The 72,089-nt window shown below is 36.6% G+C and overlaps 1 long non-coding RNA gene and 1 pseudogene across 1 annotated transcript; both read right to left on the bottom strand.

Annotated features, from left to right (window-relative positions):
- Positions 1-17,837: 17,837 nt before the first annotated feature.
- On the bottom strand, positions 17,838-63,757 carry LOC113077302 (nephrocystin-4-like; annotated as a pseudogene).
- Positions 63,758-64,550: 793 nt separating this feature from the next.
- LOC113077303 (uncharacterized) lies at positions 64,551-70,586 on the bottom strand. The gene is made up of 3 exons (XR_003281293.1): positions 70,514-70,586; positions 69,699-69,766; positions 64,551-65,176 (listed from the first exon to the last, which is right to left on the bottom strand). It is a non-coding gene; the product is annotated as an uncharacterized LOC113077303 (long non-coding RNA).
- Positions 70,587-72,089: the final 1,503 nt, after the last annotated feature.

The raw sequence follows: 72,089 nt of genomic DNA, 5'->3' as shown, positions 1-72,089 counted from the left end.
TTTTAAACCTTCTGGACTTTCATCTGAGACTGCATCTGGATGCTTGTTCAACAGAAATTGTGCATTTAACTAAATGAAACAGAGGTCTAGTATAAGCTTTCTTCTATGGTTTCTCTAAGTTTCATTCATCCAGTTTAACTCCCCTTTGCATGCAGGTATGTGTGAGTGTGTGTGTGTGTGTGTGTGTGTGTGTGTGTGTGTGTGTGTTAGATAAGTTTTGTGTTAGTCTTTAGTTAATAAAACCTTTGTGCACCAATTACACGAGTTTCTGATTCAGTCACTTTTTGTGGATAGTGTCCCTTTAACAATTCCAGATCTTGTTACATGCTTTAATGCACTAATACTGCAAGTTATTTTTTATGGCCACATCAATATTATTTCTTAGAGTTTATATGAAATTACACTAAATGTTTGCTGGATGAACACATTAGATGAAGATAATATAAATTCTGCTACAGTTACTACTTGCAGCTGATAAATATATTGATAAATAATTGCTGTTAAATATAATTAATTGTAATTATAGCTCAATTGGTAGAGCACTGCGTTATAAAGTGCAAGGTTGGGTGTTCGATTCCCCGAGAACACATGATATGATATGATATGATATGATATGTAAAAATTGATAGCCTGAATGCACTGTAAGCCGCTTTGGATAAAAGCGTCTGCTAAATGCATAAATTTAATTTTCAATTTAAGTGAAAGTGAAAGTGAAGTGACATTCAGCCAAGTATGGTGACCCATACTCAGAATTTGTGCTCTGCATTTAACCCATCCGAAATGCACACACACAGAGCAATGAACACACACACACACACACACACACACACACACATATATATATATATATATATATATATATATATATATATATATATATATATATATATATATATATATATATATATACAATTTATTATACTGTATTAATGTATAATTTATTTATTTATTTGTTTATTTTTCGGGGTTTGAGCTAAACTCTGCAGGACATTGGCATTCCAGGGCAGACATTGTCTACCCCTGCTCTAGTAATTTATGTTGCTTAATAAAAGTACAATCGCAAAATATTATATTAATGAACAGGAATACAGCATATTTCACCATATTTTCAGAATGCTTATGCATGGCAAAAATGGGTTTAGCACCAAAACATTGCTTGAACCAGTTTATGCTATGCTACTGCATCATTTTTAAATAAACACACTCTTTCATGTGCGGCGTGAATCAGGCCTAATACTGTTATATCATTAATGTGAATGTGTGTTTAAATATGCATATGAGTTTCCACATCTGGGACAAATTAGAGGGAATGTCATGCAGGGCCATCTCAAAAGTTCTCATCAGCACCACGGACAGCATCGTCATACCATGGCATTGTGCGGAGCCTCCAGCTTAGTTCAGAACCATGGACAGCTCTTCAGCTCTGCAGTCATATTGGTACCATTGACATTTAAGCCTTCATCCTGGTTTCAGGACCCTGGAGAGCTCCGCATGAGGCATACACGTACATGCTTATTGTGTGACTCAAGCAATGGTTTTTAGTTTGTGTGGGTCTTGTGTTTCCATGCATAATGGAGACATAAAATCCACACAGAGGCTTTTTTACTATAGTTTTATGATTTTTACTATAGTTAAGAGAAACTATAGTAATTATCCCCAAGAATCAATCAAAATTTGCCATAAACATGACCTTTAACCAAACATTTTAATATACCTTAGATGGAAGATTTTAGAGGTTTAAAAACATCATAAACATCATAAACCACTGGCTTGATTTAATTTTAGTAATCTGATTAAACATGTGTACGAGCTGAAAATGGGATAACATATATAAATACTAATGCAATACAGAGCCTTTAAATCTAACACTAATGGTCAGTCTGGAATTGCAGGCACTCCTTGTTGAATTAAACCACAGGAGGGACATTGAGAAGGAAATGAAAGTCACACTTTAAAATGGTGATGCTCAAAACTAACCAACCGCAACACTTTTCTTTCACATCCTACTTTTAGAGAATTTGGGGTTATATGGTAATAGTTTTCTCTCTCTCTCTCTCTCTCTCTCTCTCTCGGTCAGTCTGTATTAATTAAATTTAGGTGTAGACCAACATTTGAATAATAATCTGGAGGAGAGAAAACTGGTATTACATGCTTGAGAACACTCAGCTGTGATGTGAATGATGATTATTAGTTTGCGCCGCTTTCTAAGGCAATCATTGGTATTATTATTGTTCATACTTAGGGGTAAGGGATTTTAATATAACACCTGCATGCACATGAATGATAACTGAAATTATGCGGCTTATTCAGGAGAGGTGTGCTATTATTTTCTAAGCAAATAAACTAATGATGTTCGCCTTGTGGATGTAAAAAACAAGTCAAATGAATAAATAAATAGATAGATAAATATCATAGATTCACAATAAATAAGATACTTGATCCACATATAAAAATGACATGCATGCTAGATTTTGGGGGAGAACATCCCCCAAAAAGGAAATAGCAACCAATCTTTACTTCCATATTTTGACGGATAATAAAATAAAATAAAAATAAATGTAGGGCCTTGGTTCTGTCTCTTGGTTGTTGATTGGATGGAGGCAGATCTAATTGTGAACTTAAAGAAGTCCAGATTATGTCACCAGCGAAAAGTGTCATTTCACTGGAAGATTTATATTTTTAATAAAAAAAGAAATTCAAGGTCAACACAATGCATGGATTAATTGTCAATCAACATTTTGTGCATTCATACATACATATATTAGATTAGATTAGATTAGATTCAACTTTATTGTCACTGCACATGTAGGTACAAGGCAACGAAATGCAGTTAGCATCTAACCAGAAGTGCAATAAGCAGTAAGTACAGAATAAAGGTCTATAATATGTACACATATTATAATAATAATTATTATTATTATTATTATTTTTATTAAGGTGACTTTTCAATTTCATGACAGATGAATAGTTCACATAAAATAAAAATGAGCTTAAAGCTAATTCAAGTTGAAGCAATCCAAGATGTAGATGGGTTTGTCCCTTCAGCCAAACATATTTAGAAAAAACATACTGTTACATGAGTTGCTCACCAATAGATCCTCTGCAGTGAATTTGTGCTGTCACAACGAGAGTCTAAACAGCTGATAAAAAAAAAAAAAAATCAATTAACACCTTGTGAATTAAGAGGTTGTGTATTTGTAAGAAACAAATCCATCATTTAAGGCATTTTAACTTTAAACTATTGCTTCTGGCCAAAATAAGTCCCTAATCCATAGTATTACTACTTCATCCCCTTTTTTATCAGCTGTTTGGACTCTCATTCTGACGGCACCCATTCACTGCAGAGGATCCATTGTTGAACAAACTTTCTCCAAATCTGTTCCAAAGCAGAAAGACACTAGTTTAAATCTTGGATGTCCTGTGGGTGAGTACATTTTCAGTAAATTCTTATTTTTGAGTCTACCTATAAACAAACACCAAAAAATTGAAAAGGTGAAAATCAAAAGTACATTTTCTAAAGTATAGCGTCTATAATAAGATTGATATGGTTGTCACACATTTGCATGTGTTACTTGTACCTATGAGGCTCACAGGTGAAGGTCTATGGAGGTGGTGTCAGCGGATATCACAGGCAGCATTAAGGAGCTGTCTGTTCTCACCACTTAGAAAAGCAGAGGCAGGTATTGTCTATCCAGGAGTCAGGAGACCCACACTCAAGCACCCCACTGTCTTCCCCTGCCAGACTTACCAGCTGCCTGCCAAGCCAAACACGGGAGAAATATGAACCTGTCATACTATCGGAAGCCCTGCATACATCTGCTACCGCCGCATCTTGTCAGATAGGATAAGGGTGGAGAGATGAAAGAGACAAAGAGAACAGACAAAAGAGACACAGAGGGAGATAAATAAATATTTTAAATCGGTTTTAAAGGGACAGTTCACACTAAAAACTCACACTAAGTTATTTATTCACCCTCATGTTGAGCACAAGTTTTCGTCCATACAAGTTTTCGTCCATACAAGTTTTCGTCCATACAATGCTAAATGGGCTAATGTCAAGTGTTATGATTATGTTCAGTTAAGTTTTCCTCTTTAGTTCCTTAATTTGCCATGTGAAGATACTCCCTGTTCTCTTCAGTAATTGTCGGTTATTGTTTGTATTGTACATGGTTGTGATTTTCCCGAGTTTGCTTTTTTATTTAATACTGTTTTTCTCATCATCTCCTTCATCATACGCTTCCTACAACCACCTACCCATGACATCAAACTCCAAAAATCATCATAAAAATGTGATTCATGACTTATGTGCTATATTCCAAATCTTCTGAAGCTACATGATTTTTTAAATTTAGAACAACTGAATAATATAATATAATATAATATAATATAATATAATATAATATAATATAATATAATATAATATAATATAATATAATATAAATATAAGTGCTTGATAACCATTTAAAAGAGTATGGACTTTCTGTTGTCAATGTCATCTTTTGTGTTTCACTGAAGAAACAAAGTTATTCAGGTTTGGAACACCATGAGGGTAAGTAAATGATGACAGAATTTTCATTTTTGGTCAAATCTATATGTGACGCTTATTCCCAAAGAGAGAGAGTGAGAACGAGATATTGTGTTTTCAGCCACGGGTGTGGCTCTGCACTTTATGGATTCTGTCATTATAGACAGAGGAATGATAATGATCAACATTAAGAATGAAGAGCAAGAAAGATATCGATGAAGTAATCAGCAGCGTAGCTGACATCAGAGGCAAAGATAGAGAGAATATGACAGGGTGATTGTCTTTTCTGTCCACATCTCACCACTAAAGTAACAGTTCACACAAAAATGAAAATCCTTTGATCGTTTACTCACTCTAATATTTTTCAAAATTGACTTTCTTTCTAAAGGAACTATTGTTGAGCTAATTCTTCCTTAGAATTAAAGTGATTTACATTCGCTTTCAGTGTATTGAAAACTTATTTTGTGTCATACAAGAAAGAAAGCCATACGTTTTGGAACGTCATGAGAGTGAGTGATGACAGAATTTTCATTTTTGGGCACATTATCCCTTAAATATGATGAAAAGCACTGAGCAGATTTACATTTCCTTATGTTTAGCAGCAAATCCCTTAGAAGAGATGTTTTATAACCCAGTTAAATATTGTGCTCAGCAGGAAATGAACCGTAAAACATTTGGGAAACAAACCAGCACTTTAGGACTTCAAGAGTGTAAACAACTTTTTTTTTAAAACTTCACAAACTGTGAATAAGTTGTGACAGAACAAGAAAATGTGATCTGTCAAACTCAATAATTCCAAGGTGCCAATTATATAGTGATGATAATATACAAACACATTTAAAACAATGTAAATAAAATATATTGAGCATTCTTAATTAGAATATTTAAGTTGATCTGCTAATTGCCTTATAGTAGGATCTTTTCTGAGATTGCATTGCGATTGACCTCACCTTCCATTCTGATAAACATTATCTGCTTAATTAGTCCTAGATAGTCCATTATTGGTAGCTACACAAACTGAAAGCATTGGGTTTGTGTGATAACTGGTCTTAGATCAGATTGTGCTTTTCATTTCCTGCTTAATAGGATTATACATGCATGAGTAAGCTGATCCCAGATCAGGATTCTTCAGCTGAGACTCAGAATACTGTGGGGCCCAGAGCGCTTGTGCCCTCAGAATAACTGCGGATCCTTAGCAGGCCTGGGACTGGAGCTTAAACTAGAATCGTGGGCTTAGTTTTATCAGTGCCATCCAGATCGGTAGCAATACAAAGTGCAGATCACATACACACACTGCACTGCACGTCTGTGTATATGTGTGTTTCGCCTGATTCATATCAGCCACTGTAACAACGTCACGTTGTGGTTCCTCTCAAACAGAGGTTCTGTTAGGTGGCATTTTTCCTAATTAAAACAGCAAGCATCTGCCAAAACGAGGCCAGACCTGAATAAATAAACTGACACGGAAAGCTGCGCCAATGACATCTATGACTTCCTGTCGCAAAATAACGCTCCCTGCCTGCAGTCATATGATTTCATCAGAGCCGAGATAGTGAATTAATGCGCTCAGGATGCGGTTCCTTCTCCTCAGCTCTAAGCTCAGCCTCTTCACACACTGGATTATAAAGCTTTATTTGATTTAGCGTGGTCATGTCCTCAGGCTGTGATGTCAAAAGCACAAATTTTTATGACAAAGTCTCGCTGTGGTGTGTGTGTATGGGGGGGGCTCCATATTCAAAACTGAACAGAATGTGAATATGGGAAATATTTCAACGTACAACCAAAGCCACATGCTCTCTCTCTATCATACAAACATTCAATAAGCAATATGGCTTGAGCCTAATTAACTAATAATAATGTTTTTTTTTTTTTCTTTTCAACAGCATATAAAAGCATGTCAATTCTCTTAATTTGTCTCTTTGTGTCAGCTTTGCTATATAGAAATATATAAAGTAAAAGTCTGGCTTTCATTTAAAAACAACTATTGATCAAAGCAGTCTATTAGTGGAGTCCACTATTATTTGTTTGTGATTTTCTTTGTGATGCACAACATTAAACTCACTTAAACAGTATTAGCCAATTTCAAAGGCTTCTTGAACACATCTGTGTCTTCACAGCATGTGTCAAATGAGGCACCGCTCAACAAACTAATCACGCAGTGACATTCACAACATCTGGAGATCCCATTCTGCAATATTCTGAATTATGTTTGTCATTTTATTATATCATAAAAATCTTTAATCACATAAACATTAAAAAAAAAAACTTCCAGATAATAGCATTACAATATGTGTACAGTATTCTTTAATTAGAAAAGATCAACTTGACAAACTATAAATACTGTGTGGACTAAATAAATAAATATATATTACTCTTTATAGTTAAAATATAGTAATGGAGCAGGGTGGAAAAACTCGATTTCTCGAATGGCCCTCAATTTATTTGAATTAGAATAAAATAAAATAATAAATCCCACAATTGTTTTTCATTGATTAAAGCCTATTTCATTTTCTGTGGTGTGTGGCAAATTTAAGTTAAATTCATTCTCGTTAATTAAAAGGAAGAGAGTTAAATTCTGAATTTTGTCCAACCCTGCTCTTGATTAATATGCAATTTTGTATGGGTAATCATTAAATGCTGGTGTGTGATTAAATACAGCAATATGCCACAAGAGGCAAAGCATTACAATGAGTTCAGAAGCGTTGTTGAAAAACCTAAAAACTCCACAAATATAATAAGAACAAAGTACAACACAGCTTCTAAACTTGATGGATTTTAAAAATGGCAAAAACAATAGAAATGTTTCAGCAAAAGTGAACTATATAAAAATTAATAAATAAGAGCAAAAGATGGTTATGGTTGGCAAGAAACATTCTGTATCAAACAGTAGCTTTGGATAAAGGCATCTGCTAAATGTAAATGATTATGTTTTATAACTTAGTAGGGAGTCAGGTATGCCATACGTATAATGTATAGTTTGATATAGTTGGGTTAAAACTTGCCTGCCTCTGAGAGCTGAAATGAAAAAGGATTGCAACACTTCCTCTCTGCACAAGATTTCCTTGAAATCTGACTAAATTAGGATTATGAGATTTTTCTTCTTCCCTTTTAATGTTGGAATTATGTCAATTACATTATCCGTTTAAAAAAGTTGGCTGTAAGTTGCACGTCATGCTTGCGTCAGCTGCAAGTGAGCCTTAGGAAAGTGTTTAAGTGAAGACCTGTGGAAGAGTGAGGGATCTTTATAGAGCTGTGAGTCACGGAGCTCCAGAGCAGGTGTACATCCATATGCTTCCTTAATTACACTAATCTAGACGATGATTAAAAAACACCATCGCTTAAACATATGACAGCCACGGGTCCCTTCCTCCCCTCCTCTGCTGTCTCCAGGCACACACACCCACACACAGTACATGTACACACAACAACACACACACACACACACACACACACTGGTGAGTTTTGAGTTGAAGAGGGGAAAGTGAAAAGCCGTGTATTAGGTAATCCTGGGAGAGAGCATGAAGGGTCGGACAAATCTGATTGTTCCGGAATTATTTCGATGTAGAACAGTGTCAGAGCAGTGATGAGAAATATCTGTCAGATTTCATTATGCTCACAGAACAACTCTGAAATCCGAGGGGACGATACAACTCGCCCCGTCTTTGCTCTTCAACAATATGCTGCAGCCTTTTATCAGTGATTACACAATTACTCTCAGGACACCAAAACGTGAAGAAAGAGAAGTGCTGGAAAAAGCTTTTTTCTGTCTCATAGAGGAGAAAATGAGGAGCAGCATGATAGCATGTGTGCAGAGGTTTGTGACCCAGTCTCCACTGGCCACCGTTTTACAAAGTGCTATTCTTTGTTTGTGAAACAACAGACTCTTTCGGTCTTCAGAAGGAACAGACATCCGATCCTCAGAAGTATCATACTCATTGATGTAACATTTTTTTATGCAGAATTCGTATACTGTATGTGATTAATTCTAATGATTCAAGAATAATTAAGAATTATCTGAACAGACAGAGATGGAGTGAATAATATCTAGCAGCAGACAGAGTTCTGTCATCATCCACAGAGTAACTCTGCTGTCTCATGTCCTGATTATTCTAGCTTTTTACAGTAAAGGCACATTTACCATCTATGTTTGGACAGATAATTACACCTGAGGCCTACAGCACTGCAAAGCATGACTCATTATTCAAAAAACACATACTTTAAAAGAAAGCTAGACATATATTCTGAAGAAAATGAGAGTGGTTCTGACCATAGATTGTAAAAAAAAAACAGGTGCTGACGTGCAAAACCTGTTCTGTGCTTTCTAAAGGGTCCTGCACTGCACTCAGCCACCAATAAAATATTTCAGTATTTTGCCATTAGCATGTGTGCTTGCAAGAAAATCTAGGCATTACTTTGTGATTAAAATATACAGCGAGATGGTCACTTGTCTAACCAAATTCATCTGTTGGTAATAATTATCAGATTCAGTCTTGATAAACTAGCTCATTCAGTCTTGTTGAACAAAATGCTATTTCGTCCAAGTTGAAAAATTATATTTTCAATAGCCAAATTCCCTGCACACATTCACATGCAATCTTTGATCAGGAAGCTATTATGATGCAGCCGAAGATAAATCATCAGAAAGCTGACTTCCGGTGTCTTTCGTTCATGAATGACCCATCACTAATTAAAACACAGACCTCTGACTTCAGCTTGGTCGTTGTGATGGATGAACGCTTTTTTCCTCAGAAGTGTTTGTTTGTGTCAGGTCCAGAGAAACAAGCAATGCATCTGTATAATAATCAGACATACAGCAAACATGAAAGGAGTGGAGCTGTAATTATGCTGGAATAATGCACAGTAAGACAGTTTGCAACCACAGTCACCAGTTCTTACACTTACTCCCACTCGCCCACTTCATTTTCCCCATCCGTGTGTCCAATACACAGCATTCATAATGAGACGCAGCAAATATCTGGTGCCCAGCTTTCAACAGCCCCTGATTTATTCAGAGAGAGAGAAATGACTTTCTTAAAAAGTGTCAAATTATATTTAGTAATCAATTAAAATGAATTTTGTTCTACCGGTTCAGTCAGTTAATAGAAAATAACTCACTCATTCATGTATATCTTTCTTTCTGAGCCATATACATTAATTTTCTCTCCCCAGAGAAGAAAAGACTATTGGAAATGTATTTGAGTTTATGAGTGCTTTCATTTGGATTGGCTTTTCATATAAAACATTTGCTCTTCCTTAACAAGATTCATTTACAGGCTAAGAGGATGAATATATTATTCCTTTTGTTCCCAATCCTTCCATTTGTAGCCCGTTTTTCTTCTTCCCTGAAAATTATATGCATAGACGCACAGTAAGATCTACGGAATACTGTTTCTGCCATGAAATAAAAAAGGTAATTGTGTGTGTGTGTATGTGTTTCTCTCACAATCTGGATTTTTTTTTTCTCCCATCACAATTCTGAGAAAAATAAATAATTGTATAAACTCATAATTACAAGACATGAACTTTCCAATTGTAGGGGAAATTATGAGATATAAACTCAGATTTGCATTTAAACTTTATTTGGACTTTAAATATGATACAAGTTCCTGTAACCTAAGCTACAGGAACTATAAAGAAATTGAGAGTTACAGTATGTGTATGAGTAAAACAATTAAATGCTAGCTAAACTACAATGCTTGACTTTCCTCCTGAACTCCTGCTTGTCATAATCAATGAAAAAGCTTGGAAACACACTAGACGAATATTGTTAGCATAAAGGGGTATTTTGTCTTGTGTGAATCAATTGTTTCTATAAACAAAGACCTTGTAATTAAAACCCAACTAGGAATTCCTTTGGTACAGTAGTCTGTTGGAAATGAACACCGGAATGCCGGAGGCAGGGGGTGCAGGGGGAAAAACCCTGAAGAGATTTCAAGGTCATTATATCTAGCTGAGCATAGATGGAAACATCATGCAGAGATTTAATTTAATGATCAGCTAAAGATCAAACACACTTTCAGTGTGCACCGGAATCTGATCAATTCTGACGTGGCTGAGAGAGATGAAACAAAAATGAACAAACGCATTTCTGAACCACGATGTGGATGCGAGGATCAACTCACTCATGTTTGTGGACCATGAACCTTCTAATAATAAAAAAAATCCTCCTTACTAATGCGGAAATATTTTTAACACAGTTTTTAACCCTAGCAAAACTTTAGTGTGTTCTGCGCTACGGCACATGATTCACACAAAAACAAAATTTTTGAGTATAAACATCCTTAAAGCAATGTTATTGACTGTCATTTTATAATATGAAAACAATAAGCTTTATATTAAAATAATAATCTAAACTAAAATCAGTCTTGAGTGTCTGAAATTTATATTCATGTATAACTGCAAAGAAAGAAAAAGTTTACATTATGCGAAAAAACTTTCAATCACCAGCAGTTTCAGTTGGGATTCGCTTTGATGTTACAGTAGATTCGGTCTTTGCTCCTAACGTTCATCTTGATGATGACAATTCAGAAAAACCTGGAAGGGAAATAAAGGAAGTATTTTTTTTTTTTTTAGCTGATTGGCACATCAAATAATCCCCAGCTTTTGTTTAAGGTTACACACACAATTAAAAGCTGTACATTTCCTTGTGGCACTTTTCTAAGTAAAAACCATAGATTTTCTTACTTAATCCAATAGAAAAAATTGCGCCTGAAAATAAATGATAATTACTATTTGCTCTCAGGCAGTCAGAGATATTCAATTATCACAAAACCATCATTCCAGTGCATATGTTTATTGTAAAAGGAGACATCACTGTGAGCTGTAGATATATACAAACAATCCTACTCATTACCGTGTGCTCACTGAATGCTCTTTTGTTCAAGTTAATATGTAGACTATGCCTCAGGCCCATTCCTTGAAGTAATGGAATACCAGCGCTGCTCTAATTAGGCTTGATCCTGATTATTACAGAGGCCTAATTATAGATATTTCTTATGCCTCTTGTGAAGCTCGGTATATTTAAGATTCAGCATAAACCTTGGACAAACACCTGAAGCTGAATAAATGGAAAGCCTCCATATAGAAATGAAAAACTATACTGATAAGTTCACGATGATTTTAATCTATAAGTTGATGCCATAAATTAAGATTTTGGGTGCAGTACATGTTAAAATCAGTCAACAGCATTTGTGGCATGATGTTGATTAGCTCAAAGATTAAGTTCTACTTCTTTTCCTTACAAAAGTCTGCAAGGCACTTGAATATAGAGCATAGCTGTTACTACTTCATATAGAGCAGCTGTTACTACTCAGAGCCGTTGTTAACTGAGAAGCTGCGCAAATCCACGTTCATTATCAGCGTTTATTTGCACATCTTCTCAGTTAACAACGGCTCTGTGTAGTAACAGCTGCTGTATGTGAAATCACGCACCTGAGGGAATGAACCACTGATTATAGAACCGGCTTTACTGACGAGATGCGCATAACGATCGGCCAATTGTGATCGGAGCAGCCCTAATAAACATTGAAATACCCACTGTTTCACTATTTACACAAGACAAGCATTAACACAATTTTGGTGTGAAAACAAAAATGCCAACAGGATGGCATAAACCCTGTAATGACTGTAAAGTGTTTCATTAACTAGATTTACAACTCAAATAAATTGTAACAAGAACTAATGTAAGTATTTCTGTTCGCATCGATTATATAAGAACGGACTACAGAAGCCTGTTTCAACTTCAGAGTCGAAGAAAGACAACTGCAAACTGATTTGGTGTTGTTGCCACTTCAAATAGACCAATTCAGAGTAGACTCACAATTACGTCATTTGCTGCTGTACGCACATAGTGGTTGCAGAAAAACACTGGGAACAAGTGGAGGTAAATGGGTAAAATCCATGGTATAAGAGAAAAATGTATAAATTTGTGTGCCTTTTGATGTCAAGATCGGAATGCAAATACTTTTATAGAATGCTGCGTCAAAGATATCATTTGAAGCTAAACGCTGACGTTTAAATGGACATATTTTGGGTGAAAACTGCTATGATTACTCTACTTTTAAAGCATACATTTCATTTAAACAACAGGTCTACATAATATTCACATTTGCTGTTCAATGATGTATTTTATTAGCCCTACAAACCTTACAATTAACATTTTTACGTAACATTTATTAATTTTATCTCACAATTCTGACTTTTTTTTTTCTCGCAAATGCAAGTTTAGATATTTAAATTCAGACTATATAACTCGACTTAACTCAAAAAAAGTTCGAGTTCAGTTCGTCAATTCTGAGAAAAAAAAAACTGCAGAGCTGAGGGGAAAAGAGAGAATGATGAGTTGCTTTTCCTTATTAGAATTGTCAGATATAATCTCGGAACTGCAAGAATAAAGTCAGAATTTTGAAATGTAGAAATAAATTTACTTTTTTTCTTTTTTTATTCTTTTATTCCAGTTAAAAACCGTCATTTTCTGCCACTAGATAGTCTCCGCACACAAAAAAAACATCATCCCTGTTTCAGATCTATAAGACTATCCCACTATCTAACAGTGGTTATCGCTGAGTGTCAAGCTCTTGTAATATGAAGAGCACATTTTGAAAATGAAATCTAATCAATATAATCTGCAATCTTTTTAAACCTAACAATTTTATACTGTATCCGTGTAATTCTCTATCGGTAAAGGCTATTCGCTCCCAGGTTTCATACAACCAATGATGTGTGTGCATCCTGAATGTTTACAAACCTAAAATTGGTCTATCTGTTCATCTCTCATAATTTAAACTTTACATCTTACAAAATAAGTCACATTGTAAACTATAAAGTCACTCCGAGCCTACTCCAAGGCTGAAAGTGCCAAGACAACACCGGAAAAGAAAACAAGAATGTGCTAAACAAATGGTTCGGTAATCATCATTGAAATGCAAATGAAAGTCAGACTACAGTCAAGGAGTGGTAACTACTCACTGTAATTAGTTCTATGAGCTGTAATTAGGAATATATGGCGGTGATTAGTTAATATCCAAAATGCACAGTGTTGTTGTCTGTTTATGATGTTGTGACTTTCTTATTTGCTAAATTCTCTTTCTATCATGCACTTATGTAATTATCTGAGTGCTTCTCAATGAGAATAAACAAGCAAAATGCACACAGATCATCTGAGGAGTGGTGACATCAGCATCTTTACAATAGGAAAGTCTATTGTTCTGTATTCTGTGGCAGTAATGGCAGGCTGTTGTCAGTGGGCACTGCAGGAAAAGAATAAAAAGAGATTGAGACATTGCATTAAGCATTGTTTTTCTTTTGTGCAGATCATCTACAATATAGCTGTGTGAAGCTTCCGGGAGAAAATCACCAAGGCCAGAAACTTTTCTAAAGACACGAATGCTTAAATCGAATTTGTACTTGACACTAACATGGATAAATATTTTCAAGGTATTTAATTTGGTGTTGATCCTTTTAAATTATTCATATGCTTAGTTCTAAGGCCTTGAAAATACGAGAAAGCTTGGCTTCAGATGATATGATGTAATATTCCATTTAAAAGTGTTAAAAGTTAAACAGACTTCCTACAGCTGAATTTAAAGTACATTTGGCAGTACAAAACACTTCCTAAAACTATATACTTGTTTTGACATGTATAGATCTCTGGTGTTGTGATCAAAGGGATGCTCTCTCTACTGTCTTTCTACTTCCAGCAAGCTCAACAGTCAATCCATAATTTACTTTGTAGGTCATTTTCTTTTCTCCCTTGTATAAACCAAGGCCAACATACTGAAAATATAATCAACACAAATGTTTTAATGGTTTAATGTTGCAGCTGTCCAAAAAAAAGAAAAAAAGAAAAAAGAAAGAGGTTAAATAAAGTCAGGCTGCAGCTTCTAGACAAGACTTTTCTCAAGGTGAACTATTAGTCCACATTTTGCTGCTATGTTTTTTAAAAAGGGGTTCTTGAGAAAATTCACATCCTGATACTACCTGAAATAAACCAGTTACCTACATGTTTTGTCATATTTGTAATATTTTCAAAAATAGAGAGAATTACACATGTAAGTTTTCCAATGGAACACAAATTAAATGTGTTTTGTTATCATTCAAAGCAGCTATTTGCTTTTGATGAAACTTAAACTTAATTTGAGAAATATGACCTCAACATAATACAACAGAGAAACCAAAAATATTAGATATAAACACTTCCTGTAAAGTTATATATTTTAAAATATATTTCATAAAACTGACCTACCAAAGCCACCATTATTCAAACATATACACAATACACAAAAGAAGTTACTAAATTTTAAAAAAAGGATTATCTCTCTTTTTTTATAAAAAACTATGAATCTTATTCTCATATTTGCAAATTGACATCACAATTACAATTTAAAGTTGCTATAAAACAAATATTTTAAACAAAATATGTTTTTATTCTTTTAGGTTTTATATTATAATTGTAAATGTATAAAAAGCTAAGAAATAAATCTCACTTGTCAACAGCCAATCAAAATGATGTGGATCTGCAGTGTATTAAGTTAAGTTCAATTTATGAAAAATATCTCAAATATGAGAAAAAGTATGAAGGTCAGAAATAAAAGTATTCACCAAAAATAATGCACTGCCAAAATAATATCAATGAAAAAAACATTAATAACACAAACATTTTCATTTGCAGGAATTGAGGCCCCAGGCAGTCGCTGGCCCCGGGCAATGGTCCCTTTCAGCCAGAGCCACAATATATACTTGAATCAAAATAGTACAGCTCTAACACTACAAAGGCTCTCCTAATGTCGAAGGCAGTTGAACCCTCGGAAAGCCCAAATGAAAAAGAGAGTGAAGGACAGCATGTGTCATAGAAAAGACAGAGTGGATATATCCACCAACCCACCATCAGATATGTGGCTTCCAGGCAATCTGTTTTATTGCTTTCCAACTCTTTCACTCTCTCATGGTAAGGGCTGCCCTCTACAGGCCGGTAAGAATCACAAGAAAGAGGTGGAAGTGGTAACGACGGGAGGAAACTGATGCGTGTTACAAACACACTCCATATGTTCACCCAAATCTCTCAGTAAGACACCACTGCGTTAACTTCTGCTGAGATAATCTATTCTCTACCAGAGAGAGACAGAGTTTAATCCTACACTCTACCAGAGAGCTGCGCCCTTTAACCTTCGTCTCAACACCTCTCCATCAGCACTCGCTTCCTCCCTCTGCTCAAGTCTTCTCAAACTCACACTTTCAAATCTTCTCTCATTCTCACTCACCAAAAATACACTATTTCACACCAGCGCTCGGATGTATGTTCACGAGCGCAGAGAGCGAAATCAGCCTGACTCTCGAAGCTCCTCTCGTGACGCACCTTGGAGGAAGATGATACATTTTCATTGGGGTTTTGATAGTGTTTCCTACTCCTTCTGCTCACACGAAAGTGGCAGCAAAGCCCTCCGAGCAACACCTAACAACATCAAGGCGCTGCGTCTGCAGAGACTGTGTATTCTGAGAGTGTGCGTGTGAGAGGAGAAATGCATATACACTGAAAAAAAAAAAAACGGTTCTACAACAGTGTCAACATTCTGTGGACAGTGCAGTCCTCTCTGAACATCGCTGCACCGAAAGGCCTGATATGAACTGAAGATTGATTGCACACAAACACATACATACATAATGTGGGGTCTAAAACGTTTGAAAGCATCAGTGAAAATGTTTCTACTTAGAAGTTTTTACAATAATTACATTATCAGCATAACCATTTGACTGAAAAAAAAAGTTTAATGATAAAGCTTAATTGAAAAATTATCAGAGTGTCTTATTTGGTTCATCCCCCATTTGTTTTAATAACAGCAGCAGTTGAGCTGCCTCAGTTAAATAAATAAAGTAACAACTTTTGCATGCAACCCTGTTGCCTCTGGATTTTGCCCATGATAAATAGTAAAATTCAACCCTATTACCAGAGTAAATTATTTTATCAAATTATTTGATCAAAATACAATAAAATCAGTAATATTGTGAACTATTAGAATTTTAAAAAGTTTTTTGAAAAAATGTTTCAAAATGCAATTTATTCCCATGATTCCTAAACAGATCATTCAAAAGTCTTTTGTAAGGTTATAAATGCCTTTTGATCATTTTAATGCATCATTGCTAAATAAAATAATACTAAATAAAAGTAATAAATTAGGGGTAATAAATTTATAAAGTATTCAAGTAATTCATTTTTTTAGGGGTTTGATAATTATAGTCCATAAACCTTTGAATAGTAGTGATAAATGTATCAATTAAACAATATCCAATACCCAAACTAATGATATCTTACTGACCGACAGCTTAAACTAAATTTCATTTCATGTAATATTTTTTTTCTTTATTTTTTTATTTTTTAAAGAAACCAATCAGTTTTCGAATGAGATTATATCAATTCAACATTTTCTATTTTCTATGTGGTCTCAGATTCCACAGCCCACAGTATATTCCATGTACTCTTTTATGGTCCCTCTCTTATTGTCCTCCTGTCTTCCATGTCTGGACCGGTTCGTTGGTTGTTGTCAGACTCAGACAGCTGTAGCTCTAATAGGAGCCAGGAGATTACTCCATGGATGTTAATGGAAACCCTTCACAGCTACTGCAAACTCGCATACGCACAAACTCAAAGCACAGGATGTCATCGATACAAAGTATCATACTCACAAATCAGAGCCGTTTTTATTGATGCAAGTCAAAAATACAGTACAAAGAATGAAGGATGACTGTGTTTTCTTCTCCCAAATGAAGCACTCCATCATCAGTGAGTGCAAACGTAGTCCTCTGAACACTTAATAAAATAAAATGATTGGTCATACAACACGTCTCACTTTTAGAAGATCTAGAGCTGAATTCTTGGGCAAGTGGCCATCCACTCTCTGCTGCTAATGACACATCACAGCAGGGCTTCAGTTTAACGATAAATACACACATCAAGAGCACGGATATGAGAATCAGCCCTACTGGGAATCTCTTCTCGCTTTCAGCCTTCAGCCCCGCAGGGTAGCTTTACTCCAGGACACGTGAGAGATGTTTTACTCTCTTTATTCGATGAGCTGGATGAAGTTAACCTTACTTTCTGTCTGCATTTATATAAAGAGTATGTTTGATCTGTACTTTACTAGATATCTTATTTGGATCAGTTTATCACATTGTATAAGCTAAAACACATGTCCATGATATGAGTAAATCTGGATCGATCTGCTGGTTTATGGTCTGTTTGTGGGCAAAAGCAGCAGCTTTAATGCAGGGTGATGGTGTTGTGTTATCTGTATTGGACCCTAACACAGTAATAAGTGTCCTAGTTCTTATCGTGTATGTCATTGATAAAGATGAGAATCTCTTCCATGTCTGGGTTTTGACTAGGAGCAAAGCGTAGGCCGTAGGTGTAAAGCTCCCCTCCCCAATCTAAAACACACACACACACACACACACATACAAATGAATAGGAATGTACATGTAGACACACTGATAGTACAGAAATGTAAAAATAAAGTATCAGATAATTGTATTTGCTTATAATGAAATGGTTCTGACTGAAAACTTTTCAATATCGAAATCTAGGAAACTAGAGAAAGTTTAGGCATCAAAAAACTGTTTTCAGCCATAACCAGATCAAAAACAACAACAACAAAAAAGCTTTTTATATAAAGGGTTCCTTAAGACACTACAAGCTTTTTTGTGCGCTCTTGTCATTTCCTTTCCTTAAGCCTGTAAATTCTCTACAGTGTTATTTCAACACTCTATGTGTGTGTGTGTGTGTGTGTGTGTGTGTGTGTGTGTTTTGTGTGCTTTTGTCACTTTTATAAATTGTTGAAAATACTGTTTAGCTTTATTTCCTGTTTAAGAAATTATCATTCTTAAACTTATTTCAGTTATTAACCAACGTAACATTTCTAATTTTAATTTAAGTTGTTCATTTAATATATATATATATATATATATATATATATATATATATATATATATATATATATATATATATATATATATATATATATATATATATATTATTTTTTTTTTTTATCTAATATGTATATTTTTTACAGCTTTATTTCATTTCCCAAAAATAGTTTTTCATTAATCATTAAGTTTTAGTTAACAATAACAAGGCTGGCTCTATTCTTCAGTCAATGTGGCGAGAATCCCTTAATCAAATACAGTACGTCAAGTACGACCCATTTTATTAATTTGTAAAATCATTGTTTTAAAAGAACCATTTCAAGGAAAAGTTCACCAATATGACACTTCTGTCATAATTTACTCAGGCTCATGTCGTTCTAAACCTTTATCACTTTCTTTCTTCCAAGGAATAATTGCATTTTGTTTTTTTCCCCCATGCAGTTAGTTTCAAAGTATACAAAAGTACCATAAAATTAGAAAAGTGGTCTACACGACTATACTCCAAATCTTCTGTCATATGGTTTTAACTGAAATTGCACTCCAATGCTTAGAGGAAGAGTAGAGAAATTGCTCTCTCTTCATCTTTATACATTATCTCTAATGGCTGACTAAGACATATGGAACACAGCTGAGGATTTAGTTCATAATCTCCTCAAAAGCACGGTCATATCGATTCTTCCACTGTCTATTGGCTCTGCGCCTATTTTACAGTGACACAGTTGTTATTTCTCAAAGACAGAATAAAAGCAACATCTCTACATTTTTCAAAAATATAGACGGCATAAATCCAGAGCGAGAGAAGATAATTGAAGCCGTGTTGACTAGCAAGAAAATGGAACAGGCCATTTCCTTTCTTTATGAGTCTCATCGCTTTTTCTTTTTTGACACCGATGTGTCATTAATCCGTTGTGTTCAATACTGTCACTTGCATATTTCACATTGTTTCGCTATTTTTTCCCCAGATATGGGATGTGAAACTCACTAAACCATACAGCGATCAAAGAGAGCACTGAATGATGAAATTAACATTATACACTGTTCTGTTTTACACCATTTCTGTTCAAAATGATGATCAGGGAAAATTACTTTGTGGCCCCCAAAGCCACAGTAAAATATCTGAGACTCTCTGTCCCTGTGGCTAATTAATGTTCTCTGTCTCCATCAGGAGTAATAGCCAACGGTTGTGTATCGATCACCTAATCAATTAACAGCTTTTAATTGAAGTCTAACGTAGAGCTGTTAGACCTACACGCATCATTCCGAGCCCTCAAGGTGAGAGATATTGACGTTCCCAGGCCAACTGTGAGAATCTCTGTCTTTTTTATCCATTTTTTTTGGACCGCAGCTTTATGGTTTCCTCAGGGGACCGGCATTGCAATAGGAGCCAGGGCACAAATTGAGTTCTCCAATGTACTGTACAAAGAACTTCACACACTGTGAAACTTGTCTAAGAATGACAGTTTAGACAGACACAAATTGATTCCTAGACAGAGGCATGTCAAGATTCTTCTCCTCTGGGCTCTAGACACCTTTCTGGTGAATGGGCTTTCAAAAATATGGTTCTTTTTCAGTGTTAAACAGCAAGGCCTCCAGACAAAAGTCTGAGGTCTGTTGAGAGAACAAGAATTAGCTTCGGGTTCTCTAACCTGAAATTACTCCTCTTTAAACTGAAGCAGGTCTGGGAGATCTGTGTGCAAATTGAATACTCTGGAGGAAGAGTAGGGGTTTGTGAAACATATTTTCTTATTGCTGCTCTTCCCTCCATTTATAGGAACACTGATTTCAAATGCCTGGGGAGATTCAAGAACATACCGATAGACATACCGTAAAATAACTGAAATAAAAATGTGAGGTTTAAATCAATGGCACTGACTTCATGCACCATATCCTCTGGCACAGATCTGAAATTTAAAGACCCATTCAGTTCATACCATTGCTCTTCTAAAAATCTACATAAGCTGTCAGTTTTGTTGCTGTGTAATGATTACTAAATGTAAACCCATTTTTTTGGACTCTATATTGGCATCCACATATTATATTTATACTTTGTTTGACTTAAAAAATGTAAAAGAATACTAGTCTATATTTATCTATCTTTCTATAGTCACAAATTTACATTTAATTTATGCATTTGGTAGACACTTTTATCCAAAGCGACTTCCACTGCACTTAATCACAATTAATCACACATAACATTTCGAGTGTGTTTATTTATGTAAAGCACCACTGTAGACCTAATTGTTAACTATTTAATAAAGCTCTCATTAAAAAAATATATACTGTATAATTAAAAATAATAAAGCATAAACATCTTTGCACATGAAATTCGCAAATGTATATATAATTGGTGAAGTTTAATTAATTTAGAAGGTTAAATAATATTTCTTTAATGTAATTTTTTTTTTTTTTTTTTTTTTACCAAAGCAGTATCTGAAGGTCGTATTTAATTAATTATATAAAATAATAATTATAACCATTCAATATTAAATTTGGAAGTCATAATATTTTAGCATTTAATAATCCTAAACTACAAATCATTGCAGTGCTGTATATAACTATTATAACTATTAATTTAAAATGTATTGTGTTTCTGTATGTTAAACAGTCTATATTATTTGCAGAAAGTAATGTATGTATTATTTTTTCAGTCCATCAGTGATTTTACAGGAACTGGATTTGACGCGATTCCTCCGGGAAGGTTTTTAGCATGCCTGTTTATTCAGCCTCTTTAGCCTATATATTTGCTGATTATCTGTCAGTTGCCACTTTAAAGGACTGCAAGGCAAATAGTCGAGTATAAAAATGTAGATGCAGTTAAAGTTGTGTGAGCAAGGCATTGAAAGGATGAAAAAAATAAAACATTTGGCTGCAGCAGTATCATTAACTTCCTGTTTTCAGCACGAGCAACATAATTCTCAAAATGGGTATTTCCTTTTATCTGAAATATGCAAGCAGAGCAAATACAGCAGCTCCCATGTCAACAGAGCGCTGTGTGCTCGTAGAGACCTTACTGGTGGTTTAATTGGCCGTGTGCTAAAGTTGTACAGCAGGTGCCAAGAAAGATGATGAGGCAAAATAGTTAACACTGAGCTTCAGGTGCAGCCTCATGTTTTCTGAAGTTCTGCAGAGAAGGGTTTCCCTGAAGTTGCTTTTTTGCTGTCTGTGTTTTCTTTTTTCTTTGTTTGATGCCAGAAGCTCTGTGATCATTAGATTTGTGTGTTCCAGGTGGATCCAGGTGAAATATTTGCTCTTCCTGCACAGGGAGTTCAATATGTCTGCGTGGGCCTGAGGGCTCTGTGCCCTGAAAGCTGTTTCTTTTACCTCAGTGTAGTCGATATGGACACTCAGCAGCTAGATGCCTCCTGGCTGCTGTGCATCACATGCCGACAGCCTGTAATCTCTAAGGTGAGTAAGCAAACTACATCAATAGAGTACAACAAGGTTCAAGCCATACATTTTTTTCTATAGAGAAATGGATTTGTGACTATAATGCATAAACCTTTCTATGCTTATTTACAGTACTTTTCAAAAGTTTGGGGTCAGTGAGATTTTTTTATTTACTTTAATACTTTTATGCAGCAAGGATGCATTAAATTGATTTAAAAAAAAAATTTCTTTACAATTTCAAATAGATTCAAAGACTTTCTTTTTACTTTCTATTCATCAAATAATCCTACATCTTTCAAAAACATTTTAAAATTACTTAAAAATCATAATGAATAATGAATCCAAACTTTTGAATAGTACTGTACAGCATATGTAAATAATAATAAATATTGAAAAACTATAGTTTATTACAACAAATTAATATTTGTTTTGATGTTTTAAAATGTAAATGTATAAAATTACATGTAAAGTCCAATACAGTTTTTCACTGTAGATAGTAGGGGAATTTACTGTAAACCATTTAACAGGTTTTTACTGTAGCATTTTTACAGTGTTTTACCGTTAAACTCACAGTCATTTTTTACAGTGTACTGTATCTATATTTCTGTAGTTCCTACAGCAGAGCAAAACACTAGCAACATGGCTTCATGGGTTCGATTCCCAGGGAAAGCATAAAACTTAAAAAATATCTTAAATCGCAGAAATAAATGTAGTTAATTAGTTTCACTTTTTAAAATCATATTCAAATTAGAAATAAAATATACATAACCTAGTCATCTTATATACTTACCATCTCATTATTTTTCATCAACCTCCCATTGCAGGAAAAAAGGTCACATAATTTCCCATCAGAGCTCACTACCCTGACCAGTATGTTTTCCTTTGACCCCACAGTGCGTACCTGCAGCTCGAGGGGCCTTGACCCAGCGAATGGCTTGTGTGCCGTGCAGAACCAGCGAATGCCATCTCAGAGTGCCACACACACAGCTCAGGTCCATCCTTTGCAGGTAATGCACGTATACCTGCCAGATCTGCGCAGGGGAGGCCAGCCAAGGGTCACTGCCATAGAGAGATTGACACAGAGACACAAAAGACACTTTATCACTTTTTCTCCTCATATACACTGACACAATAGCAGGACGGACCTGACAGGCCACACTTCCCCTGAGAGAGACACACACATATCGCAAATCTTCAAAAGAGAGATGTTCAGAAAGACCCAAATGTCAGCGTTTTTAAATTCATCCATTCACCCTTTCTTTAACAGCATCTCACGTGCCAGCGGGCACTCGTGTCCCCGCAGGAGGTTTGCAGATGTTGATGTCATTCTGCCTGCCGGGGTTTCTACAGTTGGACTGTATTAAAAATGAAGGACTTTGTGCGTGGGCTCCTCACCCTGCCTGAGGGGCTCAAACTCAAGGGACAAAATTTGAAGAACGTTTGTACCGTCCTTGGTTGCCGAATGGTCCTTAAAAACAGCTGTCATTGGGGATAAAAAAAAATAAAAAATAAAAAACTACAGCTCATTGACCTCCTGGTGATTATAAATGCTCAGAAACTCAGTTTTGATGGGTTACTGTGTGTTTGATGAGCTTGTCTGTTGTTCAATCATCTTCAAACCATTAAGTCCATTATTAGTTCGTTAATTAGAGTGGATACCAATGCATTTGTTCCACTGCCAAGCTACATTAAAATTTTGTAAGATTAAAAAGGAAAAAGGAGAAAGCATAGATAATTTTAACGTTCAAGTTTTTTAATCGATTTAAATCGATGTAAATCATTAAAAAAAAGTCTACATACAATGGCACTCTTTAAAATTGTTTAAGGCTCTCAACTAGCCCAAGGAAATGCTAAGAAAAATTTAGTTAATAATTGATTAACTAAAATTGAATAATTGATTTATTTAGTTATTAAATGTAATTAATATTTCATGAAAATGTTATAAAAAAATAATAGCCTGTTATGGAAAGATACATTTAAAATAACATTGTACATCAACTAAATCTAACACTTTAAATCATTAAGGTAGGTTTGTGTTTTTTTATTTTTTTTATTTAATATATATATATATAATATGGCACATTCTGAAATTGTTTGAGTATCTCTAGCAGTGAAACATAGCAAACAATGGCATGAGTTTGGGGCGTGACTATCTGTTTGATGACCAACGGCAGATGGGGGTGTTCAAGAAATATTATAATATATTATTATAATATTTATGATAATAGATTACAAATATTAAAACATGGTTTCCCAAATTTGGGTCCGCGAAACCCCTGAAAGTTTGTGAGAAAATTTAACAGTTTGAAGGAAAGCTAATCATTAATTAAATTAAAATTAAAGTAAAAGTAAAACCTATCACAATAAAAGTTACTTAAACATATGAAATATTTTGTTTGTTTACCTACATGAACAAACAAAAAGAGAACTCTTGAATGCGCAAATGTATTTTAATCATTCATTAAAATGTGGGTAGACCAATGTGATATTATAGGTCGAATTGGTTCAGTTAAAAAATCAAAATTTGGAAATCTGTGAATTAAAATATGAAAAATTATATTATATTATACACATTATAATATATAGCATCCAGGATAATAGTAAAATATAAGCATAATGCAAGTGAGCTGTATGGCTTTAATTAATATCTGTTGCTCTATGTTTACTGTCACTCTCACTAGTTTCAGTTCCAGAGAGAGATGTGTGATGTGCAAGTTCTAAAACTGTGTTTTTATTCATGTTCACTGATTATGAACTCAAAGATGTCGCAGATTTTGATGAATAAATGAATATTATGATCTGATGCAATCAGACAGTAAATGAGACATCCTGTTTAAGCAAATGTCATTAATCACACATGAAGGGACTAATCAGGGACTGGCTTTCACACACACACACACACAGCCAAAGTGAGATTTACACACACACACATACACACACACACACACACACACACCTCAGTGTGCATCTGGAGGAGTGAAAATTAAAAGGTTCGAACAAAAAAAAAGAAATGAGGGAAGGCGAAAATGGAGGTTTACGTACGTGAAAATGGTATTGAAGAATTTCTTAATCTGTGGATTTGGGCTACTCGGTACTTTCAGGTAAACATCCTGTGGTTCTCCTGGAGACTAAAGTTTCAAAATACAAGGAAATGAATTATAAAATAATAATGTTTAATATTTAAAGCCATTAAAATACAAATAAATATTTTATTTAAAAAATACTTGCATAAAAAAATTATATAAAAAACGAACTTTTATGAACACATTTATAACAATTATGAAATATAAATAGGTTATGAAACTTTAAAAAAAAATAATATTGATTTATTCAAAAAATTAAAATACAAATTTCTTATAAAACATTAATGTTTAATCTATAATGAATACCTGATTCATTTTACTTATTACTAATGGGCTACTGGAAAAATATTATGGGCTTTTATAAAAAAATATTGAATAATATACTTGTATGAAAAAAATAAATATGAAAAAACACTTAATGAAAAATCTAAAAGTAAACAGTTTATGAAAACTATATGAATATTAAAGTGTATTGTATGTAATGATAGCCTTTTATGCAAAATAAAATAATCTGTAATTAAAAATCTAAGAATAAATATTATTCTTTATAAAAAAAAAAGAAATGTGTATGTAAAATTAATATAAAAAGAATTGTCAACAATAAGTGTGAGGGCCATGACACCACAATGAGTCAGCACAAAGCCTCAGACACTAATTAATAACTCATCATCATTCTGAATGGCTGTCTGCTATTAAGGGTGACTCCTGATTGGCTCACCAGGTTGGTGGTGTAGCAGATGACATTAGGTCGCTGCAGCACACATGGAGGGTGGTAGAACCATCTGTGATCAAGTACAAAAGGAGACAGAGCACAAATGGGGTCTTTAGTTCACGACTAATAGCAGACACTGAAGCGTGTTTGTGTGTGTGTGTGTGTGTGTGTGTGTGCATCTACAGCGGCAGAGATGTTTGTAATCAGCAGCACCTGCTGTGTCATCCCAGGCTGCAGGGAAGCGAATGTCTTCCTTTAGGAAAGTGAGTCCAGGCTGGTAGAAACAGAAGGTCTGGTCCACCACATGTGGTGTCGGTTCAACTAAATCAATTGCCTTCACTAGAAAACAAAGGAATGCCAGAGGTTCGCAACAAGATAAACTGACAGGTATCAACTGCATCAGCGACATGCTGTCGATTACCACAGATAGTAATTTTAACTTGACCCACAGTTTGTAAAAACATAAAAGTGTTTTTTTAGCATCATTGGTATTATACTTTTTTATGAATATTTTGAATAGGACTTTCTTTTTTTATTGTCTGCTTTGCTGTTTATATTCAGTTCAAGTTTTTGTAATTTGTATTAGTTTTTGTTATTTTAAAATATATATAGATGTATTATTTGTATTTCTGTTTTTGTTATTTTAGTAAATCAAGTTTTAGTTAACTATAACAACTCTGGTGTAGAATATTGCACAATGGATGTCTATAGGGAAAGGTATCCTAGATGGTTTAAAGGTGCTGTACTTAAGCATAAAAACACCATAATAAATTTGCAGATATTCAGGAAACATGTTAAGTTCATATACTTGTAGGACACATAGGACAGGAGAAACTGAAGTGCCCATTTCATCCACTAGCTATATTAAAAACTGCACCTTTAAAAGCAGAAATTTGCATCTTGTTTTATACACTTTTATGAATTATTCTGCACAAAAAATTGAGTTATTTGTCTTGTTGGCTATACTTTCAAACTGTTTCATAACAACATTTGTCATAGTGCAATGCTTTGCCCCATTGACTTCCACTGTAAGTGCATTACTGTAAACATATTTTTGCATTTTTTAAGAGATTAACAAAACTGAAATGGCAACTCACAAGATTTCTTTGTAGTTAAACACCAAATCAGCAAAAACTACCCTTGACCCACTATGATGTTGTAATCTGCTCTTTTCAGCAGAGGTGGTCATGGTCTACCACTAAATGACAAGCCTATCTGAAATCATTCCCCACCGAATGAACAGCACTGACAGTATGTAATGTGATATGAAGTACCGTGAGTCATCTGCAGTCTGAGTGCATAACCTCTCTCGCGTGAGATACAGTTGAGCTAGCTGTCGGATTCACAGCTCAAGACAACCCATTGGCATTCCTCTGGAGGTGATGTCAGGTTGTGCACAGCAATGCTTGACCCCAACTGACCTTAATATTATATGGGAGTTGCACGTGTGTGTGTGTGTGTGTGTGTGTGTGTGTGTGTGTGTGTGTGTGTTTGAGTGTTTGTCAGAAGAACTGCAAGGCATCAGTCTCTCTTGGCTACATATGGCAGGAACAGCCCAAAGGCACAATGAACCACACAATGCCAAATAACAGCACATTACCCCAACCATTCAATGTGTAAAATATGCAAGTACAAATGAAAAAAAAAAGTCATAAATAAGATAAGGATCTTTTTTCATATTTAATGTATAATATAATATAATATAATATAATATAATATAATATAATATAATATAATATAATATAATATAATATAATATAAAAAAAATCAGCTTTGCCACCATATGAAACTGAACAGTTATTTTAAAATGTATTACTATTTCACAATATAATATGGTGAGCCTAAAAATATAAACAGCAACGCAAAAGCATGTAGCTTCTATTTGGTTGGTATAAGTATGCATCAGTTATATTCAGTTTTACTGTTGTCGACAGTACAGTGAGTACTAAGCTCTCACCTTGATGGATTTGGCATTGAACAGATGTTTCTTAGCCATCAGTGGGCTTCTTGAAATCTTTAAGCTTTTTGTATCCTGCAGTATGACTGGAGAGTCATCATAAACAGTGCAGCATTCAGCGAGAGAACAATCATATTGAAATAATATCATTAAGGGATGGGGAAAACATTGTTTGGACAGGTCTGTTCAGACCATCTGGATGAGGCTGTTTTTAATCCATTTCATTAATGCTGATGCTTTGAGTCATTTTAACCTCTCTCCTTCACTTGTGGGTGCCTCTGTAATACTACAGACTACAAGCAAACCCAAATCCAATTAAACCGGAAACATGTGAACTAATCCAAGTCTCATCAGTGCAAAAGGGAAATGAGGAAACAAATGCATTTTCTCAGTGATGACACATCGTTCATGGTTGAATTATACTAAAGCACAACACACAAAAACAATTAAATAGTCCACATTTTCTCCAAATGATGTTGTTTTCCAGCACCAACAGTTCAGTGGACGGTTCACTTGAGATTTACTTGTGTCTATGTAGTGGCCTGTCCAGACTTTACCACATCAGGGTGAAAAAATTTAAATACAAAATAAAAACCCACAAAACAACAACGAAGAAAGTTGAGTAAATGTCCAAGAGAGTTCACCCTAGATTTACCTGAATAGGGAAAGTGTGACCATGCATGAAGGTTTTGTACTTGAAGAGGACATGGATACTTTCTTTGGGCCGTAGGTAAACCTGTGGAGTCTGTGTGCTCTTCTTTAGGTGAAATACCTTAAATCTTCGTCAACTCCTTGAAATATCTCCAGTCCTCACTTCTCACGATTAGCCTGAGGGATAAAAACAGAAAAAGATGAAAAACAGCAAAAAGAGAGACAGAGAGGAGAAGAAAAGAACAGCTTGGGGATTTTCTTTGCATTGCCAGCAGTATCTTATTGGCAGTGAAAAAGAGTATTTGAGTATGCATGATACAGTCAAACATAAGCCCTCACAGAACTGAAACTCCTGGGAGGGTAGGTTTAAAGATAACACACACTGGGTGTGAAATATTACTTTCTGTTTCATAGAGACAAATTTCATGCACAAATATATGAAGGAAAAGGGCATTTGAAACATCAAAGGCAGCACCTCCGGGCCCGAGAAAGGATCATTCGACATAAATGAAAAAAATAAAAAATAAGAAAAAGAAAGAATTTAGAGGTGTAAAAACTCTTTTGTACTGTATACACTTCAGAAGATGTGACACCAAGTCTCAGAAAATTCAATCACATTCTCTCTTTAATAACAGAGAGCCAGGCAAGTGGCAGAAAAGTATACTTATGTAAACAAAAGCAAAGCCCATTTCCCTTTCTTTCATAGAGAAGCATATCGTCACCTTGGAATTTTAAACGTCTATCAGTATTCTTAGCAGTTTCGATATATTGAGCTTCAAAGTGTTTGCATTCAATATAGTGATATGGGATATGGGGAACAAGTCTCTTTCATAAATCAGTCACAAAATGTACACAACTTATAAAAACACAATGTAAATAAGTTGTCACAGAATAAGAATATGTGAATAACTCAATTTTGACAAAAATGGCAGATGAAACCTTATATTTCCAAGGCGGCAGTATATGCAAAGAGCTCTTTTAAAATGGTTTTGCAAAACAGAGGGAAAAAAGAGGACAATAAAGAGAAAAAAGTACACTGAAATGTTATCAGGCCTAAATAGAAAACATGCCCAAGCCCAGGTCAACAAGTATAAGATGTTGCTGCCCAGACATGGAAAAAAATATAACTCTCTCCAAACCTCTTTCCAGAGACCGTTGACATGATGTCAGTTAAATCTCCTGATTTATTTGTTGAATCTAGAATAAGATTTACCTTATTACTTCCAGGAAACTTCACTTTATCTTTCCATAAGATAACGTCAGTAGAAACATTATAACGCAGTATCTTGCATTTATCAATCTTTTGCACTTTATCCATTCATTGTACCCATTTACAGGTGAGAAAAAGTATAAGAGAGAGGTGATTTTATAAGGTTGGCTTTGTGGCATACATGTATCATCTGTTTACGATCATGTAAGATTAAGTTATATCCTTCCAGTTGGAGAACTGAAGTATACGATCCGGTCAGGTGTGGGCTTTATATCTTAGAAATTCTTTTTAGCCTTTTGACATTTGCATATAAATCGTAGACATGGCCTCACATTCTACACTTATGGGGGCTAAATTGCCAAGGATTTTCCCTCAACTATCAAGATGATGTTAAACAGCAACTCTCTGCTCCTCTCAATTGGACTTCAAACGCATTCCAGGAGGAGAAAATTACCCCTGTGCCAGGCACCAATGGCCTGACTAGACCAGAGGTCTGTCTCCACAATTTCAAAACACATGACACACATAAAGACATTTTCTTTATTTTAGACTATAATCAATTAGTAAAAGAAAATGCATCTGGTATATGCATGTGTTGTCATTATGTTTCCCTATTACATAAGTCTTGTTACCACGGTTTATTTGCATTAGTTAAGCTCTAAATGCTAATATTTAGGTGTATAAATGTATCTCTGGTTTAATATCTTCTAAATGTTTCATTCTTGGTATCAAAATGATCTGCTCTTTATTCCTCAAACCATGATGTACTCTATGTGATCATGAAATGCCTCACACTATTTGCACCATATTTTGGGTAAAACTACATCAATTACTCACGCCAGTCATAAGGCATGCAAATGAGGTGTCAACAGGACAAAGAAACACTTTCCCGCTGAAACTACATGCCTTGTTAAAGGTCAATCCAACCAAAAGGGGTGTTACTGGGAAACCAGATAAAACCTTTCCCACAACCGAAAAGGAAGATTCTCTTAGCTTGGGGTTCCCTGGAGAAACCCATCACCTTGGAAGCCTTGCGACTCCCCTTCTGACTTTGCGACTGTAGTCCGATCTTCTGGCAGTTTTCAGCAACTTTCAGATTCACTTCGGAGCAGTCAACCCACGGATGAAATGACGAATGTTTTACTCCTAACAGGATTCAACAGAAATCTACGCATTATACATGCATCGGGACACTTTACTCAGCACCTACAGAACCAATGCAAGTAACCGCTTGATAACTATTTAAATGCGCTTCTAGGCTTTGATGCCTTTTAATTAAGGTGATGAGATTCTTTGATGGTTCTTAACAGGTTGCGCGCTCTCTCTCTCTCTCTATATCCATGCCTTCTTTGTGTTGGCATCTATGTTTAATGTGTGTATGTTTGTGTCTAGTCAGATGTTGCATGTTCACCTGTAGTGTAGTTTATTAAACATCCATATGTATTCACACTTGGTTGTCTGAGTTTGCTGCTCACAGGATGAGGTCACTTTAACGTTCCAGTATTGTTACATGCTCTGTGAGCAATGTATTAGTAGTACAATTATTTTTTGTGGCCAGAGAAATAGTTTTACTTGGAGTCAATAAACAATTAACACTGTCTGTCTTGCGGACGAACAAATCATTTTATTGTACTATCAATGCTATGCTACAAGTAATTCCTGAAGATGAATATAATTAATAATAACCCGTTATGATTAATTATGTTCATCTCACTTTGAGCTAATTTGTTACATACATCAGCAATACAAACACAGACCTGACATATCCTATGCACTGGAAGAGAGAAGCATCAATTCAACATGTGCAAATGCAAACTCCAGATCTCAGGTATTTGTTTCCCTGCCACAGCTCGGTGCATACAAGAGTTCTTTGGACTGACTCACAGGATTCACGCACAGACAAGCACACACCGCTCCTGGGTGAGCAGCTACCTCCATGACACATTACAAAGTGCTTCAGTTTTATGCCACAACACAATGCAAACTGGGAAAACGTTTGCCATACAAACATACTTCATGAAGAAGGGCAGCAGAGAATATTTGTCTTGTCCTAAAGCAAAGCAAAGTGTGTGTGTGTGTGTGGAGTTTAGGCTACTAATGTCTTTTTTTAATTAAACACTGAGAAATGCAGGGGTGCTAATGCTGTAATTTATTCCACCTCATCCTCCTAACTTCTCTCTCTCCCTTTCTTGGCTTGTGTTCATCATGATGGAGTGTGCGGACTCAGTCTATGGCCTGCAGAAAACTCATATTTTCTGCGGTATAATCCTGGATCCTCGAGCTTCACATGGGCCCTGGATGGGCGAAGATATTTTACATCAAGCTGCAATTAAAATAAGCTGGAATGGGGGGGGGGGTACTGATTATTTATTCAGTGTTGTTTACCAACCCCCTGGGAAGCGCTTGGCCCCTGTAATGCCCCGCTGAGGAAAACTCATTCATTCAGATGTTCATTTTCAAGCTGTTCACATGTGAATGGAACATTGATCTATGCATAATTTTTTTCAGGGCTGTAATGCCAGAGGCAAAGGCTTTATGTAATCTTTGAATGGACAAAGTGCCTGCTGAGCATGATTAAAGTATAGGCTTACTACTGTATGTACATATTAGCTTTAAAGCATTTTTCTTAAAGCATCTGCATAATGTACTGAGAATGTAAAAAAATAAAATAAAATTGGCATTAGTCTTATAATGAAAGCACACATTAAGGTACTATAGTATTCAAACATCTCAGACAAAAACTCACTATCACACACAGACACACTCTCGTAGATTTCCATATAAAAGTGTCACCACACTGTTGTTCTGATTGAAATTACTAACAGTATTAACAGATTTGACTTAGTTTAACACAGTCTCTCTAATAAAGAGGCAAAAGGCCAAAAGTAGGATGGATAGAGGAATAGATAACTAGACCCATAGATACCCTCTAACAGGGACCATTCTCAGAACTTTGGCGAACAGTGTGGCGAGGTTCAGAGGTCCCAAAATATCGGTAATTTCAGTAGAATGTTCGTTCAAAGTCAAATCTGGTCTGGTTCTCAAAATGTCAGCATAAAACATTATTTGCACTATACATCATCCATGGAACTTAGCCTAATTTGACTCTGGGTCATCATATTCAATGGTGATAGTGTGAGGAACATTGAATCTTGAGAACGAATTCAAAGAACTCTGCCGTTCCGAGTGTGGCATAGAGAGTGTGTTTGGTAGTGATGCCCTGAGAGAGCATGTTGGTGATCTCCTGTACTTTACAGCACTCACGATAGGCCAAAATCACACGCAGGTCACGGGAATGCTGCATACGCTCTGCCCGATGCCTCTGAAAGAAAGTATCCTAAGAAATTACATGCTGAAACTACACCGGAAAGACATAGAAACTAATAAAACTGATGTGCCTGAAGCAAGACTGTGCCAGGCTGTTGAGTGGGAAAAAAAAAGTGAATTTAGGTTCGATTTCATCATTCTCACAGAGTGGGAGGAACTGGTGAATAATGCAACACAGTTTCACCCGTTTCCTCTTTGGAGCTAAAATAAAGCACTTGTTTTGAAAGGAACACAATAGATCACCAAAAAGTACTATTTTCATTGGTTTTTCTGTTTTTCAAAACCCATATGACTTACTTTCTTTCATAAAAGTTGAATTTCTGAAGAATATCTTGGGAGCTTTTTTCCAAATAATGAAAGTGAATGAAAACTGGAGCTGTCAAGCTTCAACATTACAAAAAAGCACAATAAAGTATCACAAAATTGTCCCATACGACACAACACGTGTTCAGTATTTCAAGTCATTTGAAGTCATATGATAGCTTTGTGAAAGGAACAAATGAAAGTTCTTCTCATTATTAACTGACAATAAGAATATCTGCCCTTGTTCTAATAGGCACATTCAAGAGATTTCAAATTTGTAAACAAATTACTCTTTTGAATGGGATCTTTTCAATGAATTAAGTGATCCAAACCTTTGTTCATTAAAGAAGAAAGTAAAATGGGTTTCAAATGACATGAGAGTGAATAAATAATCGATTTTTGTGTGAACTATCCCTTCAGGATCACATGGAGCACAGTGCTAGTGAACATCAGCTCATGCTGAGACAGACAGCTTTTCGATCCAGCTCAACTGAAAACTGTCCTTCTTTCTTACCATGATATTTGAGCTGTCCTGAAAAGAGGGTGTTGTCTTCTGCTCCTTGTGTTGATGGACAGCTGGCATTCTGTCGATCTTCCTCTGGTGCACTTCTTTCGCTTCGGCCTACTGATGCAGTGTGGCTCTGCCTACTTCCCTCATGGTGCTTTGAAGCAGTCATACCAGCTCGCTATCAATTTCTGGCAATCGGCAGGCTCGTCTGGCATTGCTTGCTGCAACACACATATACACATGCATAAACAACATCCTTCGCCCTACAAGACACACATGCTGTCTTTCCTCACTTTCTCGGGGGGGGGGGCAATTTTCAACCTCCATTTGGCCTCAAATCCATCTTGGTCTTTTCCAGTTATCCCTCCCACCCAATGAGACCCACTTTCAGATATACCTGCTCTGAGATTCATGCTTCAATGCGATTTCAACATCACAACCAACATAATCCTGTGATTTAACGCCAATAAAGACAGAACCACAGAGGATCAAAAGACGAAGGATCAAAAAGAGACTGCCAGTGTTTTTCCTAAACCTAAATTCCCACTGTAGTCCTTCCTACAGAGAGAGAGGGAGGGAGAGAGAGAAAGATTGACATTGCATTGGAGACAATAGGGCATCTCTGTGATGAACAAGAGCATATTGAAGCACTCTCCTTATCCCCATCTCATCAGGCTGACATACACACACCTATCCTGTAACAGCCCACTTGTGGCCCAAAGACATGTGGGAGCTTCTGTATTATTTTTCACTGGCTGTGTCTCAGCTATCTTTGCAGGACACAACATTATGTGGCACTGATGTCTTCCAGAGTCATAAGCAGCCTGCTCTTCAGTGTACAGACAAACCAGAATGGATACTGTTGCACAGACATGCACACACAATTTCAAGCAAATTACTGAAGCCAGAACCTTACCGTACATTCAATATGCTTTGCTTCAGAATGGAATGTACATGTGTGACATTACATGAAAACTGTCCTTACAATCAAACTTATAATTTTTTTTTTTTATAAATAAACAATATCTACTTATATATCTGATATATATATATATTCTTTCTCATATATATTATATAAATTATATATACAATGTGACATATATATATATATATATATATATATATATATATATATATATATATATATATATATATATATATATATATAATTTTTTATATAAATGTATTATATTTATATGGCCTTGTGATGTCATCAACAAAAGATACAGGATGTTTTTTCCACCTATGCAAAAATTACTAGGATTAATTTACTTACAGAATAAATTGTTTTAGATAATGTACTCAGCCCCATGTCATCCAAGAAGTTCATGTCTTTCTTTATTCAGTCGCAAAGAAATTATTGTTTTGAGGAAAACATTCCAGGATTTCTCTCCATAAAATGGACTTCAATTGTGCCCAGTTGGTTCAAGGTCAAAAGGGCTCTACACGATCCCAGCTGAGGAATAGGGGTCTAATCTAGTGAAATGTTTTTATACCTTAACCACAAATGCACATCTTGCACTAGCTCCGTGAAGTGTGTCCGCAAATTCACACATTCCGTAATAATGTTGGAAAGGTCACGTGTGGTTAGCTCTTCATCTGTACAATTTTGTTTAGAAAATGGCCATTTTTTTTGCTAGATAAGACCTCTTTTTTCCAGTTGGGATAGTGTAGAGACCTTTGAAACTGCATTTAAATTGCAATTTGAACCTTCAACCAGTTGGCCACCTTTTAAATCCATTATATGGAGAAATATCCTGGAAGGTTTTCCTCAAAAACTTTAATTTCTTTGTGACTGAAGATGATATTTAATGACATAGGGGCGAGTAATTTATCTGGATTTTTTTTTATTCTGGAAGTCAACTAATCCTTTAATTTATCCTAACTGTGTATGATTATACAGTTTATCCGATCAGAAATTATCAGTTTTTTGGGTCACGACCCACCACCCTGCCTAATTGTTTGAATGCTGCTAGCTGCAAGTTTGGTTTCACACATCACTGCATTCTAAAATGTGTCATAATGCAATTCATAATGCAATCCTAATACATGTTGCTTTCTCAGCATTGCTGCAGAAACAGATACTGTTTTCTAAGCAGATTTTTGCAAACTACATTTCCATATGTCACAATACTGTGATCCTCTGTTGGATCCTCAAAAAAACTAATCTTAGCAATGCTGTCATTAGAACACTTCTCTGCGTTCTTCACGTGCTATTGGAAACTTCCTGTTTCCATCTTAAGAAGTCATGATTACGAGCTTGTTGAACTCTTTTCTGTAAAAAATAACAGTGGACAGTGTTTTGTGAATGTTGATGCATATATAAATAAATATATATATATATATATATATATATATATATATATATATATATATATATATGAGCCGTTATCTGCATTAACGTGATGCGTTAACGGGAGACTCTTAGCGGGCGATAAAAAAAATATCGCCATTAATCTATTCTCATAGTTGGGTTGGGAGCTGAGTCTATACCACGCGAGCTATGATGACTTTCACCTTGATATTTTGGCGCGGATGTATACCTAGCCGAATCTGTAGAGAGCGAGAACGAGTCTTTGCACCTGTGTGTATGCCTACTTTGAAATTACCACATCAAACGTGCTGTGCTAACATGGATGCAGCTAAGATGCCGCCGGGTTTGCTTCAGGGATTTTTTTGTTTTGGTTTAAAGAAGCTTCCCAATGGAAACATCGAAAAGATGCATGCCTGCATTCACACATAATCCGTCTGCAGTGCGTATGCAGTCCATGTGAGTTATATATGAGGTGCTGAAGCAGCACGGACTCATTGTGCTTTCACACAGGATGCGTTTGCAGTCCGCTACTTGGTACGTAAACGATCGCTGCACTGCTGCAGACACAACGCTCCTGGAACGCACTGACGGGCCTCAACCGCAAAAAATAATCTATGTCCACCACTAATATATACAGTACAGATGAAAAGTTTGGACACACCTTCTCATTCAAAGAGTTTTCTTTATTTTCATGACTATGAAAATTGTAGATTCACACTGAAGACATCAAAACTATGAATTAACACATGTGGAACTATATATGGTATTATATACATAACAAAAAAGTGGAAAAAATTGAAAATATGTCATATTCTAGGTTCCTCAAAGTAGCCACCTTTTGCTTTGATTACTGCTTTGCACACTCTTGGCATTCTCATGATGAGCTTCAAGAGGTAGTCACATGAAATGGTCTTTCAACAATCTTGAAGGAGTTCCCCGAGAGATACTTAGCACTTTTTGGCCCTTTTGACTTCTGTCTGCGGTCCAGCTCACCCCTAAACCATCTCGACTGGGTTCAGGTCCGGTGACTATGGAGGCCAGGTCATCTGGTGCAGCACCCCATCACTTTCCTTCTTGGTCAAATAGCCCTTGATGCCTTCAGTGTGATTCTACAATTTTCATAGTCATGAAAATAAAGAAAACTCTTTGAATGAGAAGGTAAGTCCAAACTTTTGGTCTGTACTGTATCTATATTCATTTAGCAGACGCTTTTATCCAAAGCAACTTATACTGTAAATAAGGACAGTGGAAGCAATCAAAAACAACAAAAAGAGTAATGATATAAACTGTAAGTGCTATAACAAGTCTCAGTTAGCTTAACACAGTACACGTAGCAAGGGCTTTTAAATAATATAATAAATGAAAAGAAAACAGATAGAATAGAAAAAGAATAGAGCAATCTAGTGTTAGAGGTCTTATATACACACAAACACACACACACACACACATAATTGCATAATAAATTAAAAGAAAAGAAAATACAAATTATTAGAAAGGTAGTTTGATTTTTTTAAGAATAAAATTAAAATAGTCGAAGAATGATACAGTTAGAAGGTCAAATAAAGATGGAAGAGATGTGTTTTAAGCCGAAACATTTAATTTAAAAGTCAGTAAAAGTGACTTTGGTCTTTTTTGGGATGGCACAATCAAGCGACGTTCACTTGCAGAACGCAAGCTTCCAGAGGGCACATAAGTCTGAAGTAATACATTTAGGTAAATGGGTGCAGAGCCAGTGGTAGTTTTGTAGGCAAACATCAATGCCTTGAATTTTATGCAAGCAGCTATTGGTAGCCAGTGCAAATTGATAAACAGAGGTGTGATGTGTATAATTTTCGGCTCATAAAAAATTTATCTTGCTGCCGCATTCTGCATTAATTGTAAAGGTTTGATAGAACTGGCTGGAAGACCTGCCAAGAGAGCATTGCAACAGCCTGGACAGAACAAGAGCTTGAACAAGGAGTTGTGCCGCATGTTCCGAAAGAAAGGGCTTGATCTTCTTGATGTTGAATAAAACAAATCTGCAGGATCTGACAGTTTTAGCAATGTGGTCTGAGAAAGTCAGCTGATCATCAATCATAACTCCAAGGCTTCTGGCTGTTTTTGAAGGAGTTATGGTTGATGTGCCTAACTTGATGGTGAAATTGTGATGAAACGATTGGTTTGCTGGAACCACAAGCAGTTCTCTCTTGTCAAGTTGAAGTTGAGTTGAAGGTGATGGTCCATCATCCAGCAAGAAATGTCTGTTAGACAAGCTCAGATGCTACCGTCGGATCATCAGGATGGAATGAGAGGTAGAGTTGAGTGTCATCAGCATAGCAGTGGTATGAAAAGCCATGTTTCTGAATGACAGAACCTAATGATGCCATGTAGACAGAGAAGAGAAGTGGTCCAAGAACTGAGCCCTGAGGCACCCCAGTAGTTAGATGTTGTGACTTGGACACCTCACCTCTCCAAGACACTTTGAATGACCTATCTGATAGGTAAGACTCAAACCACTTAAGTGTGGTTCCTGAGATGCCCTTTGCCAGTAGGGTTGATAGGAGGATCTGGTGGTTAACCGTGTCAAAACAGCGGAAAGATCAAGCAGGATAAGTACTGAAGATTTGGATTCCGCTCTTGCCAGTCTTAGGGCTTCAACAACTGAGACCAAGGCATTCTCAGTTGAATATCCACTTCTGAAGCCAGATTGGTTGCTGTTTCTTCCTTCCTTCCTTCCTTCCTTTCTTTCTTTCTTTCTTTTTTTCTCGGATCACAGTATGAGAAATATAGGTAAAGCAAAGCATTCCTCAAAGACAGACTTAAGAATGACAGTCAAAGAGTTAGATTTGCTATTAGAGATGTTTTTGTTCTAATTGCAACTGGGCTGTTCTTGCTTGTTTCACACAAAGAGACTGAGGCTGTTGTTATTTGGCTGAACTGATGGTGACCATCACAATGTGACAAAGAGAGATGAATTGACTGGTGCCTTGCAATGAGAAACATTCTGTGGTCAAAAAGAATGTTAAACAGGGAGAAATGGAAGAATAGGCGGAAGAGTAAAAAATAAAAATACAAAAACAACACTTATGTAGAAAAACTGCAATTTTGGTGTGGGTGAATTCTCCTTGGCCAATGACCCTTATCTTGCTGGTTTCTATCTCTAAGCAGTGATTGCTGTGCATTGAGAAGAAGCAAATTGTCTAAACTACAGTATAAGTGCTTTGCTGCCATGGGTTTCACAACAAGCACCAACCGGCCCAAACATTCAGTGGGCTTTACCTGTGATTACTGACTGGTGAGAACAGTAATTACAAGTCTGAGACACAGGTCTGGCACAGAACGGGTGGGAATGTGTGTGTGCGTGTGTTTCAGGGCACATCCTGTGACTGAATGAAACTCCATTGAAAATAGTAATAGAGGGATACATAAGTCAGATGTCTACACATTAAACACAAAATATATATTTTTTAATTAGAAAACAACCAGAGACAAATGTTTCAGCTTAGCATTAACCTGAATCGCATTTATTTTATGATCATTATACTGTAGTGTTTTATAAAATGGTGACTGAGTGAGCAAGTGTTACAACAAGGAATAATATTTGATCCCAGACAGTAATAGGTGATTATTTATCAAGAAAAAAGACTTATATATGTGATATAACACTATGTACATAATTAAGATAGATAGTTGCATTTTTTGTTTGTCTCTTAACTCATCGGCCTCATTCAGGACGGTGACGAGTCTGCTTACAGACAGGAGGTTAAAGAACTGGCTGTCTGGTGCAGTCTCAACAACCTGGAGCTCAACATGCTCAAAACAGTGGAGATGATCGTGGACTTCAGGAGAAACCCCCCTGCACTTGTGGAAGATTTGTATTAGTAAGATTGTAATCAAACAAGAATAATCAATGTGAATCTAGCCATTTTTGTTGCAGGAATGTTCAGAACTGAGAAAAACATATGGCCAGACATACAGAAAGGGGGCCTCTCCTCTCTAGGGAGGGATCAAAATTGCAAGCATAAGGAAAAGTTTGACTATTTGGAAACGCCCTGTATAGGGTATATAATAAGATGCAACCTAGCATTTCGGGAGATCACCTTGCAAGGACCTCTCGGCTTTGTTTTGCTTAAAATAAAGTCTTTTCTTCTGAGAGAAAAATCCCTGACTGAGTTCGATTCTTTGGAGAACCGGCAAAATACACCACACACTCCCCCCACTCACAACCATGAACAACCCTGTGACTGCAGTGGAGTCATTCAGGTTCCTGAGCACCACTATCTCTCAGGACCTGAAGTGGGACATTCACATTGACTCCATTGTGAAAAAGGCCCAGCAGAGGTTGTACTTCCTTCGCCAGCTGAGGAAGTTTAACCTGCCACAGGGGCTGCTGAAACAGTTCTACTCCACCATCTTTGAATCCATCCTCTGCACTTCAGTAACTGTCTGGTTCAGCTCAGCTTTTAAATCTGATCTCAGAAGACTACAGAGGGTAGTCCGGACTGCTGAGCGAATCATCGGTTCAACTCTCCCATCTATTCAAGAACTGTACTTATCCAGAGTGAGAAAAAGGGCTGTCAAAATCACTCTGGACCCCTCACATCCAGCACACTCCCTCTTTGAACTGTTGCCATCTGGTCGACGCTACAGAGCACTGAACACTAGAACGACCAGACAAAGGACCAGTTTCTTCCCTCAGGCAATCCATCTTATGAACAGCTGATAATAACTGCGAACACTCTACACTTTATATTTATATACACACACACTTATTTATCTAACACACATACTTAGTATACACTTAAATTTTGCACATAATATACATGTACATACATAACTGCATTTTGTAATATACCTGCCTACAATTGTCAATTTGTATATTGTCATTCACTATCTACTTATTTGTATTTTTTATTATTTTATTATGTGTTTTATGTTCTGTCGCTGTCATTCTGTTGTACTGCGGAGCTTCTGTCACGAAAACAAATTCCTCGTATGTGTAAACATACCTGGCAATAAAGCTCATTCTGCTTCTGCTTATTCTGCTTGATCCATCTATGATATATAACATGCTATAAAAATGAAAGAAAATAAAAATTACTCATTGTTTGTGTGTTAGTTGCTTAAGCAGACTGTGTTAATATATTGTTGTTTTAATGAAGATCAGAACAAGTTTTATGACCAGGTTATACAGATAACAGCATTTTCGCACATACCTCTCACATAAGGTTCCACAATCGAAATACTGCTGGATATACTGCTGTTCTAAGAAAAAATAGCATTAATATTAAAGAATACCATTTCAAAGAATGTACATCTTAAGGGGGGGGGGGGTGAAATACTATTTCATGCATACTGAGTTTTTTACACTGTTAAAGAGTTGGATTCCCATGCTAAACATGGACAAAGTTTCAAAAATTAAGTTGTACGTTTGAAGGAGTATTTCTGTTCCAAAAATACTCCTTCCGGTTTGTCACAAGTTTCGGAAAGTTTTTTTCGAGTATGGATCTGTATGACGTTAGATGGAGCGGAATTTCCTTATATGGGTCCTAAGGGCACTTCTGCCGGAAGAGCGCACGTTCCCGTATAGCAGCGCACTGAGAGCACAGACATTCACTGATCAGAGCGAGAGTATCGCAAAATGTAACAAAAGAAGTGTTTTGGTTGCCAGGGCAAGACAACCCTGCACAGATTTAAAAAAAAAACAGCATTAAGGGACCAGTGGATGGAGTTTATTTTTACAGAGCATCAACGGAGTTGTGCAAGTGTTTTTGTTTGTTCCCTGCATTTCGAAGATGCTTGTTTTACAACAAGCACATCGTTTATTTCTTAATGATAATGCAGTCCAACGAAAAAGGGTCACGATCGTGTGTTGGAACCGCATACGGTGAGTAAAACTGCTTCAAATATCTCTATGTTGTTAACTTTGCTATCGGCGCGTAAGCACATCAAGTAAACAACATGCGATGTTGTCATCAAACTGCACGAGTAAAACTGCTTCAAATATCTCTGTGTTGTTAACTTAGCTATCGGCGCGTAAGCACATCAAGTAAACAACATGCGATGTTGTCATCAAACTGCACTTTCCACATGTACAGCTTAAAAAAATAAAAAATAAAAAAAGACGACAAAGTGGAACTTAGTCATTTTCCAAAAACCGCTAAGCAAATATATACAGTTTCAGTACATACCACATAGAGACATTGTTGCTGATGCTGCTCTTGTTAAATTTCAGCCTCTGGATCTGATTCTGGATCAGAAATATACGCTGAATCTGACTGTTAGCCATGGTTTGTTTTTCCTCACGGTAAAGTCACAGCTTCCAAACGCTCTCAACGCAAAAGCCTACTGGCGCTCGTGATTCTTTAGCTCCGCCCACACGTCACGCCTCCAGCCGGTCGTGTTTTTCCGTGAAAAATCGGTACAGACTATCTTTCTCTTATGAATATAATAAAACTAAAGACTTTTTGGAGTTATGAAGGATGCAGTACTACTCTATAGGTACTCAAGATTAACAGGATATTGAGTGAAAGCGAGCATTTCACCCCCCCTTTAAGATTTGTAGTCTCGTTAATGTTTGCTCTTAAACTAACAAAGCAGATTTCACTGACTTCTTGTACAATATTGGGAACCAAAGAGAGCCCTATAGCCTAACGAATCCATATAAGACTGTTTAGCATCGACAACTTCTGCAAGTTTAAATTCTGAAAACATCAGAAATATCATTCAGTTCTTCCTCAGTGTGTCCGATAATTGTACAGTTGCCGGTTGGCCTTTTAATTGTTTTTAGATGCCTCCATTAGACCCCTATTTACCCTGGAGAATACTTTTGTATAGCTTTGGAAGTCATTCACATATAGAGCTTTTTATCTGTAGTAAAGCACATGATAGGATTCCCATTAGGAAGCACTTTCCCTTATCTTCTAAATGTAGCTTTGTTTTAGAGGAGATAGACAGAAGTCTACACTGGCCCCTGTTGCAAACGTATACCATTGTTTTTTTGTATTTTCACCATGAGAGGAGATATAGGGGACTCGCTTGAAAAAAATTGTTGAGGAAATGCGATTTTCTTTTCCTCTCTCCTGTTCCTCATCTCTCTTCTGCGCTGAAATCTTCGTCATGCTTATCAAACGTTTGCAGATGAGCAGTGTGGGGCCAGAGGCAGGCAAATTATAAAATCCTAATCTTTTCTCCCCTCCATCTGGCCCTGCGTCTCTCTCTCTCTCTCTCTCTCTCTCTCTCTCTCTCTCTCTCTGTTTGGTATAAAGGCATAAAGAATCCGGAGTTGATAGAGCGTATTACTACTGTGAGAAACATTTGACAGATGCACCGAAACACTCTGAATTCAGAGATGATGCTAAACCTGTTCCATTAGTCCTGAATTAAGTTATCCATTTCTTTTATGTGGATTCGCTGTTTGTTTAATTATTCACTTGTCTCTTCACATCAAGCTGAAGTTAATTAAAGAGGATTTCATTTACAGTTTTTTCCATTGCGTTTTCGCATATGACAAGATGCCAATCATCACAAGTCCAATTACATAGGAGCTTCATTAATTCCCAATGACGTGACATCCTATCTGAGAAGAAAATGTTGAAAAAGGGCACGATCGTAAAGTAAGAAATAAATCCGATGTACATTACCCAGAGCGGTAGACTCACGACACCCCATCTTATAAAAATTTGACTGAATGTTTTCAATGCACAAATCAAGCCATTCAAAATACATCTGAGTGTAATAAAAGTCCCCCCCCCAATCCCTCATTACTCTGACTAATAATTTTGTTTGCTTTGTCTTAGTTGATCCTCTGAGGTGCTTTCAAAGGATAAACATCTCAGTAAGCCTTAGAGAGTGAGTAAACCTTGATCTCTTGTTAATGGCGACCACTCATTAGGAAACAAATAAATGGACAATGCATTAATCCCAGATTGAGATATGGTATTGAGCAGCTTTTGAGCGGGTTGTGGACAAGTTAATTGATTCCAACCGCTGAGAGCCAGAGACAGAGGAAAGCCGATGGGTATCTGACTTTTTGGGTAATTTCGCAAGAAACACTTGCATTTTCACTGGGCCTCTCAGAAGGAGCTTAAGCAGATAAACATCACGACAGCCTGTGAATAACTTTGATTCTGTGGAAAACAGCTCTAAAAACTAATGAAGGATGCTTCTTACACTATAGTGATGTCTCAGGAAGCTGATTTCTTGTTTAAATTTTCAGAAGAATTTTAAAGACGAAGTGTTATATTTTTGTACCACTAGCATCTCTATGCATCTATCCATTCATCCATCCATAAATCCATCCAATCATCTACATGCATGGCTTTTTAATAAAAAAAAAAAATCAAATAAAAAAAAATCATAAGGCTTTGTCAGGTCTTCATTCAAAATGTTCTAGGTAAAAATGACTAATTTAACTAATTTAACGTATTTCTAATATTGAAAAAAAAACCTATTCTAGTTTATCTCACTTCAAATTTAAGAACTGAACTGTAATTCAAAAGGTAACTCTAAATGGCACACAACCTTGACAAAAACAGAAATTTTGATATTGCTATTTGTAAGATTATTTCTCAGAAAAGTGAAAAACACTGATTGTTTTCCACTTTTCTGATAAATAATCTTACAAATTGCTTTTTAAAGTATTTTGCTATAAAAAATTACATGAATTTATGGTGGTTAGCAAACAGTCCTAACCAGTGTTGCCAAGGATTGCAGAATTGGTTTAATGAACGCTATCTCACGCCAATTTGTACGTATTTTACGAGGTGGCTTATTCATACGAATTTGTACGACCTCACTCGTATGATTTTATACGACCCCAGTGACGGTTAGGTTTAGGGGCGGGGTTAGGTGTAGGTCATTCGTACAAATTCATACGAATTGTGCAAATCGTAAAATACGTACGATTTGGCAGCAATCGTATGAATTTGTACGAGTGTGGTCGTACGAATTCATACGAATAAGCCACCTTGTGAAAAATGTATGAATTGCCGCGAGATCGGGTTGGTTTAATTCTAGTGTATACACTGATGACTGGAGTAGTGCTCTGCTTGCTGTCATGTCTGCTGGCAAAGTTGGCATCCTGCATATACTCAGTAGTGATCACTTCCAGCTCATGGTTCACCTGGACGGCAGCATGGCCTTGACACAGAATACGCTGCAGAAACAAATGTGAAATACTAATATTAAAACTGTCGATTTATGTTTCTTAAATAGAGACTGATCAATTATAAAATGTGCTAAAAATTAAGGCTATTTGTCATGACCCCTGAATCAATATTATTGATTAACCATGTAGAACAAAAAGATAAACATAAATAACAAGCAACAAAGACATATTTTACAGGCTGCTGACAAATGCCACACCTTGTGGTTGTGTTTGAATCCTAAATGGGCCCTTTGTTAACTCTGGAAAGGTCAGAATCGATGCTAAAGATGAACAATCCAGTTATGTTGGTCCGATTGTATCTATTTCTGGTCTTGTTTTGTTTTAACCTTTATTCAACAGCTGACATCGACCTGCAGTGGTGAGATCTAACAGATGCAGCTGTCCTGAAGTATGGCATGCATATTTTATAATTACGACATGACACTTCCATCTGAGCACACTAAATAATGAATACCGCAGAAAGGTTTGGATGTGCAGGTTGACTGTCTGTCTGAGTGAAACAGCTGTGTGAGTTCTGTTGGGCTATTAATGAGGACAGTATCTGTACCCGTGTCAAAATTCTGTGTATGGCTTGTGGGGTTATTACCAACATGGCAAGTTGAGGACTTGCTAGGCTGTTGCCAAGTAGAGGAATGTGAGGTGTATGGTAATATTGTTTTGTTATGGTTTATGTGGAACGAGTTGAGTTATTGTAATATTACTGTGATGGTATTCAGTACTTTGAATCTTTTGAACGTGTTTACATAGATGACCATGTTGACAACATGAAAGGTCATGTAAATGTCTTCATTGGCATTCTGTCAGCTTCAGTGAGCAAATGTCTTTGTAACAAATTACATTGTTACAATTTTGACTGTAAGATAATGTCAAAACCATTTTTGTGTGTGTTTTTTTCTGAAAGTTTTATTATTAAATATGGTCCCATTCAAAAGTTTGGGATAGATAAGATTTTCAATTGTTTTTCAGAAATATTACTACAATTTAAAATAACTATTTTCTTATTCAAAACATGATTTTGTGATCTGTGATTTTTCAGCAGTCATCACTCCAGTCTTCAGTGTCACATGATCCTTCAGAAATCATTCTAATCTCCTGATTTGAAGAAGCATTTCCTATTATTATTATCATTGTTTAATACACTTGTGCATCTTATTATTTTTGTGAAAAGAGTGGTCCTATTTTTTAAGCCTTTTTGTTTTGTTTTGATTAAAAGAAAGTTAAAATGTACAGCATTTTTGTAAAATATTGAAATATATAACTAATTACAAATTCTTGAAATGGTAGACAGACAAACATTTTCCATTGCGTAATGCAATTTCATGGCTGGAAAATTCACTTTATTCTCCCACTATAAGCTGGTGGGGCAAAAGCTCATTTTTGACCCTGATAGGTCATTTTACATTCAGCTTCACAGCAGCTGAGCCAATCAGCATTAGGGATTCACTGTTGCAGACATCAATCTGCAGGGAATGAAGTGCCAGGTATTGCAGGAACCAGCCTCGTTCGCCTGGCTTGAGAAACTGCGGGTGAACTCGGTACTGCAAGGACAACCTGGGTAAGAAGAAAAGAAAAGTACAACAAGAAAGAACAAACTTGAATATCAAAAAGAGAAAGAAAAAGTGGTTGTGATTAAAGGGATGGGTTTAGTGGCCATTTCGAATGAGAGTGAAATAAATCACCCATCTATAACACAAATCTCAGGTGGGTGAGAAAACACAATGTCCAATTCTCCGAAGCAAGCAGTCAAGGACTTTTATGTAAAAACCAAACACTCTGAGCTCGGTTCAACCACCAGACGAAATGTGTGGGAATTTACATAAACATTTCTGAGCTCCATCTCTTTTGCACACCCCACATCCTGTCAGTCATGAATATCAAACACTGGCAGTGCCACAGGCGCTGATGTTTTCTATATGTTCCCAAATGTTTCCCTGTTTCTAAAGTGACAACAGTAATCAGTTCTGAAAATGTTTGGGTAACACTGCATTTACATTTGTTTATATGCAAAGCTGGAGAAGGTTCTGGACCAATACTTTAGAATATGTGTAGGCCTGAGCAATAATTTAAAGTAGATCTAAGAAGTGATATAAAATCAGAATAAACAAGAGAAGTGTAAAGCTGCATCATTGATGTGCTCGATGGGATGTATGGCAGATGCTGGTAGGCCAGAAAAGAAGGAGCATGTGTAAAAAGAGCATGTTTGATGTACAGTGGAGATGTTGACAGTCTAGCAAAAAGGCAAGTGCAGTAGTTAAACCATGACATGTCCATAGACTGGATAAGGAATAGCAGCCAAGAAAAAGCAACCCCACAAGTCTGTTTTTTTGTGTGTGTGTGTGTGTGTATATATATAGTCAGAAATTACCCTAGTATGCCAATTTGGCAATCAAGAAAACTTTCTTTGTATTATTACTTGTCGAAAATGGTTGTGCGGTTTAATGAAGTGTTAAAGAAAAGCATTTATTTAAAAAACCTTTGTAACATTACACTTTTCTTTTTAACTGAATACATTATTAAGATGTGAACATACAGTACATCCTTAGATCTGAGTGATCTAGCGTAAAAAGAAAGTGGTAAAGGTTCAAGCACCAATCCCTGTGGAACTTCGGTGGAGTAAGGCGTGTCAGCCTTTCCAGTTGACTTGGTACTTACTGTCATCCAGGCACTGACCTACAAATTAGAATTTTTACCAGCTTAGAGACCAATAGTTTGATGTTTGTAGCATCAAATGCTGGCAAAAGATCCAGAACAAACAGTATGGCATTAACCAGGGACACTCTGGTGATGTGAGGTTATGGAAACAACAGCAGTTTGAGTGGAGCGACTGGATTTGAAGCCTGATTGATGGGGTAAAGCAGGTTGAGCAGAGTCAAAATTGAACGCAAATGAAAACAACAAATCCTAGATGCATTTTCATTCATGGCAAAACAAAACAAGCAAATGCAACAGTAATGCTTAATGAAGTAAAAATGTTAAACTGACTGTTGCTTTTACATTGTACTACTTCAGACAGAGATACAAAAATATTATTTCTTCATTGGAGAGGAGTGCAATACTCAGCTGAGAATCTGGGATAAGTTATGCAACAACCAGTAATTGCACTATAACAGCATCATATCCCACAGGATACAGATGTTACTTCCAGATATCAAAAGGCCTTTTGGACAACATCATCATTCAGCCTTTAATCTTTATGACATTGTATGGTTCATTGTCTGTATAGTCGAGCCAGGTGGGTTTAAGGGGTAAGCTAAGCGTACTGTAGCATAATGCTTTAACACCTTATAGCGCTAAACGTAAAAGGAACAAGAGGAGGATCGGGAACAAATAAGGAGTTTACTGGAAGACGGAGGAGAATAAAGACAATAGACTCGATTACATTTAGCATTTACACATTTAGGAAACATCTACATTCAAACATACCAACAATCACGGACGAGGGAGAACTCAACAGGACGGGTATTTAAACAAACAGGAGGTGATGAGGGAACTGGAAACAGGTGGGAAGAATCAATCACTTAACAAAAACAAGAACAGGAAGACCAAAAAAGGAAACAAAGTTCATGAACGTGACAGTTCGCCCCCTCCCGGAACGGTGCGTCCTCACACCGCAAGAGGAATACCAGCGGAGGGAGGGTGGAGGTTCTGGAGGCGGGCGAGGAGCAGGCTGAGGGCAGGTGATGAGGGAGCATGGAGGTAGGGACCAGAGCGGAGTGGATGGAGGGAGGAGCCAGGGAGGAGCCCGGAGCAGGAGGAGCCAGATGGTCCACCAGAGACCAGCCAGGACGGAGATCCATGGTGGAGTCGACGGCGGGAGGAGCCATGGTGAAGGAGGGGTCGACGACTGAGGGTGAGCTGCGGGACTGACTGGCACCAGCAGGGATGACGAGGAACTGGCTGGTCTAGGAAGAGGAGAGAGAGGAAGGATGGGAGGAAGGACAGGAGGATCAGGGCTGGACAGAACCAGCGGAAGTGGAGCAGAGGGACCAGCAGGTCCTGGAGGAGGTGGGAGAGGGAGGCCGGGAGGGAACACAGGAAACACAGAAGATTCAGAGCTGGGCGGAACCAGCGGACACACAGAAGATTCAGAGCTGGGCGGGACCAGCGGTGAGACAGAAGATTCAGAGCTGGGCGGGACCAGCGGAGAAACAGAAAATTCAGGGCTGGGCGGAACCAGCGGAGAAACAGAAAACTCAGGGCTGGGCGGAACCAGCGGAGAAACAGAAAATTCATGGCTGGACGGAACCAGCGGAGAAACAGAAAATTCATAGCTGGATGGAACCAGCGGAAATGGAGCAGAGGAAATAACTGGAGGAGGTAGGAGTGGGAGACTGAGAGGGTATACAGGGGGATCAGGGCTGGTCAGAACCAGCGGGCAAACAGGAAAATTAGGGATTACCTCCATAGACCAGTCCATCAGATCCAGAACTTGCTCCATATGACCTTCAGAGACTGCATACAGCTCACCCTCAGTCGCAGGAGTGTGGGCAGGGCTTTCCTCCACGCCCTCGATCTCCACGAGGACTTCCATGATGCACGGTGTTGCCGGCTTACACACCTGGTCAGTCACGATATCGAGGTCCTGCTCACTATCCATGATTGGCTCGGGCTCTGCGGCTGCGGTGGGCTCTGGCTCCATGCGGCGTGCTGTTGGCTGGCTGGTCTCTGGGTTGGGAGTGGGGCTGGAGATATCCTCTTCGGCGGTGCTGACGGTCCATGAAGATCCATTTTTCTCCAGCACCCACTACACAAAAGCGGCGAAATCCTCTCGGGGACCGTTTGCTGGCAGGCGTGCCTTACTCCGCTAGCTCAGGCCGGCATAGAAAAAGTTAGAGAGCGAGCGGTCGGGGAAGTAAGTAAGGCACGCCAGAGATAAAAAGTCCCTGGTGTGGTCCTCCAGCGAACGGTCCAGTTGCTCCAGGCATAGGAGACGGACTGCTGGGATGGCCATTCCGGGAGAGGAGAAAATTAAAAGATAAATAAATGAAAGAAAAATCGCTGCTAAATTAAACTATACTGTTTAGGTCCGTGATTCTGTTATAAACGAAGGTAGTGCTAAACGTAAAATAAGGAACAAGAGGAGGATCGGGAACAAATAAGGAGTTTACTGGAAGACTGAGGAGAATACAGAGAATAGACTCGATTACATTTAGCATTTACACATTTAGGAAACATCTTCATTCAAACGTGCAAACATACCAACAATCACGGACGAGGGAGAACTCAACAGGACGGGTATTTCAACAAACAGGAGGTGATGAGGGAACTGGAAACAGGTGGGAAGAATCAATCACTTAACAACAGGAAGACCAAAAAAGGAAACAAAGTTCATGAACGTGACAATAGCAGGGGTCTTTAACAGGGGGTTTGTAACTGCTAAGGTGCCAGACAATTTTCATTTGCACAAACTTTTTTCTTTTTTTTTGTGAATAAATAAATATAATGTAGTTAAACAAATTACAAAGTTAATCCAAAGATAAAGAAGTAGTAAATGTTTCATAGTTTCTCCCAAATGCAATATACACTGTACATTACTGTTAATTATTTTGTATTATTTGCAATGAAAGCATAACGTAGCATGTAAATGCATTAATGTGGTTCCATATGAACCAGGGCTGTGCACCAATAAATTTAATACCTTTTAAAACTTGATTAAATTTAATTTCAACTGAAGTAGCAAACAGTATGTAAAAGTGAAATCTATAAAATCTATTTTTTGGCAGCGTGTCCCTCCTTCCTCCCGGGTTTCGGCACCAATGTAACGCTATAAAAACCCTCATAGTACGGGAAGGAGGAGGCGGGAACTGGCGAACATTCAAATAAAACTTTAATAACCAAATAATCATAAAACAGCGCGACAGTACCTCGCGGGCAACTGCCGTGCACAAACGAAACCAAAACATAAAATAAAACCCAGGCCTAGTCCTCTCTCATTCTTCACCGTCGTAACTCCTCTTTTATCCTTCCAGAGCTCCTCCGTGGGACTCAAGACCGGTGAGTGACGCAGGTGTCACTCATTTCCAATTACGCCACCCGCCCCACTCGTCACACAGACCAATAAATAAACTGATAAATAGACAGACAGGCAGACAGATAGATTTGCACATCCCTGATACACATGCTATTCTAGACCAGGCTTAAAATGTAACACTCTGTGTTATACAATATGTAATAGGGATCCTGCTCTGTCTTTATTTTCACCAAGTGGTCTTTGGCCTGAAAATGGTTGGAGTCTTCTGTCTTACAGGGCTGACTGTGAGGACAGGGCTTGCATGCTCACACTAGATGCATTTCTTTTGTATGATATTACATATCTTCTGAAATAAAGACTGAAAGCAGGCTGTTAGAGCTGATCCTCTTTTACCCCTGCATCTCTTCGTATGCTCTTGCACTCTATCATTCTCTCATTATCTGTCTCATTTCTTCTGTTCTCAACCACTCTAACACTCAAACCTTTGTTATATCTACTGTCTATTCCAGTGGTTCTTAACCAGGTAGTTGGGGTCTCAGTGATCCTCTGGGTAGGGTGCAAAATAACTTAAAAATATTAAACATTTCATGATTAATATGTTAAATATTAACATATTAAGTATTCTATGGTATTCTGTGTTTTGGAGCAGCTCAAGCACTTTCTCATCACACTGTGTGAAATACAGACTGAACAGCGGCTCACAACACCTGACCGCTGCACGAGCATAAGATGTGCAAACTACAGCTCTCGGCTGGATAAAGCATGCCAGTGTCACGCTACTAAAGTTTTGATGGATGATGATTGTAATCAAGGAAAAGGTGATTATAGCGAGATACAGGAGTCGTACATTAGGCATATGCATATTCGTTATTATTGATATGTAAACAAACCGTGTATGTGCACTCTCGGCACACTGATCTCTATAACATCATATTTCTCCTGAAAACCATTAAGTACAGGGGCGGTTTCTTCATTAGGGCAATAAGGGCGATGAACCAATCAATCACATTCAACCACAGCTGTGTCACTGTTAGATGGTTTGTTTTTGCCTCTGAATATATTGTGCAATCATTGTCAAGTCACGTCCTGTGGAGTACCGCCCCTTTTTGGGTGACTTCCCTAAAGCATAGTTGCTAACTTAGTTAGCAACTATGTTGTTTGCAATACAATTTCCCATTGCCAACCAACTAAGTTGCTAACAGATTAGCAACTATGTTTTTGGGAAACGCACCCCTGGCCGAGAATCGCCCAAACTGTTCTCATAGATTTCCATACACAGATTATTATTATTTTATTTATTTATTTTTAACTGTGGGCACCACAATGCATTCTCTATCCCTGATAGCACACGTACATAAAGGAGATGTCTATCTGACGTTTGCATTTACATCTGCAAGATGTATTTTATAGTGTTTGCTCATCTTTAATATGTCTACAGGATTTTTCCTATTACATGTCAAATAGACGTTTAGAAAATGTCTTTAAAGATGTTTATGATTTAGAGTGTATGTAAAACTGACATCTTAGAGACGTCTGTCAGATGTTTGTACATGGCAGATACTTTCCAGATGAAGAGATCTTTAACAGATTTCTTGCAGACATACGTGTACTATCTGCATATGAGTTCCGGGAGGGCTAGCACTAACGTGCTTTCGTCATCATACATAAACTTGTGCACTGATTGGTGGGGACAAATATATCTATATCAATAAGAAATATGAAGTCAGGACTATTATGTTTGTGCTAAATAAATCAAACCAGTATCTCACCAGTAAAGTTTAGATGGAAGATGATTGTAATGGAGGTAAAGATGATTACACAATCATACATTATTAGACATGTGAGTCTGTTATTATTAATATGCCAACAAACAAAGAAAGAAGCTTTTATTTGCTTTTTAATTTGTGTTTTGCTCTGTTAAATAATTCTTAATGGATGCGTAAATATGTCCGTAAATTCAGGTTAAGGCAACTGGCATAGTGGCCTGTTGGCATCTCCATGTGTTCCTGTTCCTGTGCATTTATTTTTTCCCTCACAGATTTTTCTTTCTTTTGCACTTTTGTACATAAATTGTAAATTATAAAAAAGTAAAAGTGTTTTTCAGAAAATATAGTTTTGTCGGAACCATCCTCAATCTTGAACTTGGTAAAACAATTATCTTTATTTAAAATGTTCCAAGTGTTAATACTTTAATTGTTGTTATACTGACATAAATCATATCATCATTAGTGTTATCATGTATTCTAAAATTCTTGGATGTTGCACATTCTTTAATTAGTTTGTTTAAAAATGATTACATAGAACTGAAAAGTTGTCAGCTGTCTCAGAAAAGTCTTGGAAACAGAGGAAGAAAAAGGCTTCGTCCATCCCACATGGCCAGGCACTACCGGTTCCGCCCTGGCTACCTGCTGGGGTTCCTGTTCGGCCGGAATTTCTCGAGTCTGCCCCTATGTCTTTGCCCAGGTGTACTGCCAGGGTTCCTGATAGGCTGGAGCCTCGCTGGTTCATCACTCTGGCTCCGCCCTGGTGGTCTGCTGGGATCTGGAACCTGGCTGGTTCATCCCTCCGGCTCCGCCCTGGCCCCCTGCCAGGACTCCTGGACTGCCTAAGCCTCCTTGGCTCAGCCCTCCCGCCCCTCCTTGGTCCCTTTAATTAGTGTTTGGGTTTTCCTGTTGGCTCCCCTCCCCTGTTTGTATCTGTGTTTTGATTTTCCTGTCTTGTTTTCTGTTGTTGTGTGTCAGTCTTGAGTTGTCATGTGTGTTCTGGTTTGTACTGTCATGTTCCTGTCTTGTTTTTGGGTGTTCCTTGTTAGGGATGCCATGTGCTCTCGTCTGCGTGTCCTGTTTCATGTTGAAGCGTGGTGTTCGGATCCTGGCACTCATGTCTTGCTGAGTTTCAGTTTTGTTTAAGGGTTCGGACACTCGTGCTCTATGTTCTGTCTTGTTGTGCGAGCATGCGGTCTCGAGTTCACTTGTCCGTGCGCTCTTCTGTCCACGTGTGTTGTGTTTTGTGTAGCACATGGTGTGTTTTTGGCCGCATGCTTTTCTTGTTGTCTTGTTGTAGTTTGCTCATTAGCTGCGTGTTCATGTCTTGTTCAAGCACATGGCTTGTGATTGGTTTGCTGACCATGTGCTTGTGTTTTTGTTTTGTGTGAGCACATGGCTTTTTTCTTAGTTTCTGTGTGCCATGTTCTCTCATGTCAAATGTCTTGACCCCATCAATCTTGTTACCTGATTATTGATTTAATTTGCCCCACATGTGTTCCCTCGTTGCTCTCATTAGCTCCCTATTTATTCTCGTGTCTTGCGGGAGTTCATTCACGAATGTTTGTCTGTGCTCCTCGTGTCCTGCCTTGCAACTCAAGTTCTGTCCGTTTCCCCTACAGGGTAGTTTTTAGTTTTTTATATATATATATATATATATATATATATATATATATATATATATATATATATATATATTAATAAAGAGCCCTTCTCTCTGCATTACTGAGTCCTTGCTTAATCCCTCTACCCGAACCCTGAGAAAAGTAACAACACTAGAAAACAAAGGGTTTTTTTAATGGAAGAGGTTGGGGGGCACTGCACTACTGATTTGGAGAAAACACGGGGCCTTGGAGTAAAAAAGGTTGAGAACCGCTGGTCTCTGTAGGCAAATGAGAGGCTGCCTACGCATGAGACAGACACGTTTTCATGTCTTGTATGTTCCACCTCATTGGATACTTTATCTAGCTAATCAGTAAATGCAACAGCTGGTCATATTACTGAACAGCTACAGTTTTCCCTCATAGAGGGAGTTTTGTTCAGGCAAGATGTTGCTTGCAACACAAATAAATCAAGGCAATGAGCTTTAGCCAAGATTTTCATTGTATAACATGAGAGCAAATAGCCCCACTCTGGCAGTGGGAAAAGTGTACTTGAAGTGCTCTTAGTTAAAAATTTTAAGGTGCTTTGAAATATCCACTTTTGCCAGTCTGTGAGAAACTATTGATAAAAATAACTCACATCAGGGGCAGGTAATAAGTATTTTTGGCAGCCGTATGAACCAGCCGAGCCAAAACTGTTTTCTCAGCATGACCAAGTTCATCACAAAGTCATGCCGCTTCTACACTTCCCCTCAGCGGGCTGCTGTGTATGAAGATTCCTTCTTAAAAGCAATTACTGGACTTCGGCCAAGAGTCGTAAAACTCTAATTGCTCATTTTTTAGAGCTTTATTAATTGAAACAGTGCATGCATTGCAGTTAACTACGGCTGTAAAGTTTTAAACAGGCATTGATCGAATTCAACAGAACAAAAAAAGTGATAGTGGTGATTTTGAGGAGTGTTAGAAATATACATTGGCTTTCATGGATGCTTCTAAAAAAAGAACCCGATTATTCAAATGAAATAAACATGTTGTGGAACGCTGAAGAGAATCAAAAAGCATTCGGAGGAGGATGGTAATCATACCAGAGCTAAGTGTGCCATCCTTGCTGATAACAGAGAGGACACAGGGGTAATCAGAGTTGGATTTCAGCTTGCTGTTCCTTTCCAGGTCAAGCAGCTTCAGATGCTCTGTGGTGACAGGGAGGAATCGGTAAAGTTGGAAGGTGAAATGGACAGTGCTGGGCCAGTCTGAATTCACACTAGCTTGAGGGACCCTAGGGAGAGACAGACAACTGGTTGGCATTGGGGCATGTGGCATAATTGAAAAGAAATTTTGATATACATTGAGATACAACTGGATCTGTAAGGACATCGCAAATGATTTAAAAAAGATATTATTAGGAGTCCTTTGGTGGTGGATTGTTATGAATAATCAATCTGAGTGACTTCACAATGATGATCAAATCTCAGTAATTTGATGATAAAGAGCAAGTGTGAGTGACTCCTTCATAGAAGAACCAGTATCAGTGATGCAATAATGGAAAGCCAGTTCAAGCGACTATATCATGAAGAATCTGTCACTCCATGACAAACTCCTTTCCACCAGATCAATAGTAACTGATTTAAACTTTTCTTTTTTAAACAGAGGGCATATCAATAGGAATCAAAATGTCCTTGATCTTTTTAAGATGAGTAGTTTATTGAACTATAAAAGCAAACTGTAACTTTCAAAACGAAAACTTCCTTCCCATGTATTTAAACTTTTTGGCAAACATAAACAAAACATTTATTAATACATAAATAAATAAAATAGGAAACAGGACACAATATAATTATTTTTTTCCCTCAATGGGGAACAAAATTGTATAACCCTAAAACTAACATGCAATCCTTAACCATTCTGACACTAACATTATTACATTTATTGTAATTACAAATAATGTCAATAATATTAAGTTAATAATAATAATAATGTAAATAAAGAATAATAGCCTGACTGAACCGCTAACCTGATTAAAAACAATAAAACAGTATCCTTTTTTTTTTTTTTTTTTTTTTTTTTTTATCAGAAAGGGCAGGTAAATGATAAAACAAAACTTCCCATTTAATCATGTGAAGCTTCAGCATTTCCTGAAAGCAAAATCAATAACTTTTCAAATTCGTTGCACTGTGGCTCCTTCACAGTAGAGGAAAAATCAATAAAGAAATAAATATACAAATACAGTTATTTGTGATTTGTTGAAGCAGGACTTTTTTTTGAAGCAGCAGGAAGATACTTCCTTAAAAACACAATGTTTTAAATCTATTTAATTATCCATTAATGGTCCACTGCATTTTATGCAAGCAATAATCATCCATCATTGAACTGCTCCACACAAACAACTTCATTCAACACCAGGAGCTCAGGTGCGATGGGTTCAGTCATTCAAACCTGAAGTTTAAAAACCAACATGGGCTTAGAACCCCAGGCTGCCGTTACATGAACACGAGGATAAAAAAAAGACATTAATAATTAAATTAAATGATATAAATGAATTAATCAAAGTCCTAGGTGACATTTGAGAGCTGTCAGGGCAGTGTGAAGAGTTCGCCTCCATCCTCAGCAGAATGAATTAAAACAGAGGGATAGATTAGGGAGGGATGATTGGTTTCTTTTCTCTTTGTGAGCAAGATTAGCAATCAATCACTCAGAATTAGATAAGGATAGAAACTATTTAGAGTGCGGACAATTGGCAGGCCCACTGAGCGCAATCACATCACAATTCCAGAGTTTAAGTGCTATTCACTCAAAATGTCAGTTCTGACCTCAGAGCCAATCAAATGACTTGAATTCTTCAATTAAAAGAATAGGCCTTACAGCTATGCGAGGATTTCACATGTATATTCATCTGGTAAACAAAGGGCTGGATAGCTCAGCATGGTGAGAGGAAATTTCTGAGAGGGAATGCAGAATGCACACACATGAACAATAATGGTGCCTTTTAAAATTGAGATTTATTAAGTAGATAAATGTAATAATTCTATTTCCTTTACAAAACAGAAAATGTATTCAGATATTTCCATCTACCTTTAACCAGTAGTAGGTCAATGTCATGTCAGTTGATTCACCAGCCTTCTTACTGAGCGTTAAGAAAAAAATGTTGAACCAATCCATCCAATCCATTAGCCTGTCAAAGTGTTTGCCCTCTTTCTCTTACATCAAATTTGAAGACAAGAAATAAATAAATCTCAAATGTAGAGTTTTACAATAACCTCATATTAAGACATATGAACATTATATAAATTATTATATTATTAGGGCTATCAATCAATTTATTCTTTTAATATTACATGATATCATTAATTCAGTATAAAACAGGTAAATTAAATGCATTAAACCGGGGACTCTCAAAATTATTTTGTTCGGGGTTCTCTGATGTTGGTTAATAGTCACATGAAATATAAGTGAACAACTAAAATATGTAATATTTTTAAGTGTATATTTTAAAGTGTTTTGACTGTTTTACTGTGCAGTGATTTACAGCATAGGGCTACACAATTTCAAAAATTATCTTTTGCATTAGACTAAATCATATATAGCCATTAAGGAATATCACTATTTAAATGTATTATATATAATAAAAGATTATTAAAAGGTATTATATGTTATTTTGTATTAAATTTATCTCAAGGTTGAAAAGAGACACATTTAATCACCTTATCTCCCATTTGAGAAAAAAAATGATTTGGCAGAGACAAGTGAGAGAGATAGAGGAGAAAGAGAGGGAGAGTGTGCCTTTAAATCCAACAATGTCTGATCTGAGAACAGAGAGGTGCCTAAGTCTGTCACAAGCACACTTGAGAAGTGCTGTTTCTTATGTAGAAAAGTTAGCATCAATACTTGAGTGATATAAGGACACTGGCTGATTGGAGGCAGAGATAAGTTAGCCAGAGATGCTTAGCCCTAACTGCACTACTATAAAATTAAAGGATCTGACATCTCCCGTTTAACAACTAGTGTTTCAGCACTGCTCGTAGAGGCTGTAGACTAAAACATACTGCTCTGTAACAGACCTGCCTGTGAATCTTTTTAAGCAGATTGTCATTTTGTAATTCACTATTACAAATCTAATATATTATATTCCTTTTTTAATACCATTATACATTTTCAGTGCTATATTATGGCCTTTCCCCATATGAATAGTTTTTCCTGGAATAGACTAATAACCAATTGAAATAATTGATTTAATTTAGTGGAGTACTTAAATAAACGTCATTATTCCAGATGGATGATGTTAGAAAAAATAAAATAAAAACACAATGTCTGTGTTATCCCAGACACGTTTATAATTTAAATAGATTGCATGCAAGGAAGTAATCAGTGACAATGTGTTTAACGAGCATAAAGCCTTTTTAGTTAACCATTTCTATATTATTTTTTTTAAATGCTAATTTTAATGCCCACAGATAAAAACAGAGAATTACCGTAGATAGATGAATATATAACTCATACAGAAAAAAAAAAACATGTTGGAAAATAACTCAATATAACAATAAAATAAGACGAAAGGCAATCAGTGATGTTATGGCCTGACATTTAGAATTACCTGATAAAGCCAAGAACTACATAATGAGAGTGTTGGCCTGCAGAGGATCGGTTTCTTCTCTCTGGGGGTTAAAGTTCACAGGCTCAGAAGGATCCAGAACCTCGGCCACCAGGTTCTGAATGTCCAGGATCTGAGAAAAACCAAAGGAGAAGAACTGTGCCAAAGATTTCCAGGAGGTCGATCTGGAACAGCTGCGATAGACAAATCACACTTGCACAGTTATAATTTTTTTTTTTTTTTTAAAAACCTGAAAAACCTAAAAAAAAAAAAGATTTGCAATGATAATGTAGCTTTTCCAATTACCTATGCATTTTCTTACTGAACATCTGCCATACTGTGTCTTATTCAGTTCTGTGTGTGACTTTTAGATATATTTTTTTTTTATTAGACAGATTCTTAGTTACAGTACTATACCTGAAGACCATGAATTGCAAATGCTGTCAAGACAACACAGGACACAGATCCGTAAACAGATGCGGAAGCCTACTGTGCGCTATCAGATACATTCAATATGTCGTCACAGTTTTTCACATGTACAAGTGTGTCAAATGTCAGAGCTGCAGTGAAATAATCTGGAGTGATCTGTAATATGTCCTGCTGTGATATCTTAAATAGCATCTCACACATGAGATATCATCCATGGTTTTATGAGGCTTATATCAAGCACCACTTTCATAACTTCATAAATGACTTCTTTCCTGGAAGAATTGCATGCTTGCAGATACAAGCACTTGAAATATATTCTGTTAGACATAGAAAGAAAATCACACAGAGAGAAGGCAAAACAGAGCAAATACAAAAAAATGTGGGTAGTATAACAGCTGTTGTGCAGAATTGTACAGCACAAGATATGAAATGGTGGATTTTTTTATATATGTGTGTAGTTTGTTTAACAATTCAGAACTACAATCTGCCTGCTGTCAGTACAGATCTGAGAACACAATACAGCAATAGATTTCCATTGCTAGAGCTTATATCTACTGCTGAACTCTGAATAAAGGAAAATAAAAGTCAACACAATGTCAAAATTGACTGTTTACTTCCTTCCGTGCAAGTCTTATTATGATTTAATAGAGGGTGCATATTATTATTCCAAACGAAAAAGCGTTTCACTGTAATAATTTTAAAATTTAAATAAATATATGTAAAACATTTCACCCTTAATATGTCTCCTTAGTAAAAATATTTAACCCTCTAGTGATGGTGTACGAAGCCCTTGTCCAACAATAAGAAAAGCAAACATATATTATATGAGGAATATAATATCACCTATGGATCATGGTCATTTTTCTGCTGAATTACACATTAATAAGCTTTGTTTATTATTCCCACACTCACCTGCCCAATATATTTTACCAGGATACGGTGAGAAAAAAAAAAGATTAAGACTGAAAGAGAAAGAAGAGAGACATAAACAAAGGCAAAGGCAAACAAATGCTTTGGTAACAATTTATTTAACTTTATTTGTATCCATTATTAATGTATAATCGGCACACTGGATAAAAAATATTGAATTACATGATATGCTAATTAATATAAATCATAGTTAATTAGCACTATCAATATTTGCTGGGAAATGCTCACAAGTGAAGATAATTCAAAACATTATTGTGGCAGACAAAATTACTGAATAAACATTATAAAGTGAGCTTTATTTATTTATGTATGTGCGCATGTAATCTATAAATATGTAAAAATATGTATAAATAATTTCAATTACATTTTATTTATTACTGAACATTATCCTATAACTGGCCTACAGAGTCCACAGCAATCCATACCAAAATGTTGTTTAGTGGGCATGATTAAATTAAAATTAAAACTACATTTATTAAAAAATATATATATGTTCTAGTTGTTACAAACTTGATCTCAAAACTGCATCTTTAAGGACATTTGGTTTCTCATAATGACAAAGGACTACGGGGGAATTGGACTTGTAACCAGCAGCTCATTTATAACCTTTAGAACAAAAGACGAGAGATGTATTATGCAAATGTTTTATCACAATGTCTCAGGGAAATCAAAAGAACTTCTGTCCTTGTGTGTGATTGTCTGAGCTCTTTATAAAATACAGGCATACAGATCTGACCAAATTAAGGTCCCTCACACAGAAAAAAATAATAGAATATAAGTTCATTCATTCCAGCTAGTTTATTATTTAGATTTCAATTTTAATGTCAAAGGTCACAATGAGATATGACACCCGATTCAAATAAGAGTTCTTATTTGAATACAGTTTCATGTGACACAATTCTGTTCCGTGTGCTGTGTGAATCTGCAGGGCCAGATGTAAATAATGTTGGCTCGTCAACTGTCTTTGGTCAGAATCAGATGATGAACCGACTCCGAACAGCTCCTGAATGACATCTCTGCACTCCGACAGACTTTAAACAGACATCTCAACTAACAGCTTCAGCAGAACTGTTGCCACTTTTAAAGAACAGCACAAGCCCACATATAAAAACAGACAGGGCCCTGAAATACTTCAGCTAAAATAAACATGACATAAACAAATGTGCTGGTGTCTTGAAAATGGAGCAACGGCAGCAGAGAGGGATATTGAGAGAGAAACTGGCATTAGAGAAAGAAGCAAATTCATGCATGATGGGGAGAGTGATGCTCTAAAGAGGATATATCATGGAAAAAAGGATTTTACTCACTCTTTTGAAAAGAAATAGTCTGTCTTTTCATGTATCCATCCATCCATTCATCTATCCATCGTCAACCATCTTCATTTATCTTTCATTTTGGTTAATGATGTCAGAACTATTAGCATATTATTGTGTTTTTACATATCAACATCTATTCAATGTTCAGCAAATTAGGCTCTAGTTGAACAACATTCACATATATTAGCACTTAGTGTGCCTGCGTTTACATTTATAAGAATTAAAAAGGAACAGAAACAAATGCAGTCATGAAAATGACAAAGGAATATGGGTATAAACCTAAGGCTGTTTTCAGTGCCAGAATCACAAGTGGACTTCTGGTAGAAAAAAAAAACAAAAAAAAAACAAACAATGCTACAAAAGTGAAGAATATGGCCACTGTATCACTGAATTTGTTAGTGTGTGTGTGTGTGTGTGTGTGTGTGTGTGTGTGTCTGTCTGAATCTCACCCAGCAGTCTGTGTTCTGAGGGTGATGACAGGGGCGTGCACTGGAGCGAAGGTCAGCTCCTGCATCTCATCCTCTTCCTCACTTCTGTTTCCCTCTCTTTCCTGCACACTTAGCTCCAGATGAGCTATGCTGCCAGCAACTGGATGCTCCTGATTCAATTGAAACCAGAACACGGGCAGAAAGACAGAAAAACAGACAAATTCAAAAGAAATTTTGGACTCAAGTTCAGTACAAAAACTCCCCCAGAGGCTTTGATGAAGTTATGGCTCATAAATTTTCAGTGTACAATTATCTCTCTCTCTGTGAGGACTCTGAAAAATACTGAGAATATTTCATTAGCAAATCTAAAAAAGCATCTTCTAAAATGTGAAAAAAAAATCCATATTTGAGGGTAAGAACAGATGTCAAGACAACAAAGAGGACAACAGATCAGATACAGATACTGTCAGGAAATTTCAGTACTGAAATCCTAAATGAACAAACAAAACGAAAGATGCCAACAGTCAAAGTAAGGCTACTCCTTACAAAAAACCTTTTTTAAAAGGGATGGATGACTGGATGGATGGATGGATGGATTGATACGTTTCACTATCATACAAAAATCTCGTCAGAAGTAAAAAAAAAAAAGAAAAAAAAGAAAAAAGAAATTAATACTTTTATTCAGAAAGGATGCGTTAATCAAAATTGACAGTAAAGTATTTTACATAGAAGCCAGTTAATTGTAAAAATGTTATTAGACTTTATTAATATCCCACAATATTATGGTTTCTACTGTATATTTCATCAAATAAATGCAGCATTGGTGAGCATAACAGACTTAATAAAAAAAAAATCAAACATTTGATATAAAACAGTACTGTACTATAAATTATATTAACTATTAGATTGAACTTTTCTGGCAATCCTTGGCTCTTTGTATTACACTTCTAATGTTAGTGCTCACTTTTGATGAATTGCTTGTGTGGTAGTGATCCTCATTTGCAAAGTGAATAAATGCAGGACCAGCTGTAGTGTGGCATGCTGGTATATGCATTGAAAAATCACATCCAGTCAAATACAAACACACACATACAAATACTATTACTAATACTACTTAAAAAAAAAACACACAATCGCAGCACTTCAGCAAAACTGCAAGTGAATTCCAACATCCTGCATTTGTGTATTAAAAGGGGTACAGCTCAGGATGTTCACAAAACTTTGTAATAAGTCAGCTGCAACCAAAACTAAAATGATTTTTAAATTCTAGCTTAAAGTTGAGACTGGGAGATTCATAGACATAAAATAAAAGGCACAGGGAATAATTTAACACTATCACAGAATCACCCAGAAATGACAAGCAGGGAGTTGAGCATAGCAGGAATGTCCTCCCTAATCTCTGCAGAAGAGTCCATGTGTGGCACAAACACCCTTAAACAAATGTGGAGGCGGTAACAAAGCACTTTATATGTTTATTTACACACTATCTTATAGTCAAATGTACTGCATGACTAAAGGCAACGGCACAAACATACATGCTCCCACACATGATTAACATAATATCTGTGGATATCTTTGGGCAAAATGTGATATTTACCCACTCTATACAGGCTGCATATAAACACACTGTATTTCAAATAAAATTAAAAAGCACATTACCATTACAAACCGTTCCCAGTCCTGATTTCTCAGCATGGCTAGCTGACAATGCTGTAGAACAGCTGTAATAATGCACTGACGGTTTTATCGTATAATAATAACACAGTATATTTTTACATAGGATGGTACAAACGGTAAGGTAAAAGAATAGTTCTTCCCAAAATATGATGAACATTTACTCACCTGCAGGCCATACAAGATGTAGATGAGTTTGTTTCCTCAAATTTAGCATTACATCACTTGCTCACCAATGTATCCAATGCAGCTTATAAAAACAATTTATGAAAACACCCCGATCATCCACAAGTAAATCACACAACTCCAGTCCACCAATTAATGTATTGTTAAAATAAAATCTTTGTAGTTGTATTAGATAAATCCATCAAGATGTCTCTAACTTCAAACCATTGCTTTCAGCTTATATACATTATGAGTCCTGTATCCATAATATTGTTTTCTCCAGTGAAAAGAAGTCTTGTCTGAATCAGAAAATAAATACTGTTTGCACAGATCATCCACCTAGTGAAAGCAGTTCAAAATGGCTCTAAACATGTTTTAGATTTCAATGTGAGAAGGCAACAGGGGATACACTTTTTTTTTTTTACTGGAGAAAGTGCTGTTATGGATTTTGGCCAGAAGCAATGGTTTAATGTTAAAAAGCCTTAATGATACATCTGTTTATTACAAACATGCAGCTTTTCACTTCACTACAAATTAATGGAGAGACTTAACATGAGTTACTTGTGGATTACTGTGATGTTTTTATCGGCAGTTTGAACTGCAGTTGGACCACTGATGGATATATTATGATAAAAAACGAATTTGCATGATTTTCCAATATAGTGCCATACACTCACTGAACCTGATCAAGTTTTAAAGTTCTGGTCTATCTCAGTTTTTTTGCGGTATAGAAAATGTGAAAGTGGCACTCACAGTAGATCTGTTGCAAGCATGAAACATTATCATAGAGTAGCTAATTTCATCAAACCAATAGGACAGTTAATGGGGCTCGAAGAAGTACTCTGTAGTTTGATACAAAATTTTTAACCTGCAAAATGGTAGTGAACAGCTGCAGCTCTAACATGTTAAAAAACCCTGCTTTAATATGAATTTTCTTCTGCTCTCGACAGGTTGTGGTTTTCGTGGTGTACAGGTGTCTGTTTACTAAGGTAATGTATGTGATTTCTTTTCTATGCCATATGTTTTGAGTGTAGGTGTTTTATTTCTTCGCATGAATGTATCTCTGTGCTTTGTAAAAAAAAAACATATACATTTGTGTGGTCGTATGAGTGTGTGCATACATATGTGGGTGGAAAACTTACGACGTGACAGCTGGTGGGCCGATGCCATCAGGGAGGGAGAAAGCAGAGAGGGGAGCTGTTGTTGCCATGGAGACCCCGCCGTGTGGCTCATGGTTGGGTAGCGTGAAGTTGCAACCAGCTGAGAGAGAAACAGCTGAACAACAGAACCAGAGAAAGGAGAGAAAAAAAGAAAGAAAGAAATTAATCCATATTTATCATAAAAAACAACGGGCAGAAGCATTTGACGGTCTGACAATCCCCCGCAGCTGGCATCTACATAATGCCAACATCCAGCCAACACAAAAGCGGGATGAAATTAGAAACCTGTTTAGGTATAAATGTGACAGATCCAGCTTTGTGTCTCAGTATGCACATATCTTCATACAAGCCCTAATTTCTCTTTCTTCACTTAGAGCATTTCACCGTTCCTATTTGCCTCCAGCCTTATTTTGAGTCTCTATTGTTGTTAAAAGTAACATTATACCTTAACACCAATATGCACAAGAGTTTTCGGATGCAGCCAATTTCATCAGCTTTGAGATTCTGATATTATTCATGTCAGTTGCCAAGTTTCTCATATGTTGTTGTTAGTTTAGAGTTTTTGTCTTTGGACATTTAGTCATATTTTGTCAATATTGACATTAATTCATTTTAGTCAGTTTAACGTTGACACACGGTTGGCATGTGTTGCGTTTTAAGATGAGCATTACAAGCGATCCAAACTCACAGAAAGGTCAAAAGTTTGCATCCCTGTATTACAGTGAGCAATGATATATTAAATCGTAATCATAAAAAGCACTCTGATACTTATCTAAATGAAGACATTAATGCTGAAGTGATGTAACTGTGCCGCTTATAATCAGATTTAGTCAGATATTACTGTTTGAAAGACTTCCTTCAGTGCTAATGCTCAGAGATCTGTACTGACTTTCGCATGCATCAGTTGCTGAAGTAAAGCACCTCTCTGCCCTTAAGAAAGGCTGATGGATTCGTAGGCTGTATGATGATCTAGTAGATGACTGTGATGAGGTCAGCGGTGTTAAACTCATGACTCAACTGCCTCCAATACAGCCTAAATCACTGACAGCCAGTAGACCCTAAAAGCATTTCTCCACTGACCCCAAAACAGCATAAATTTATGACTCTCTGACCCCAATAAAGCCCAAACACATACATATACTACAGTGAGCAATGAATCTCACGGCACCCAGTACCGACTGATCAACTAACTGCATAAAATGAATTTAAGACCACAGCTTTCCAATTGAGGGTTCGTGAACCCCTCGAAACTTTGTGGTGCACCACTTCAACCAACAAGTTAGGTTGCGATGTATATTAATTTGAATAAACACGTCTGCTATATAAAAAAAACAGGAACAGTAAATGTTCAAAAGAAATCCCAATTGCAAAAAATATATATATATTTTAACATCTGAAATCGTAGACTTAAAACAAATAATTATTGTATATTATTAAGGTTAATATTTAAAATGTATTCTGTTAAAAAAAAATTGTAAAAAGTTGGGAAGCCTTAGTCTACATTGTACTGATATCAGTATTCTGCTGCACTGATGAATAGCAACAATATTTGTGATCCTCGTCCGACAGCAGATACAAAAACAAATGGCTCTCACTACAATGAGTTATTACACCTATCACTGCGAAAAGAGAAGTAAGAAAACAGAGGGAGAGGATAGAAAAGACAGATCCACATGACAGCAGAAGTACTGACAGCCACAGTGCCGACAAAAAAGGCACATGGTTTGAATAAAAACCATGCACGTCGATATTCACAAAGCCAGGTCTTGTTTGACATACACTCACTTTCATGCATACTAAAAACATAAAATCAATAACGGAGGCATAGAGTCTGAAAGAGAGTGAGAGAAACAGATAGAGAGAGAGATGAAGGCTCTTTTTAAAAGCATTAACTATAAATAGAGAGCATTAAAACACCATACAGTAAGTCAGGAATGCAACAAGGGACTGTACACCTGAACATCACATCCAAAAGCACTTTTTGAAAATTTTATTTCAAAATCATTGGCATTAATAGAGCAGAACAGTGACTGCCTATATTTTCAACCTTGGTTCAAATAGTTGTTTAGATTTATTTCACCATATTTTCTAATACATACAATGTCATGTATATATGCAAATCAATCTAATATATACAAAAATGCACGTATACAAATAATTTAAAAGTCTAAGACTTAATATGTTTTTTTTTATTATTGGCAGTGGGCGAATGTCTCTAAGGAGAAAATAATTTATTCTTCTGGAAACCAAGTGTTCACTCAAAAGGAAGATTTGATGGAGTTGCATTTAAAACAGATGACATGACAGGATGCGATAATTTAATAACTATAAACAAATAGCAAACACCTGTTAAAATGATTAAATGGAGGCATGTATGGAAATGTATCTTGTATTTATATTGATATAATAATATAAAAATCATTATAATATAATACAATATAAATTATTATTGACTATAAAACCCTTTTACTCTTTTCAGTATTGATTGAATTATAACAAATTCAGTCTGCTATAGCCTGCTTATAACTAAAATAGCTTACTTTTATTTTTTCATAACGCTTGTCACAATGCTATTTCTTTCTCCATGAAGGATGCATGTGACATTGTCATAGAATTATTCCAAAAATAGCTTTGACTTTGAGAGCGCACATATGATGCCTTAATAAAATGCTGCCTGCAGAAGGAAACTAACTGGGTTATGGAACAGTTGTGATATATATTCATTTAAAAGCAAACACGTGTGTGAAACATTTATGAAACTAGTTGATATTAGGTAAAATATAGCATCCTTCGCAAGATGCAGAATGTCTAAACCAGTCTGTGCATGCCATTCTGAATCAGTGTGAGTGAAAAAGAGAGAACATTTGAGAACGAGACAGAGCAGCCCATCAATCAGAAAGATGTGCTACAGCCTTGACAGGCTTTTTCCAGACTAAGTGAGGGACTCAGGCTTTACAAAGTGAACAAACACAGGCAGCAGGGTCGGTGAAAAAAGAGCTCCAATCAACCTTTCCAAATAGGTGTCCCTCTAAATTAGTGCCGTACCAAAATCGATGGAGACCAGATCCATCCTAGGAGCCTAGGAAGTGTCACTGGATATTTTAAAGGGTCTTTAAGGTCTGACAGCATCTGCTTTGTTTTCTTTTGTTTTCCTGAAGTGTTAAATCAGGCTTTGGATTTAACGCATTTATGTTTATGAGCCAACAAAATCTTTTGTTGGGAAACTTGCAATACACATTTGAAAATGGAGGGGGTTTATCCAGCCATTAAAGTGAAAATAAAGACTTGACTGCATGTATTCAGTGTTTGTCTATGACTAAACTCATTTTTATTTCAATCTTAACTGCATATTCAGTCAGACCCATTAATGTAAAATTTTAGATCTCAGGTTAAATTTTTTTTTTTTTACACATGGTATTTGAATTGGGACAATCTTTGGTAGTTGACATACTTGTTCTGATTTTGATTGCTATTGCATTTGCAGTAGTGTATGCAGCCTTGTCAATTCACCTTTTTTTCTACTTTTGAAGCACTCTTGTCAACTAGTTTTTATATATCCTAATGTCAGATTCTGTTCTATGTTATATATATATGTGTGTGTGTGTGTGCGTGTGTGTGTGTGTGTGTGTGTGTGTAATTGACCTTTTGGGTTGCATGCAAACACAACAAGTATAATCAGGTTCACAAAGAAAAGAAAATGACCACTGTAGCCAAATTCCAGAAACAAAAATAAACAAAAATTGAATGGCACTGAATCAAAAATAGAACCTAACCTAAATCAATTCTGAATCAAAACACATCAAACTGGATCAAATTCAATTTAAAATTTAATCAAATCTCACTAAATCAAACTGAAGCAATCAAATCAAGTCAATTACAATAAAATTCTAAATAATGAATTTATTAAATAAAATCAGCTCACACTGCATAGTATCCAAATAAAATAAAATCAAGCAAAAACAGTAACAAATCAAATTCTGTCAAAATTACATTGCGTCAAATCAAATACTTTAAATTAAGGAGAGTCATGCCACTGTCCTGTTTAACTCCAATCCTAATTAAATACACCTGAACCAGCTAATCTCAGTCTTCAGGATTACTGGAAACTTCCAGGCAAGTGTGTTTTTGGCAGGCTGGATCCAAAATCTGCAGGATGTTGGCTTTTCAGGAGCAGGATCGGACATCCCTGCTTTAAAATGACAAAGCCGAAAATGTTGATCTGATAGTTGGCTTGGTATATTTGTACATCTTGTAGATCTGCAGTTGGGCAGGGGTCGTGAGCTTCAGGAGTCTCTGTGGGAAGTGAAACTGAATACAGTGTGCTATCTGAAAACAGTGGCGCATTCTCCATCCTGGCCTTCGATACCTTTTTCTTCAGTTTGCAAACCCTCCTCAGACTTCTCAAGCTTTCATGGTGGCAATGCTGCCGTAATTCACAGAAACCATTGCCCATCTGCTCAGGTCAGCAGAATACAACGATAAGGCCGCTCTGATTTGTCTAGCGCAGATTCTCAGACATTACAACATCACATTCAGGATACAACAGTTTGTTCTAAAACTGCTGCCATTCTGGTGCCACAGAAACAAACTGAGCCCTGGGAGAGATTTTTGGCATGTGATGATTTCAAGTGACTTACCGCTGGGCCGTGTGGAGACTGCAGCGTTGTAGCCGTCGGCTCCGAGATGTGTTCATCTGAAGGTCAAGCTAATAAAACAAAAATTTGAGCACTTTAAACATTCATTTCTTCCTCAAATTTGTATATTTGCAAACAAAGTATCTCCTTCACAACAGTTTTCTAATTGTGTTAAATAATGTCACAGGTTGAGTTGAGCTAAATAACTCAAATCTACTGTAAAACTAAAGATTCTTTAAATATATTCAAGCGTAAAATTCAAAACCATGCAAATGACACTTTTTTTCTCTCTTTTTCGTCACATGCTTGGACTTATAACAGCTGTGCATTGTCCATGAGTTGTCCAATTTGTTCACAGCATGTGTGTCTATCCCAGTTTACACAGCATTACGTCAGCAAAAATGTGGAGTCTGAGGACTGCTAAGGCTCAGGGTAGCATTCTTATGGCCTTAGGCTATGTGGTAAATACTCATTTGCATTCATGGTGTAAAGACAGCCGAATGACCCACCGAATGAATCACATTTGTCACGTAAGCCTGGCAGTAGTAGAAAGGGTTTGGGCTGGGCAAGAGATGAGGTTAGAGTCACAGTTAACAGAACATCATTTGCTCAGTCAGATAATGAGGTCAGCTCTATACGCAACTACGAATTACCTCACACAGAGACCTGGTTTATACCCAGAATTAACATCAGTCTCTAAAAAAGATGCAAAGAATTGTGCAAAGAGATAATTTACATAAGATTCAGTTGTAATTTAAAAAGCATTTGGCTACATCATACAGGCATGTGCCAAATACTTTAATGGCCTGTCCCCTCACCTTATAGTGGAGGAGGCGCGCTCAACTCCCACGTCGTTTAGTCTGAGCGAGTAATAAAGCTGTTCCCTCACCTGTCAACCAAAAACAAAACAAAATTTAAAAAACAGATTACATTGAGCTTTATTTGTATTTTTACAAATTATGGGATGCGGTGACTACAGGTAATCAGACACAATTTAAAAAATGGCTGCCAGTTATATAAAAAAAAAAAAGAAAATTAAGCATAGTGGAGATAAATGGGGTACTGTTTTTGTCTCTGTTTATTTGCAGGAGCAAGTTTTAAGGAAGTCTTTTTGTTATTTGAACAGAGATTCTGTAAAAACTGAAATATTGTCATATAAATTACCATTTTCCCATTTATTCCTCTGAAGCATAATTTTCAGCATCAATACTCCAGTCTTCAGTGTCACTTGATCCTTCAGAAATCATTCTAATATTCTGGGTAACTGTTCACGAAATATTCATATTTTTATCAATGTTCAAAATATTTGAACTGGTTAATAGATCTATGGAAAACATGACCATTTTTTAAAAGGATTCTTTTATGAATAGAAAGTTCAAAAGCACAATTAATGTGAAGCATTGCTTTTTTTGTGTCAATATATTTACTTTTAATTTAATCAATTTAATTTAACACAAGAGACGTGTTACCAACAGGTGTAACTGACAATCTTCTCGTCTGACAGCCAGGGAACGGATCGCCTAAGACGGATGTTAACACTGGTGTAAACAGTGCCAGAGTAGGAGGAAACTGAATGACAGATTCTCATCTTCAACGACTGCTGCACATTTGTGCTCCTTTGTCTGATCTAAACCTCTTCAAACACGATTAACAGATGCTTGGATGAGAGGGCCATAAGCTGCCTTATGCTAAACCAGACACCTTTTATGATTCACTCTTGTTTTTTGGTAACTGATTTTTATAAAATAAGCGCCTGACAAGTGTGAAATCCTGTGAGAGTCTAAAATTGGGCGCCTGGGATTTGACACCAACTGTGGTGATGTAACTTTATAGAATGTGCTAAACCATCTGTGCTTATGGGACATGGGTTAACAAATAAGTGTTAATTAAGTAGTTCTCTCTTTTTAAAAATGAAGAGTGAAAATGTGTATAAGCTACAAGTAATAGTTCTTTTGTGAGGCTTTATATTGAATGACAGACCCTTGATGTGTCCATCAATTAAGTGTAATACCCCTGGTTAACAGGCCTGAGGGGATCAGCTCTTCAGGCTATTGTGACTTCCCAAAACCCTGACTGAGTAAATGTTCTGGATGGATCTTTATTTAAGGAGAACATTCTCTCAGCCACCCTAGTGTGCTTTGTCAGCTGGATTTTCACCTCCCTGTCTGGAACAACAGATATCAAACCTGCCTGGTGATTTTTTTGTTTGAGAAGGGAACATTAATGGAGATTTGTATTTTGTGATGGGAACATTAATGATTAACCTGTCTAATATTCAGAGGGATGTGACAAGATACGGTATACAGTAACTAACTTGCTTTTAGTATTTTAACAGTCATAACATTAAACATGAAAATATTAAACATTTCATCTTTAAATTCTATCAGTATCAAA

The sequence above is a fragment of the Carassius auratus genome, unplaced genomic scaffold (assembly GCF_003368295.1).
Source record: "Carassius auratus strain Wakin unplaced genomic scaffold, ASM336829v1 scaf_tig00022177, whole genome shotgun sequence".
Lineage (NCBI taxonomy): Eukaryota > Metazoa > Chordata > Actinopteri > Cypriniformes > Cyprinidae > Carassius > Carassius auratus.
This window is presented reverse-complemented; position numbering and strand designations above follow the sequence as displayed.